Here is a 64,985-nt window from a genome sequence, read left to right on the forward strand (position 1 = left end):
GGCCCTTGAAAAGGACAGTTCAGAGAAGGAAACTGTGGGCCGAGTGGGGTCCCCCACGTATGTCCGTGTTCCAATCCTAGTGTCCAGAACCTGTGAGTGTGACCTTATTTGGAAAAAGGGTCTTTGTGGCTGTGATTACAGTAAGAATCTTGAAATGAGATCATCCAGGATTGTCCAGTGGGCTCTAAATGCAATGAGGGGCGCCTGGGTGGCTCAGTCGGTTGAGCGTCCGACTTCAGCTTGGGTCATGATCTCACAGTCTGTGAGTTTGAGCCCCACGTCGGGCTCTGTGCTGACAGCTCAGAGCCCGGAGCCTGTTTCAGATTCTGTGTCTCCCTCTCTTTCTGACCCTCCCCCATTCACGCTCTGTCTCTCTCTGTCTCAAAAATAAATAAACGTTTAAAAAAATTTAAAAAAAAGAAGTCACAGCTACTGTTAAAAAAAAAAAGAAAAAAAAAGTTCAATGACAAATGACCTTATCAGAGACAGAAGAAGAGAGACACAGACACAGAGGAGAAGCCCTGTGAATATGGAGGCACGGGGTGCCTGGGGGGCTCAGTTGGGTGTCTGACTCATGATTTTGGCTTCGGTCATGATCCCAGGGTCGTGAGATCAAACCTTGTGTCAGGCTCTGCATAGACAGCTCGAAGCCTGCTTGGGATTTTCTCTCCTTCTCTCTCTGTCCCTCCCCTGCTCTCTCTCTCTGTCTCTGTCAAAATAAATAAATAAATAAACATTAAAACAATTTTTTAATGTTTATTTATTTTTGAGAGAGACAGAATGCGAGTGGGTTAGGGGCAGAGAGAGAGAGGGAGGCATGGAATCTGAAGCAGGCTCCAGGCTCCGAGCTGTCAGCACAGAGCCCGACGTGGGGCTCAAACCCACAAACCGTGAGATCATGATCTGAGCCAAAGTTGGATGCTCAACCGACTGAGCCACCACCCAGGTGCCCCTTAAATTTTTTTTATTAAAAAAAATTTTTTTTAACATTTATTTATTGTTGAGAGATAGAGACAGAGTATGAGCAGGGAAGGGGCAGAGAGAGGGGGAGACATAGCATCCGAAGCAAGTTCCAGGCTCTGGGACGTCAGCACAGAGCCTGATGTGGGGCTCAAACTCACAAACTGTGAGATCATAACCTGAGCTGAAGTCAGACGCTCAACCGACTGAGCCACCCAGGTGCCCCATATGTATTTTTTTAATGTTTATTTGTTTTTGAGAGAGAGAGACAAAGCGTGAACAGGGAGGGGCAGAGAGAGGGGGAGACACAGAATCCAGAGCAGGCTCCAGGCTCCGAGCTGTCAGCGCAGAGCCCGACGCGGGGCTCGAACTCACGAACCGCGAGATCATGACCTGAGCAAAGTCAGATGGTCAACCGCCTGAGCCACCCGGGCGCCCCTCAAAATAAATAAATAAACTTTAAAAAAATGAACATGGAGACAGAGGTCTGAGGGACGCCTGGAGCCCCAGAGGCTGGAAGAGGCAGGAAGGACCCCCCCGATGGAGCCTCCGCAGGAGCGTGGCCCTGCCTGGCCTGGACCTCGGACCTCTGGCCTCCACGCTGGGAAGAATGAGTTCCGTGGCTCTACGCCCCCAGTCCGTGGTCACCGGCTAGGGCGGCCTCGGGACACTGACACAGGGTGGGCTCCTCCCCAGAAGGCTCCCCGCCACTTGGCGGGGAAACCCCGCAGACAGGGTGAGGGGTGGGTTTGGGGAAGCGGGCCCCCTCCTGCCCCCGGCCTCCTCCACGGCGCCCAGTGCTGCCTCAGCCCCCACTCCTGCCCTGAGGCCAAGCTCACGCACCGTCAGGCCTGGGTGGGCATCTCTACCTCCTGTATTTGAAACAGGCATCTGGGGAGACAGAGCCGGGGGCGGGGGGGGTCTCAGACGGAGCCTCTCTGGGGCCTCCACCCCCAGCCCTGAGGCCCCGGGACTCTCCGGAACACTCCTGGCCCAGGGCTGCTGGCGCAGGAGGCGGGAGGCTCGCCTTGGTTGCCGAGGCTGATGATGTTCTGCGGACCCAGCCCGTACTTTCTGCAGACTTTTTCAAATCTGTCCAGGAAGCTGGGACCCAGGTCTGGCACCCGTCCTGAGGACGCAGCAGCAGGGGCCGGGGTCCCTCACTGCTCCCCTGGGACGGTGTGTGGAGAAGGTCTCGGGAGGGGGGGAGGGGGACTCGGGCAGTGCTGAGGCCGAAGGGGGGGGTGCCCTGAGCAGACGGGCGGTGCAAGGTGGGGGCCCAGACGCGGCTCGGAAGCCTGGACCTGGGAGCCCCAACCCCACCCTATGATGTGATTGACTGTGGGTGCTCTGGCAGGTGGGGACCTCGGGACGTGGCCAGACCGCCACCGGCCTAGGGCCTGTCTTCAGAGGAGGGGGACCCCGAGGCCCGACGGGAGGGGTCAGGAGGCGGTACCATAGAGCGCCAGCACGGTGGTCTGTGTCCCGTTCCTGACGTTCCGGAGGTGGAAGGTGATGTACTGTCTGTAGTCGGTCTCCAAGAGCAGCACCGTATTGTCCCCCTCATCTGTGTGGACACTCGGCTCAGAGCGGCCCCTGCCCGCCGCCGGCACCCGGCACCCACGGCTCGTGGGCCGGGCGTGCTGAGAGGCCGTGGGTGCGGACGGTGGGCCGGTGGGCTTCGGCGGGGGGAGCGGTGTCACTCCGGGCGGGGGTCCCTGGGCAGCGTGGGTGGCAGCGGCGTGCGCCCCCTCCCCCAGCCCCGGGCTGGCGCACCTGCCCCCCTAGGGCCCCGGGCGGGGGCCGGGGGCCCGAGGAGACGCGGCGCTTTGCCACCAGACAGACGGGGCAGCGCCCGCCTCCGCTTACGGCTGACGCTGTACTCCCCGTCCCTCTCCGCCTTCTCGCAGACCATGGCCACGTGCTCGCACTCCCCGTGCACCCTGCGAACCAGCGGGGCGTGAGCTGGGCGGCCTCCCTCAGCCCCCACCCGGCCCCGGGCGCGGCCTTCCCTCCCGCGATATGGGTGCAGCCGGTTCGGTCAGCACGCACATGGTGCGGAAATGGAATCTCAGACGCCCGTCCTCCAAGCTCTCGATGTTCTGGATGAAGACCCTCGGGTCCCCGTTTTCCTCGATCCGCTTTATGTCGTCGGAGGCCATGGACACCGGATACCAGATCCCTGAAACCTGCAGGCGAGGCCCCGCAGACACACGAGGAGCCCGTGCGGTATGGCCCCGGGGGGGCTTCTTGGGAACTCCTTCCTGCAGGCCCTGGGTGTGTGGCCCCCTACCAGGGTCCCCCTCTGCCCTCCCAGAGACCCCCCCATCCTCTCAGGGACTCCCTCTGCCCTCTCAGGGACGCCCTTGTCCTCCCAGGAACGCCCCCATCCTCCCAAGGACCCCTCTGCCCTCCTGGGCACCCCCTGCCCTCCCAGGGATACCCCCATCCTCCCAAAGGTCACTCTTCCCTCCTGGGGACAGCCCCTGTCCTCCGAGGTCCCCCTCTGCCTTTCCAGGGACACGTCCGTCCTCCCAGAGACCCGCCCCTCTCCTCCCAGAGACCTCCCCGTCCTCCCAGAGACCCACCCCTGCCGTCTCAGCTGGGGGAGGAGAAGCAGGCCCCCAGGAGCAGCGGCCTGGTCACAGGTCAAAGACCCTGGATGGAGGGAGGACAGATGCCCCGTAGCCCAGCCCTCGGGGGAGGCCCAGACTCGGACCGCAGACCCACCTTGGCCATGTTATAGTTCTTCTGCACAATGGCCTGGGGGTTGAGCTCCTGGGCAGAGACCAGGCTCAGCCCCAGGGTCAGCGGGAAGAGAGCCATGGCCTCTGGTGGGGGCCTCACCTGCGGCCCACTGCCTTTATACCCCTTTCTGCTCCACGGTTGCCACCCCTCTGTGCCCAGCACAGCCTGTCCTCCCCACCCTTCCTCCGAGGGCCGGGAACACAGCCAAAGGCCGCCACCGCTGCCACCCACCCCCGCCCCTCATGGATGTCCTTGAGCCTATGATGGGACCGCCCTGGAGTCCACCTGGACGGAGTGTCCAGCCAGGTCAGAGGCCGCAAAGGGAGGTCGGGTCGGGCAGGCTGGGCGATAGGCACCCTGGGCCGGAGCCCCCGCGGGCTGCAGAGGCCCCGATGATGCTGGGGCCTCGCTGGCCTCTCTGCGCCCCGGGGGGCTGGGCAGCAGACGGCCCTGCAGTTCCCATCCCCGCCTGGCCTACGTGTCTGGGCCTGAGAGCACCGTCGTGCCCACGCAGCTAAGCACGCAGGACACTGTGCGGCCGTCCTGGCCGTGACAATGCGACCGTGGACTCGGAGTGAAGGTCCACGGAGCCCAGGAAGTGCCGAATCCCAGGAGAGGGGCCGGAACGAGACAGAGGTTTTGAGGTTTGGGGTCTGGAGAACAGAGAGGGGGGTTCGGACAGATGTGGGCCTGACCCCTACCCTGCCCCCTCCTGGCCAGGGTCCAGAGCAGTGGCGGAAGGACCCCCGTCTCCCTGTGCTGCGTGCGGGCACAAGGCTGACTGGTGGCCGGGGGCCGGAACTGAGCAGGACGTGGGACCCCCAATCCTGTGTAAGACACCAGGTCTCAGCGCATGCACCGATGGAGTACTTTCTGTTTCACTGAGCACCTGCCGGGTCCCAGGGCTTCTCCTGGCAGAGGGGGAGGCAGACCAGGCAGGTGGTAGTGGTGGTGACCGGGGCCTGCCTGCCGCGCTCGCTGCCCTCCAGCCTGCTGGCCGGCCCTCGTGGGGAAGGGCCCCCTCCCTGGCCGTCCCCCGTTACGGCCGGTTCTGTCTCCACGCCTCTGTCCTGTTCGGGTGTGTGGCTTCTGGAACACGGCACCCGAAGTAACGGGTCCCTGCCCCGCCCCCCATTCCGCTTGGGCGTTCGTTATCGGGCTCCGGTTCCCAGGGGTCCCCTTCCCTGTCTGATTCACCCCCGAGCCAACGACTTCTCCCTCCGACCAAACCCGGCCTCCCCCGGTCCCTCGGCAGGTACAAAGTGATCTAAAGGATGTTAAGTCCGGCTGTCCTTGGAGGAGGGGCTTAGTCGGGGTTCCCTAAACCGGGTGAGTCCCGCAGCCACAGTCTCAGGGACTCCTCTGAGAAGGCGCTGCCCCCACGGCGTGGTCTCAGGTACGAGTCTTTCCATCACTGAGCAAAGGCCAGGCGGGGCCACGAGGCAGTGCGAGGGCGGGGCGGGTGCGTTCGGTTCATGCCGGCGACTCCCTCTGGCACTTGGCACAGGCACCTGTAGCCCCCTTGAAGATGGGGGGGGCGCTGGCTGGTGGAATGTGCTGGATTCCCCTCTATGAGAGAAGCCTCCCCTCACTCAGACCCGGCCCCCCGCGGCCTCAGCCTCTGCCCACTGCCCTCGTCCTCCCGGGCCGCCTCCGCCTCTGGACACGGCCGTCGACGTTCCGCTCCGTAGACACTGGACGGTCACAGGCACGGACGTGCTCACACCTGCTTCCCGCACTTCGGGCCCCCTCTGCTGTGCGGGCACACGACTCTGCGGTGACAAGTTGTTACGCAGCCCCGGGGGGTGGAGACGCCACACATACGTGTTACTTTCCCGGTAATAACAACGCCTTTATTTCCAAAGGGGAGGGTAAAGGAAGACGCGTGTGACGACCACGGATCAGGACGCAGGGGTCACGCGTGACTGTGATTTCGTTGTTCGCTAGTGGACCTGACAGGCCACACGGCACAGAAACGTGTCACCTCTGTGGTCGGAGAGGGGAGTCCTGCATAGGCTTGCCGGGGAGCATAAGGGACGTGCTCCTGGGCTGGGGTGGACGTCACCTGCAGGACAAAGAAAGAGAAGCGGGCGCGCTCTTTCTGCCGTGTGGGTGAGCACACGCACCATTCAAGACACCCCGCGGTGGGTAAGGGTCGGTCCCTAGAGAATGAGGAGGGAAAACGGAGGAAGCGAAAGGCAAAGGAGCGCTTAGAAATACCCTCTGCCTTTCGGATGGGACAAGGTCCCGTCGTCTGGCAACCGTGAGAAGCCCCCGCTGGCAGGTGCATCATTATGACTGTGACTTCCTGACGTCCGCATCATCAAAGGGTCTGCCGACGTCACCATCCACGTCAGGCTCACCATCCCCGAGAGCAGGGCACAGGGTCCGGCCTGTGATTTCACAAAGACCCGGAGACAGAATGCTTGGGAAACACCCACCTGGGCTCTTTCATCCCCCTGGCCGAGGTACAGGGACCCTTTTGGGGGGGGGGTGTGGAAAAATTCGAGGGGTTGTGGTAACAGTGGCACCTGCTTGGAGCGGTGTCACCGGGGCACATGCTAGAGAGACCCCTCCGTCCCCCTCTACCTGGCATCTCTGACGCCCTTGAATTTGAGCGGTGGTCCGTTGCCCGTCACGGGCGTGAAAGCCGTGTCCAGGGCGGTGCTGTCCAAGCGGACCGTCTGGCGGAAGAACGGCATTTGCAGCGTCCGCTTTTCTAGTGGCCACGTTGTAAAAGCTAAAAGGAACGCGTGGATTAATTTTCACAGCATATCGGCACTTAGTTCGGTAGATCCGGCCTATTATAATCTCAAGATCTTACCAATGTGACATTATTAAGGAGATCCCTTACTTCTTTCCGTTCCCCCTGCGTCTGCCTTCAGTGTGTCTTGTGCACTCGGGGGACAGCTGAGGTCAGAGCAGCCGCACGTGGCTGGTGGCGACTGAGCTGCTCAGCGCGGATCGAAAGCCTCTTGCCCGTTAACTGAGTGCTCAGAAGTGAGGCATCAGAGGCCTCCGCTCTGCTTCGGCCACGTAACCCTCCAGACATGTGAACAGAAACCCCGCGTAAACCTTCCCGTGTGAGCTCGGGGGGCTGGCTGGAGCCGAGCTCCACGTTTCAATGTAGGGCCTACGCTTTGGGCTTTAATCCCTGTCCAGAAGCACCGACCTTCGCGGGAGCGCGTAGTTTTTGTTTAAACCCCCATTTAGTCTTGGGACAAATGAGCCATCCTACTATCTGTGCGAGAGAAAAGAACAAGAGATCTACTCCGGGGACACACCACGCCTCCTAGTTCAGGAAGACTTCCTCTCGTGACCTCGCTTTACTTTCCCAGCCGTGCGGGGGGGGAGATTTCGTGCGTCTCTTTTCTGCCACGCGGGTGGCATTCGCTGAGCAATCGAGGAGGACCACGGCCGCTGCACTCGGTCCCGGGGGGGCACCCGGCGCCCCGAGGAGCTGCGGGAGGACAGAGCTCCCCACCCCCACCCCGGCCGGCCTGGTGCTGCTGGCCGAGCGTTCTGGAAGCAGGGGCTGTGGTTGGTGTCCCCATGTCTGCAGATTAGACGTTGTGAACCATGGTTGCAAGTGGCAAAGGCACGTGAATGTTGACTATCTGACATCTTCTCTTCTCCTTTTTCGTCCAGGAGACAATGAATTTGAAGAGAAAGACTCTGGTGCTGGTTTCATGTGTGTTTTCCTTCCTGCTGCTGGAGCATCGTCTCAGGTAAATAGATGCCAGGGAATCACAACCCGTAGTGACTGGCACAGATGGGGTGGGGTGCTGGGTTTTGGCCAGACGTTGACAACACTCTGGAAAGTTCCCTTCCCTCCGTGGGACGAAGCACCGTGCGATGGCTAAGGGTTGTTTCTGAGGGAGCAGCGCTGACCCCAAGCACCTGCTCCCGGGAGCTTTTCCATTCTTGACGGAGGGGAGGCAGACGGTCCAGAGGCTTGAGGGAGACGCCCATCGGGAGTTTGCACAATAAGAGTCGTGACGGAAAAGGGAAGCAAGGCCGGCGATAGCAGGGGGCTGCTCTTCGAGACAAACAGCCCCAGCCTGTGTCCACGATGACCGGCGTCCGGGCCACAGCGGCAGGCGTGGCCCAGGGGGCGCCTCTCTCCCGATCCTCGACTCCTCCCCACTCCTCACGACGGCCTCAGGAGCAGGGCTCTCTCCCCACGAGCTATTGGAAAGGCATCATATTGTGAGAAAGAACACGTTTAAACATGAAGCCCTCGCAAAACGCACATCTGCTAAAAGGCTTGTGTCCAAAATATGCAAAGAACTCGTACAGCTCAACAACAAGGAAACAACTAATTAAAACGGCAAATCCGAAAGGACAGCTCATCCAAGAAGCTACGCAGGGAGCAGACGGGCACATCGTGTGTCACGACACAATTGCAGATCAAACAAGGAGCCCCCGCCACACGCCCGTGAGGACGACCCGAATCCCAAACCCGACAGCACACGCACCGGCGAGGACGCGGGGCAGCGGGATTCTCGTTCGCGGCAGGGGCCATGCAACACGGGGCAGCCACGCTGAGGACCGTCTGGCGGCTTCTTCCAGACCTAAACACAGTCTCTCCAATTACCTAGCAATCATGCTCCTGAGAATTTATCCAAGTGGTCTCAAAACTGTGTCCACAAACAACCGACAGCTTTATTCGCAGTTACTGAGAATTAAAGCGACCGAGATGCCCTGCAGGGGTGAGCAGATAAAGTGCGGTGCGTCCAGACCAGGCGATGTTATGCGGCACTAAAAAGAGATGAGCCACGGAGCCACGGAGCCACGAACACACGGGTGAGCCTTAAATGCGGGTCACAAAGAACAGGAAGCCCATCTGAAAAGGCCACGCAGTGTATATTAAACTCACATGGCGGGGGCAGGGGGGTCCTGTATCTTGTCTGGAAAACCTCCCTCCAGAAGGAGCATCTCGTGGCCAGAAGCTTTGTTGTATAAAGACCCACAGGCGCCTGGGGGCTCAGTCGGTGAAGCGTCCGACTCTTGATTTAGGCTCAGGTCATGATCTCATGGTTCGTGGGTTCGAGCCCTACGTTGGGCTCTGCGCTGACCGTGTGGATCCTGCTTGGGATTCTGTCTCGCTCGCTCGCTCTCTGCCCCTCCCCCGCGCACACTCACTCTCTCTCACCAAAAAAAGAAAAAAAGACCCTGCAGATTGATAACAAAGCCAGCAGGAGCCAGGCGGTTCCAGTGGTGATCAAGCCAGAAGGGATGGAAAACCAGAGACAGAAGGTCCCAGAGGCATCCAGAAAGTCAGCTTTCTTGCCTACCAGCTCGGGAACATTCTGCACACGGTGCATCTCCGTTAGGCAAGTGTGTGTGTGTGCGTGTGTGTGCGCGTGTGGTGGGGGCAGGTCCAAGGAGAGGGGTGTTCAGGGAGCAGGACAGAGATGACAGTCCCGCATCGCAAGCTTTGTTGTCCCTGGAGCCCGCGGGGAAGCCAGGAGGACCACACGTCCGTGTGACGGTTTGCTGCTCGGTGATTAGAAGACCACAAACCAGTGCAGGTTTGTGGGCTCCGTGAAGTCGGCCGCATTGCAAGCAGCTGGGTGTGTGGGCACACAGCGTGGGTGGTCGGGCCGGACCGGGCGGGGACGGGGGGCGGCAGGGAGCCAGGCGCCCTTCCCTGCGTCCCGTGGGCTCAGCCCCTCCCCCGCCCGCCCGGGACGAGGCCGGCTCCGCCGTGCGTTGGGCCCCTCTCTCCGGGGTGGTGGTGTCTTTAGGTCAGGACCCCCTCCTCAACCAACCGCGTCTTCCACTCCTCCAACGCTCGGTACAACCCCAGGAGCCCGTGACACCGACATTCTAAAAGAAAGGCCACTTTGTGGTGAGTTGGCCGTTTGTCACTTCGTGGTTTCAGTGCAGCTCGGCGCTGGCTGGATTTTGACAGTCTGATCCTGGAGGGTCCGATGATGAAATTGGGGTGCCCTCTCGAGCTTCTTCCCTTACGGACAGCACGTCCCAGCACTACGGGAGCAAGCCACCTAATGCGCTCGTTAAAGCACCACAGAACTCGAGGTGCATCACGTACTTAGATGAAAACCAAAGACGACGACTGACTCCTTCTCCAGCCCGTTCACACTAACACGGCACAGCCACTCGGCGGGGGACGAGGGCGCTGAATCCGCACAAGTCAGGAACATGCGGACAAGCCCTTTCTTGCCTTCCCACTGTGGCCATCGCCTCCTCGCCCTGCCCCTCTTCCTGACCACGTGTCCCCTCCCAGACGCGCGGAGATAACTCCTCTCCGCGTGGCACGGCTGACCCCCAAATCGGGTCGGATGGACCACTTACATACCCAGAGCCTGTCCCCAACGGCAGCCCCTAAGCCTGGGGGCCACTGGTCGCCTCCTCAGCTCCCCCAGGGCAGTGTGAAGGCTGTAGGGCCACAGCCGTGGAACCAGTGCCTGACGGCACCCGCCACGCCGCGGGAGCTCCGTAAGTATTTGCTGAACACATGGGTGACTTATAATAACTCGGTTTTCCCTTCGCTCGCAGGCCTCCCGCAGAAGAACTCAGGCTCTCAGACTGGTTTCATCCTGGGTAAGAATAAACACGCCCACCCCGCGAGAGGATAATAGTGCCCAGTTTGGAGCCATAGGCCTCTCCCGGTCACCCAATCATAGCTGCCCCGGGAGGCTTCCTGCGGCCGGAGTTGCAATTTTTAAGGCCGTCGATGTGGGCACGCGGTACTTGGTTTAACCATCTTGGCGTAGTGAGTGACAGACTGTCTTTGGGGGTGGCTTGAAGATGCCGTGATGGCCCCTCTATATTTTGGCACCCGCGCTGGGGGGCCCCGTCCCCGTCTGTAACGGCCGAGGAGTACTGGACTTCAGGGCCATGCACCGTCAGGCACTCACCCTACTCCCTATTGGTTTTAGATTGTCTACGGTTTGGGGCTTTTGCAATGATGTTTCAGCGACACACGTTGGACGTCGATCTTTTCGACTGTCGCGCGAGTTGATCTGTGGGACAGATCCCCAAGACAGAGCCATTAGGTCAAAGAAGACAGGCGTAGGGGCGTCTGGGGGGCTCAATTGGCTAAGCGTCCAACTCAAATTAAAAAAAAAAAAAAAAGAGGAGACACTCAGTAAGAAAAGTAAGCGTTCCGGCATTATAACTCGCCCTGGACTGGGTGCTCTCTCTGGCTCTGCAACAGTCTTGAGCCAGACCTCCCTCCCCCTACCCTGGGTATGTTTCCTGTTTCTCGTTATGTCGTTACGGTCCTTTGTTTAATGACTTTTATAAAGTCTGTATTTTTTTTTTTTTTTTATTTTAGGGAGAGAGAGAGCACAAGTGGGGGAGAGGGGCAGAGGGAGACAGAAAGAGAGAATCTTAAGCAGTCTCCGTGCTCAGCGTGGAGCCCGACTCGGGGCTCAGTCTCACGACCCCAGGATCATGACCTGAGCCGAAATCAAGAGTCGGACGCTTAACGCGCTGAGCCACCCGGGAGCCCCCTAAAGTCTGTTTTCTTTGTTATTTATGGTCTCGCTGAAATCCCTGGTCAGTTAGAAAGAGTCAGGTTTCTAGACTGCCACATTCTTGAAATGATCCGTTTCTCAACCCGAAATTACCAGACCGGCAGAGAAAGAAGACGGTATGGCCTGTACACGGGGGACATTGCCCCCGGAGAAGACAATAAAAGTGCCCACCCCCCCACCCTCCGTGTGGCCCCATCCATCACCTTGCAGACTCAGTGCAGTGTCGTGGGCCGTGTTCCCTGTGCCGTACTTCTCGTCCCGTGACTTGCTTTTCCTATTACCGGAGGTCCGTACCTCACTCCCCGTCCCCTGTTTTGTCAACACCCCCCCCCCACGGGCAACCACGGGTTTGTTCTCTGCATTTAAGGAGTCTGTTTTTTTGTTTCTTTGTTCATTTGTTTTGTCAGATTCCACGTATAAGAGAAATCACATGGTGCTTGTCTGTCTCTGACTGACTTGTTCCGCTTAGCACAATACCTTCTAGCTCCTTCCGTGCCGTCACGAATGGCGAGATCTCATTCTTTTCTGTGGCTGATCAGTACCCCGTTGTGTGAACACACCACGTCTTATCTGTTCATCTACTGACGGACGCCCGGGCTGCTTCCATACCCTGGCTGTCGTAAACAATGCTGCTATAAATATGACGGACCATGTAGCTTTTGGAATTAGTGTTTTCATTGCCTTCGGGTAAATACCCAGAAGGGGAATTACTTCTGTTTTGAAATTTCTGTCTTAGACTTTTTTGAGGAACCTCCGTACTGTTTTCCACAGCGGCTGCACCAACTCACGTCCCCACCAACAGGGCCCGAGGGTCCCTTGGGTCCACATCCTCGCCAACACGTGTCGTTTCTTGTCTTTTCGCTACTGGCCACTTGACAGGCGTGAGGTGATGCCCCGTTTTGGTTTTGATTTGCATTTCGCTGGTGATGAGTGATGCCGAGCATCTTTTCACGTGTCCGTTGGCCGTCTGGATGTCTTCTTTGGAGAAATGTCTGTTCAGGTCATCTGTCCATTTTTAATTTTTTTAAATTATGTTATTATTATTATTTTTAACGATTTTATTGTTAAGTAGCCTCCACGCCCAACTCCAGCTCACAACCCCGGGATCGAGAGTCACATGCTGTACTGATGAAACCAGCCAGGTGCCCCCATCTGTCCATTTTTTTTTTTTTTTTTTTTGGCAGATAGAGTGTGTGCGCAAGTGAGGCAGAGGGGCAGAGGGAGAGGCAGAGGGAATCATAAGCAGGCGCCGTGCCCAGCACAGAACCTGATCCCACGACCCTGGGATCATGATCTGAACCAAAATCGAGTTGGACGCTTAACGAACTGAACCACCCAGGCACCCCTCTAGTTTTCTTGCTGGATTGTTTTTTGGTGTTGAGTTGTATGGGTTTTTAAAACTATTTTGGATATTAATCCTTTATCGGGCATGTCATTTGCAAATATCTTCTCCCATTCAGTAGGTCGCATTTTCATTCTGTGGATGGTTTCCTTTTTTGTGCCAAAGCTTTTTAGTTTGATGTCGTCCCAGCTGTTTGCTTTTGCTTTTGTTGCCCCAAGACTTAATTCAGCTGTTTCGACTATATGGCTAACAAGCCCACAAAAAGATCCTCGACATCATTAGTTATCTGGGAAATGCAGATCCAGATCACGGTGACATACCGCTTCACACTCTACGATGTGTAAAGACTGCACGATGACTAGATTCCGAAAGTTAGACCACAGGAGATGTTGGTGAGAAAGCAGCGAGTTTGGAACTCTTGCGAACTACTTGTGGGAACGTAAAACGATGCAGCTGCTTGGAAACGTTTGGCAGTTCTTTAAAAAGTTAGCCGTGAAATTACAATATGACCCAGAAATTTCCCCTCTAGGTACACACCCAAGAGAATTAAAAAAAAATGTATGTTTACAGAAAGTCTTGCATAGAAACGTTCGTAGCGGTACCATTGATAGTCGCCGAAAAATGCAAACCACTAAAACGTCCATCGACTGACAAGTGAATAAACAAAATCCATGCCACAGAATATTATTTAGCCACAAAAGAAAGGAACTACTGATCCATGCTACGATTCAGAACCTCCCCACGAGCAGGCTAAGCGAAAGAAGCCAGGCACCAAAGACCACGTGCGGCATGATTCTATTTGTATGAAATTCCCAGTATAAGCAAATCTACACAGACCGACGGTGGATTAGTTGTTGCCGTGGGTTACAGGAAGTGGGGGGGAATGGGCAGGGACTTCTGGTGGGTACAGTGGTGTATCGAAATACTTCATTTTTTTTTTTGGAGGCAACTGCAAATAGCATTGTGTTTTTAATTTTAGTTCCTGCGTGTTCCTTGTTAGTATATGGAAATGGATTCATTCTGTGTGTGTGCTGATCTTGTGTCCCGTAACCTTGCTGACTTCACTTGTTAGTTCTAGGAGATTTGGGTAGATTTTGTAGGATTTTATATGTAAACAAATCATCTGCATATAGGGATGTTATTATCTTCTCCTTTCTAGTCTGGTGCTTTTATTTCCTTTTCCTACCTTATTGCAATGGCTAGAATTCACATAACTTTGCTGACTATGAGCTGGTGAGAGTGAACATCCCTGCCTCATTCCCAGGTTTAGTGAGAAAGCATTCAGTCTTGCACCGTCGAGTATGATGTTAGCCACAGGATTTTTGTAGATGCTCTTGATCAAGTTAATTCCCCTCTATTTCTATTTTTTCTGGGAGTTTTTCATTTCTTTCTTTTCTTTCTTTTTTTTTTCATCATGAATGGGTGTTGGACTTTGTATAATGTTTTTTTCTGTGTCAACTGCTATGGGCATCCGACTGTTCTTTAATTTCCTGCTATGGCAGGTGCATCAAACGATTTTCACATGTTGAACCAGCTTTGCGTGCTTTAAGTGCTGTTATTGAAAGCATATCTAACGTCTCTCTCCTTTTTAGACTTTTTATTTCTGCCAGATTGCACTAATGGACCTAATGCAAGAGGGGGAAGTTTAGAGAAAGCACCTTCTGGATCTTCTAGGGAAAGGGGAGGGAGAGAAAAAGAGGAGGAAGGGAAGATAAAGCATAGGGATGCAGAGGTAGTGTGCGTGCAGCCCTGGCTTCAGGCAATACCAGAGGGCGTTCTGACTCTGAGCTGCCTCAGTTCAGCTGAGCCGGAGCTCAGAGGAGGTCGTCCCTGGGCCCAGAGGCAGGTGGCGTGGTGACAAAAGCAGCAGGTGCTGGGTCTCGCGTGCTGACCCACATGTGTCAGCTCTGCGGTATTAGGCAGCTCGCTCAACCGATCTGTGCCTCTGTTTCTGCACACCAAGAACAAGGACCATAATTGTGCTTCCCGCACAGACCGCTGCAAGGACCGAATGAACACCAACACAGTGCCCGGCACGTGGTAAGGGCTCCGTAGGCGTCAGCTGGTGTCGCTTGGACGGCCTCCGCTGGGGCACCGGCTTCACTGGCTTCTCGTCTGTTAACAGGAAACGCCCTGATGTTGTAACAATCACAGACTGGCTGGCCCCAGTCATATGGGAAGGCACCTTCAATAGACAGGTCCTGGGGAGATACTACAGGAGACAGAACCTCACCATAGGCTTGGCTGTCCTTGCTACTGGCAGGTAGGGGCCATCGGTTTGCCCCGTTTTATTCTGAAAAAAAAAAAAAAAAAAAGTACGAATGAGTGCCCGGGGACCTTCTACCTCCAAAAGGCTGCCCGTAGCTGCCCACAACCACCGTATGTGGCTGTCCTGAACAAAAACAAAGACTCCTTCCTTAGCTGGGTCGTTAAAGCCACTTGGCTGCCTTTTTACAGATACCATGGAGTTCACAGTTTCTTTCTTCCCAACAGTCGTTCCAAAACTTTAAAGGCTTTTTTCCCAGACCCTCCAGGTCAATATGTCCTTTCTCACTGACCAATGCAGTCAAAACTATAGACCGGGCCTGTCTCCCCTTTCCTGCTGGGGGTCCTGGAGCGTCGGTGACTCATAAGTCAGACGTTTGGGGACGTGCGTTCCTCTCTCGCGAGCGTTTGGGGAGCGGCTTCCTCCGTGCGTGTGTGTGTTTTGCAGGACTGCGGACCAGTACCTGGAGGTGTTCATGCGATCAGCGAATAAGCACTTCATGACCGGCTACAGAGTCGTCTTTTACATCATGGTGGACGCCTTGTCCAGGCTGCCGGACCTGGAGCCAGATCCTCTCCGAACTTTCAAGGTCCTCCCCATCAAAGGAGACCGGTGGGGTGACTTTCACCTCACACGCATGAGTTCCCTGGCTGAACACATACTAGGGCACATTGAGGACGAAGTCGACTTTCTGTTCAGCATGACCGTCAACAGGGTATTCCAGAACGACTTTGGGGTGGAGACCCTGGGCACGTCCGTGGCTCAGCTCCATGCCTGGTGGTACTTTAAAAACAAGGACATCCCTTACGAGAGGAGGCCCAAATCGGCAGCGTGCATCCCGTTTGGGCAGGGGGACTTCTACTATGACGGCTCCGTCATCGGTGGCCGGCCCCTGGAGGTTTTAGCCGTCATCGAAGGTTACCTGCAAGGGGTCACTCACGACCACAAGAATGGGCTGAACAGCACCTACGAAAGGCACCTGAACAAGTATTTTTTCACGCACAAGCCCACCAAGCTGCTGTCTCCCGAATACAGCTGGAACGCGGCGCTCCGGCCCCCCGCGCAGGTCTGGTCGGTCAAGGCCACGCGGCTCTCCCGCCGGTACTTCTGACCCGCCGGCTCCTGCAAATGCCCAGCGGCAGGTTCCCGGGGTCACGGGCGTCCTGACGCTTTCCTGGCTTCGGGGGCTGGCGCGTGCACACCACCCAAGGGAAATGTTTCTCCTTGCCGTTTGGAACTGTCCAGTCCCAATCATTAAAAATGATTATTTAATGTCTACTCACAGTGACATTGGGACCCATGTACTGTAGAGAGCCGGGACGTCATTTCTGAGGCGTACAATGATTTATTTTTTTAAGTGTATTCATTTTGAGAGAGAGAGAGAGAGACAAGTCAGGGGAGGGGCAGAGAGCGAAGGAGAGACAGAATCCCAAGCAGGGTCCTCAGTGTCAGCACAGAGCCTGATGTGGGGCTCAAACTGACAGAGTGCAAGTTCATGACCTGAAGCGAATCAAGAGTCGGGTGCTTAGCCGACTGAGCCACCCAGGCGCCCCAAAATGATTTTTTAAATGGAGAAAGATTATAGCCCAGAAAAAGACATACACACCCAAAAGGGCAAAGGGTTAAAATACAGAGGAGACGTTCATCAGCTCACAGAATACGCATGTGCCTCAGTAGCCAGGGGTGCTGAAAGCGAGGAGGGGGACGTGGGCGGCTGCATGCCATCGTGGAAGAGACCACTGTATGTTTAGGGCAGGGAGGGCTTAGAGAGTCCCTGCGAGGGCTGGAGGGCCCGAAGCTTTTCTTTATGGGACAACAAAGAGGGTTAGATAGCGTCCGGCCTGAATTGTGTCCCCCAGTTCGCACGTGGAGGCCCTGACCCCAGCACCCCAGCACATGACTACCTGGAGACGAGGTCTTCACAGAGGTGATGAAGTTACGGTGAAGTCACGAGGCGGGCCCCGACCTTTTGAGACAGGGGATCGGGACGCACACACACGGAGGGGCGACCGTGTGAGGACACAGGAGAAGACGGCCGTCTGCACGCCAGGAGGGACGCCTCGGGAGGTAGCAGCCCTGCCCCGCCTGGATCTCGGACGCCAGCCTCCAGGACGCGCGGGATACGCGTCTGAGGTTTGAGGCGCCGGAATGTGGGTCCCTGTGACGGCCGGTGAGCCATACAGTGAGCGTCCCCCAACGGCAAATAAAACACTGAAATCCTGAGGATCGGTCCCCGGAGTAGAAGCGGGGGGCCGGGGAGGCAGGCACGAGGCTGCCGGCTCGTCCCCGAGTCCACCTGGGGCCAAGCCCCGCGCCCCTTCGACCGCATCCTGCCACCCCCGCTATTTGGATGCCATGTGACACGAAGGTTTCCTTAAAGGACGTATTTGTCCAGGGTTAGCCGATTCCACTTTTTCTGGCAGCTGGCTTCTTTGACAAAAGAATGATGCCATGTCATGTTCGGGGACGCCTACTCCTGGGTTTCGCCGAGTGGCTCTCACACGGAACTCTGTGAATGTCTCCAAACGGAGAAAAGAGATGTTCTGTGAGCCACAAGCCCCGCATGTGCGACGCTTAGCGTTAGCCATCTCAGGTCAGGCCTGAGAGGGGGCCGTGCGGTTCAGTACCTGACTCGAGCAAACAGAAGCGTTTCCCCGACCGGTGGGCAAGGCCGGGGGTCTTACTGGAGGGGCTCTAACCTTCTACCTCTGATGAAATCACGGCATTGGAGACACCGTGAGTTCCCTGGCTTCTCTGGGACAAGGGCAGGTGAACGTGTTCATGCCTAAAAGTTTCAGGCCCAAGAGCAGGTCTGTCCACAGGACACAAAAGCCAGGGCCGTCTCTCCGAGCAAGCGCGAGCACCCCCACACAGTGGGCGCTGACTCAGCCGTGGAAAAAAATGGAATCTTGCCGATTTGGTAAGTAAAAATAGCGTATCTTTCTCTGGGATCCTTATGATGTCAAAGCTCCTTTTACGCCGTAGGGCCGGGCTGTCTGTGTGTGTGTGCATCTGTGTGTGTGTGCCACTTTTCTCACGTAGGGGCCCCGGTCATAGGCTTGGATACATATCTTCACAGATGTGACGTGAACCCTTTATCGAGCTCGTCGACGACATTGAGTTCAGGTTTATACGTAATTTTGGCGAGGATGGTTTTGATGCGCCGAAAACATAATCACCATCTTTTCCCTTACTATGTGTGGGGTAGGATCTCATCCCATCCCATCTGTAGGGTAGGATCCATGGGGTGGGATTCCATCCCATTCTTCTACACAGTGTAGAACTCTCAAGGTTTCTTGCTTATTTGGAATCAGTCAGGAATTATTTTGAGATAATGCAAAGAGTTAGATATCAAAACTTATTTTTTTCTCTAAATATCTTGGCCATTTCCCCCAGCAGTGTTTATTGAATAAATAATGCCCCTTAAGACAGGCCCTTTGTACACCACATTGAGTTATTATACTTGTTAGGGTTCGTTTCTTGATCTTTCTTTCTGTCCCTGAGCTAACTCCCCATGATTGTAATCGCTGTACGTTCATATTTTGTTAGAATAACACAGTATTTGCATGACTTCTCTGACAAACATTTCAAAACTTTTGTTCCTTTTAGATTCTGGTTTGCAGTTTGGGGTAAGGATCCCACTGGAACGTTGACTGGATTGCTCGGATAGCTAGGTTAATTTGAAGATTATTAAATATTTGTGATGTTGAAGGACTCTGCAGGAATATCCCATATCCATTTACTCAAGTCGTTTTTCAGCGTCCCAGAGTAAGGATTTAAAAAATTTTTTCTCCCCGTACGTTCTGCAGATTTCTTGACGAATGAGCAGGAAAGCATCGTGTTTGAGTACCTGTTCGTCTCCAGGGGCTGAGGGAGCCACAGCCAGACATCCGCACCGGCGGCCAGCTCGCCGTCGTGCCGGCCTCACGTGGCCGTGGATGTTGCCTTGCTGAGAGGCGTGGGTCTGGGAGGCCCTGTCTTTGCCCAGGGCGTATCTGGGGCGGGATCCGGTCATACCTGTCTCTGGCATTTCCAGACGGTAAGTATGGAGGCCCCTGACCCAGTTTCCTGAGAGCCCGCCCTGCAGCGGGTGGTCCCCGGCTCACCTGGGCAGAGGGGGACGCCTTCCGTCCCGGCACTGCCCTCGTAGTGGCCTTGACTTCCAGGGCACGGCGCTGGCATGTCTCATCTGTGGTGCAGGTGCACGGGCCTGTGTTGACCTGGCTCCTCTGGGGAGCACGGGCTGGTGCTGTGCTTACTCGGCGCCCTCTGACCTGGGCGGGGACTCGTTGCATCGGCTCACGGGGCCCAGGGCACCTCTCTGGAGTCATCCTAGCAGGACCCAGGTGGTGGGAGCAGGTCAGAGGGTACAGTCCAGCCCCTCGCAGGTCGTGTCCCTGAAGGGACTCCACGGGTGGCCCCATCCGCCAGACTTCAGTGCTGTGTTTGCTGTGGCCCAGACTTCTGGGGGCCACCTGTCCCCTCCTAGAGCGTTCTCACGCCCCTGGGCCCGGCCGGGAGAGGCTGGGAGGCGGACAAGGTGGGGGCCAGGCCCAGGCTGGAGGGGCTGCCTCAGGGGGTTTGGGAGGCACCGGGGCAAGCAAGGTGGGGGAAGCGGGGAGAGGCGAGGGCAGGGGGCAGGAGGGCCGGGCAGGAAGCCTCGGGCGGCCCTGACCTAGGCTTCAGCTGGGGGACACCGGGCTGTGGAGGGAAGAGAACAGGATGGGGATATGCCGAGGCTTTGTCCGTCCACTTAGAAATCACGCAAACGCAGCTCGCAGCCCGTCCCTCTCTGGGATCACCTTGCCTTCTGCCATCCAGCACCCAAGGCAGCCACGTCCTGCCATGGTCCCGGGGCCCTCACTTTGACCCCCAGACTCCACGACCCCACCTGCCCCTCAGCTAGCCCCCTCGTGGGTCACCCACAGCACGGCCGTGCTCCCTTGCTCTGGGCTCTCTTTTCCCAGGAGATCAGTGAACTGCCCTGTCCCCGCTGCCCTGTCCCCACTGCCCTGTCCCTGTGAAACCGCACAAGGGCTGGACAACGTGTCTGTCTCATTCCATCTACATGCGTCGCCCCCCAAACAGCCTGGCCTGTGTTTGTTGATGGACTGGATGACGCACAGGGAAGGGAGGGTGAGGGGCCCTGCTGTGTGGCCTTGGCCTTATTTCTAAGCCTCTCTGAGCCTCAGTGTCTGAACCCACGGAATGGAGACGGATATTGTGCCCGGGTCACCACGTTACAGGGCGCCCAGCGCAGGCCCGCCCACATGGGCCCCGGAGAGGCTGGCCGTGGTTTTCTGTGGCCCGGTCTTATGCTCCCAGCGCGGCCTGGCGTCGGGGATGCGTCCACGCACTCACCATCGAGATTGAAGACCGGGGCTTTGTGCAGCCGGAGCTCCCTAACGTACTCCAGGTACTTCCCCAGCCACGTGGGGTCCCCGGGCGTCGTTCTGGCTGGAATCACAGGGTCGGGTGGGGGGGACGCCGAGAGCCCACGGGCCCGACCTTCTCAGGGCCCCTCCTCCTACCGTGTGGCTGGTTGCCGCGGCCTAGCCTTGGGCCGCCTCCCCCCTCGGAAAGCAGGTCCACCCTGGGCAGCCCAGGTGCAGCCCTCGCCCCTCGGGGGAGGGTCCCCGGGGGTCCTCGCTTCGCCCCGCAGCCTGCTGCCTGCAGGACCCGGCCGCCCCCTCCCCGCTGCCCACCCCCTGGGCTCTGGCTCTGGTGGGGCCCCTCCCCGGGACGGCCCCTCGCCTCCGTCTGGTCTGGAGGACAAGGTGCGCCCCCCTCCCCACGAAGCCCACCCTCCACACCCTCCCCCGTGACCCCCGCTCTCCTGCACGTGGCACTTGCACTTTCTGGAGCCTGATGTGACTCAGCGGCTGTTAGGCTCATAGGCTATCTCCCCGGCGAAGACAGGCGCAGCGTCCCCGCTCCCAGGACACAGGCGAAGCAGGCGGGAGATGGGCTGGATGAATTCCTGAGGGATGGAGCGGTGCGGGCAGGGATGCCCACAGGGGTGCAGCTCTGAGCGGCCCGGGAGCCGCTGGCAGTAAGCACAGGGCTCGGCAGACGCCCCGGGGTCGGGGAGAGCCACCACCTACCCAGCAGCGCCCACAGGCTGGTGACCTCGCCGGCGTCCTCGAGGCGGACGTCAAGAACGAGGTTGCGGTAGTCCGTGCCGACGAAGCAGACGTGCATGCTATTGCCTCCCTCCCCTGTGGGAGACCCCGGGCGGTGACAGGTGAGCCCTCTCTCCTCCGCCCCCAGGCCCACCCCCGGGGCAGCGCTGGGCACCGGGAGGGCGTCTCCCTCCGGCACGGCGCTTCCCCCGTGACCCTGGTGCAGGGCATCGGGCGTCCCCTGCCCTCCCCTCGCCCAGCACGGCACCCGGGCCGGGGGCCTGGGCCACTCACAGGAGCCTTGGAACTGGCCTTGGAGCCCAGTCGGGTGGACGGTGACGTTGACTCCTTGGCACACGCCCTCTCCTCTGGGGAAAGAGGAGGGAGCGTTCCGGGGTCACGGCCTCTCCCTGTCTACTGGCACCGGACGGTGCCGGCTTGGGCTCTGCCCCAGGGGGCATCGGAGGCGCCCTGGCTGAGGTCCCAGGTGTCCACCTGAATCCCTCGGCTACCTGGGTTCCCGAGGGTCACCCAGCAGGGACGAAGAGGGTGGGCCCCTGAGGTGCCTGGACGGGGCTAGAGGGTAGGAGTAAGGAACCAGGGGCTTCCTGGTTTCTGGAACGGAACCAAAGCCCCCGGGACGACTTGCACCTGTCTGTCCTTGGCTCGGAGCCTCCGGTCTCTGGGTGGGTGGCCTGGTCCTGGCCATCCCCGGTCACCTGGGCTCCACACGAAGACCAAGCCTTTTTGGCCCCCTGCCCCACGGTCTTCCTTTCTCACCTGGGGTGGGCTGGGTACCAGCAGACCCTGTGGCTGCACAGGCCAGCGCCGTGGTGTCTGTGGCCCAGCGCAGGCAAGGACGTGGCTCTCACTGTCCTCGAGGCCACCGGTGCAGAGTGTTGTAAGTGTCTCTGGGTTCAACACGGCTCGTCACCGCCATAGATGTTCCTGACCAACTGACCGCGGTGCTGCCCCAGCCCCTCCAGCTCACAAGGCAGGAAGGGACGCCGGCGGCCGAGGACCGGGCCCCGTGTGTCTCCCCACGGCCCCTGTCGTAAAGCTTTGGGGGCTTCTGAAATGAAACCTCCTACCTCTCAGGACGGTCTCGAGCCTGCAGCTCGGTGCCCCGGGTCCCTCCGGGTCTAACCCCTGGTCCTTGTCCCCTGGGAGGCCCCTGGGAAGACCACCCCGTGAGGAGCTGCAGGGGCCACGCTTACGTCCAGAACAAGACGAACGTCACATCCTCGTCCCGGGTCCAGATGGAATGGAGGCCGAGCCTCAGGGGGTCGGCTGGGGAGACCAGGTGTGCACGGCTAGAGGCCAACTGGATGGTCAGCCAGCGCCCCTCCACCTGCGGGTGTGCGGGGGCGAGGGTCAGGGTGGGGGACAAGTGGCCTGTCCCTGTTGCAAATGCCCTTCCCTGTCAGGCCGCCCTCTGGGTCCCCTGGGCCCCTTCCTGCTGCCTCTCCCTTCCCTGCCCCCTTCAGCTCCTCCCGTGTCTGGTCCAGGCTCTGTCCTCTGTTGGCCTGGACCTGGGGAAGAGGGGACTGTCCTGGGGCCACCACCGAGGCCCGGGGTTGCTCCTGCCAGCCAGCACCAGCCACGACCCCTGCGGTGGTGGGCAATGGGCAGGTCCCTTCCCGTCCCAAGGGTGACAGTGCTCAGCTGGGTGCCTGGTGGCCTGGGCAGATGCGGGCCTGGGCTGGGGACGCCCCTGCCCCTCACGTGGTCTCTCTCCTCGGCTCCTGCTGGCAGAGTGCCACCACGAGACACGAGGACCCTCATCCCTGTCCCAGGGCCGAGCTGGGACCCGACCCGGCTCGGTTACCTTCTGGGCATTAAAGCCTGGCTGTACGGGCACCTCTTCTAGCGTCTGCTGGGCACAAGCCAGGCCCAAGCTGAGGGCCAGCAGCAGGAGTGGCCCTCTCTGGGGGACCATGACCGCGGGGCCCAGAGTGGGGAGAGGCCGGGCAGCTCCCATCCCTTCCTTGTATGTGTCCTCCAGAGGCCGCTCGCCTGGACAGCTGCCCTGGCCAGTGCTGCCGTCTGGCCCGGGCCCCTGAGCACCCAGAATGCCTCCCACAGGAGGAAGTGGCCTCCCGACACCCACCTGTGTCTGAAGGGTGTGAAGGGTGTCATCTGACCTGGGGGGCGGGTGCTGTCGGAGCAGTTTACCTACATTGCTGGCTTCCTGGAGGCGTCGGCTCACCCTGGGGCTCGGCTCCCTCCTCCCGGCCTGTGCTCCCCTGGGGGCTCCCACCTCCCATTCCTCCCTCCTCCCGGCCTGTGCTCCCCTGGGGGCTCCCACCTCCCATTCCTCCCTCCTCCCGGCCTGTGCTCCCCCTGGGGCTCCCACCCCCCAGTCCTCCCTCCTCCCGGCCTGTGCTTCCCCTGGGGGCCCCCACCCCCCAGTCCTCCCTCCTCCCGGCCTGTGCTCCCCCTGGGGCTCCCACCCCCCAGTCCTCCCCCCTCCCGGCCTGTGCTCCCCCTGGGGCTCCCACCCCCCAGTCCTCCCCCCTCCCGGCCTGTGCTTCCCCTGGGGGCCCCCACCCCCCAGTCCTCCCTCCTCCCGGTCTGTGCTCCCCCTGGGGCTCCCACCCCCCAGTCCTCCCTCCTCCCGGCCTGTGCTCCCCTGGGGGCTCCCACCTCCCATTCCTCCCTCCTCCCGGCCTGTGCTCCCCCTGGGGCTCCCACCCCCCAGTCCTCCCCCCTCCCGGCCTGTGCTCCCCCTGGGGGCCCCCACCCCTCAGTCCTCCCTCCTCCCGGTCTGTGCTCCCCGTGGGGGCCCCCACCCCCCAGTCCTCCCTTCTCCCGGCCTGTGCTCCCCCTGGGGGCCCCCACCCCCCAGTCCTCCCTCCTCCCGGTCTGTGCTCCCCCTGGGGGCCCCCACCCCCCAGTCCTCCCCCCTCCCGGCCTGTGCTCCCCCTGGGGGCCCCCACCCCCCAGTCCTCCCTCCTCACCTCCCACTGTCCCAGGGGGTGTGGTGGGGAGTGACAGCTGGAGGGCACATAATCCCCGAGGACAGCGCTCAGCACGCCTGCCAGAAACCAGTTCCGGGCGACGTTTGTTCCTACTCAAGACGAGCATGTCTCGTACCCAGCACCCCGTCTCCAACCCCATGGCCACTCGGACCAGGCCGCCCACCCCCCTCTCCCGGGACCCTCTGAGCTGCACGACCCAGCTGGCTGGACGCTGTCCGACGGCCGCCCCCCTCGGTCTAGTCCACAATGTGGGGTCCTGTCATGCCCTCCCTGCTTTTTCTAAGAAGAAGGCAGCCTTTCAGGGAGCTGTGCCTGCTGGAGTCAGGCCCTACGTGGGTCACGGCCGGCGCGAGAACCGGTCGGCCTGGGTTTCCCAGGTGGGGCTGCGGGATCTCCTTCCACCCGCCCTCTGGGAGCAGAGGCCACGCAGACGGGCACCCCCATCCCAGGGCTGTGAGGGGACGCCCCAGGAGCGGCAGGAAAGCCGGGGGACCCGTCAACCCTGGGCTTTCTGGGGACACGGCCGGGCTGAGCCAGGTGGCTGGTGGGGCAGGGGAGGTGATGTTTCGGCTGTAGTTTTCCAGGGGTTTGATGTCAGATAACAGCACGTGGGTGGGAACTCCTTCCGTAACTTGGGGTCCCATCCTTGGATCCGGTCCTGGTCTCCACCCCCAGGTGGCATTGAGTTGTTTCGGGGGTTAGGACGTCCCAGTCACACGGGAGGGCCTGAGTCCCGCTCCCAGAAATCGTCCTGGAATGCGCCCCCCCCCCCCGAAGCGGGCGCAGGGTTCCGGGGGAGAGCCGTGGTCCGGGCGGCCGGGGGGCAGGTGTGAGGCCTGCGGGGGGCACGTCCCAGGGTGAGCTGGACCCCAGGGCCCGGAGCCCGGAGCCAGGCTGACAGAAGCAGCCTCGGAGCGTCTGACCTCGTGACAGAGCCAAAGACGGACTTTACCGCTGAGCCCCAGACCCCAAAGGCGGGGAAGCTTCTGGAGCCGGACGAGGGCCTGAAGGACAGCGATTGTGTCCATCGGAAGGAGAAACAGGAGAACGGCCCAGAAACCCTGAGCATGAAGGGCCTGGCGCAGCTGCGGGCCACAGCCTGTCACCGAGCGGGCCTCCGGCACATTCCAGGCAGCCGCGGGCACAGGGAGATGGAGACTGTGAGGTCGACAGACTTGTGGAACTTAGTTCCCGTCTGGGGGCTCCACACAGAGCCACACAAGTGACAGTCACGTGCTGCCCGTCTGTCGGGAAGGGTTGGCCGCCAAGCTGTGCGCTGGGGGTGGGGCTGGGTGGAGGGAGGAGGGAACAGTTTCCGGTGGGTGGAACAGCATGTGTGAGACCCCTGAGGCAGGCAGGGGACGGCCGACTGAGTGAGGAGAGGTCCGAGCAGCGTGGGAACGCGGACGTTTGCTGAAGGTGCGGAGGCTCCGTGAGGTCACCGAGGCCAGGTCACAGGAGCCCCTGGACCACGTGCATCATGTGGATTTTGTCTGCGTGGTGGCGGCTGGTGGAGGGACACAAGCGGGGTGACATTCTGGCGATGTTCCTGGGCTGTGAGGCTGTGGGGGTCGCCCCCTCTCCCCAAGGCCAGGCTGGCGGGGAGGCGGAGGTGAGCCCACGCGGGAGGCCAGCCTCCGAGAAGCGGGGCAGCCAGCCGGCCTGGAGGGCCGAGGTCAGAGAGCCGGGAACGGCGGTGTCCAGATGCGTGGTCGTGGAAGCTGCTCGCAGGGGGTGTCGCGGACTTTCCCGGAACGGGCTCTGTCCTGTCCTTTCCAAAAAAGCGAAAAAACTTACGCGAGCTGGAAACGAAAAGACCTTTCCTCTGGGACAGTGAGGACAGCGCACAGAGGCCCGGGGGGCGCCGGGGCGTGTGTTTGGGGGGCTAGACCAGACCTTTCCGTCCCTCTCTCCCTCCATCCCCCCCCATCATAAAGCCGTTGACATCAGAGGTCAAGGCCAGAGTGTCCGCCGAGCTCCGGGCCTGCTCGGACTCCGCCCCGAGGCTGCCCTTTCCTGTGGCCACCTCCTCTCTTGCCCTGGGAGCCGCAGGACTGTCAGCCCCCTGCCCCGTGGACAGTCCTGCTGGTCTTACCATCATGATGCCCACCTGTGTCTGACGGGGGAGGTGCTGCCCGGCCCTGCCTTTCTGGGGCCCGCCATCACCCACAGACACAGCGAGACCACCAGCCCCCGGCCACAGAGCGGTCACTCGTGCCTTCACCAAAGGAGTGTCCCCGCGGGCACCCCCGGGTGGGCCCTGGGATCTCAGGTGACAGCCCACAGCTCCTCTGGGCCTTCCTCTGCCCTGGGAGGGGTCTAGGGTGTGCATCCTGGGGTGGGTCTTGGGGACAGGACGGCCGTGCTGGACAGGACGGCCGGCACCTGGGCGGGTGATTCTGTGCTCACACACGATGGTCACTGTGCACGCCTGGCCTTGGTGGCCCCGGGACCGTCACGGCCATGTCGGAGGCTAACCCAGAAAGCCCTGGTTGGCTTAAACGCGTGGCTGACGCATCCTGGCAGACTGGAGATCAAGCCCGCGCTGTGGGAGCCACCGAAGGACTCTAATGAGAGTGATAGTCCAAAGTGGCTGCTTAGGGGAGGGTTCGAGGGTGGCCTAGAGTTTCCCGAGTTAAGGTGCCGCAGGACGTTTGAGCCACTCGGGTAGAGTGTCCCGCCAGTCTCCGTACAGCTCGGCCCAGGGTGTGTTTACGCACTAAGAGGGCTCGGGTGCCACCAAGTGGCCATCCTGGGGACATCAACGCCCGTCACCATGGAGCCACCAGTATCTTTTCCTTCTGTGGGAGCAAATCTCTGCATTTGAGTTCAATCTTTGCGATTTCAAAGTGAGGAAACCCACGAGATGTCTTGCTTAGCAGTGAGCTGACACTTTCCCCTTGGGTTTGAAACTACTCATTCTGTGCACGCGTCAGCTCCAGTCCTGCCGATGCTTCCGGTAAGTCACTGATTTCCTTCTTGCATTAGGGTAACAGAGAGGGTGAGGCATCCCTGTGCAGCGACACCAGATCGTGAAACCCTGGAGGCCGATCCGTCATCAGTGTGACTGGTGACTCCACCCGTGAGGTCCCGGAGCCACATGCCCCCTGAGGCCCGGAAGACACAGCCCTGAGCTGCTCCCGAGCCTGGCGCTTAAGGCGGGAAACAGACTTCAATTTTTTAAAAGATAGGGACGGGCCACGGAAAGGACCACAACAGGGCTGTCTATGGGAGTGTGGGTCGTGGGGACTGGTGTTCTGTGATGTGGAAAACCTTAAATTTCCTCACTGCGTCCAGCCCCTGGACAAGTCCCTGGGACAGGCAGAGTCACCGCCCTCTGGGAGCCCAGCTGCCTCGATGATGACACTTCGCTAAGGGCAAAAGGCGATCTTAGCTTAACCTCATCCCGACCTCCGGGATCCTGTGAGTGTCCTTTATCGTGTAAAGGACAGGAAGGAAACTTCCTTCACCTCTACCCCCCAAGATACAAGGTAGCAAATCAGACTCCAAGCCTAAAGTCCCCTGATACGCATCTGAAAGGTCTCATGACTGAGGGTTTGCTAAACGGTAATACATGACCTTTTCCCAACAATAGTGAGCCCTCTTGGGGCCCTGGAAACCTTGCTCCCAAATCCCTTGGAGGCCTGTGCTGTCCCCAGCCCCCTCCCGACTTGGCGGTGGGTAAGCAGTGGCTTCTCCCAGCTCTTCCTGCCCACGGACCTGCCCCCGTGCTTTAATAAAGCACCAAAGATGTCTCAAGAATTCTTTCATGAGACTTTTTGTCGCACAGGGTTTCGCGACTGTTTGCTCTGAACCCCAATATCTCCACATCCATCTGGAGTGGAACAGGTGTCCGTTGTCACAGCTCCCCACCCAAGCCCCGACCAGGCAGCTCAGCTGAAGGGTTTCTAAGGGAGCAGCTGACAATTAGGCGGAAAGTGGGCAGTAGCAGAATCTCCAAGGTGCCCCCCTGGCTAGTCGAGCAGAGCCGGGCTGTGATTTGGAGGGGAAAAAAGGCTCCTTCCTAGGAGGAACCCGTGGAGAATGAGACAAGCAGAGGCCACTGTGTGCTGGGAGCCTTGCCTGGGCTTGTACGCAAATTAGGAAGGGTTTAGCATGGTTTTAGGGATGCCCCACTCCGGATTTTAAAAACTGGAGTTTTAAAAAATCTCCAGACAGCAAGGTCCGTTGGGTGTATTTGTGCGAATCTATTTCTGGGTCCTTTGCTCTGTTCTACTGATCTGTGTGTCTGTGCCTCTGCAAATACCACAGTCTTGATTGAGTTGTATCATAACATTTAAAATTTGACAGACTGTTTCCATTTTATTATTTTTTCTAAGTTATTTTAGATACTCTAGTACTTTGCCTTCCCATATGTATCTTAGAATAATCTTAACTATGTCTACAAAACACCCTCCTAGGATTTTGATAGGAATGGTACTAAAAAACGTATATCAACTTGAGGAGAATTGACGTCTCTGCTATGTTGAGCCTTTCAACTCATAAACACAGTAAGTCTGCTTATTTGGATCTTCCTTGGTTTCTTTTAGCTAGATTGCATAGTCTCCAACATACAGATTCTGTATATGTCTCATTAGATTTACACTGAAGTGTTCCACTTCTTTGGGAGTGATTATAAATGGTGTGCTATATATATATATATATATATATATATATATATATATATATATAATTTTTTTGAGAGAGACAGACAGACAGACCATGAGCAGGGTAGAAGGGCAGAGGTGGGGAGAGAGAGAGAATCTTAAGCTCTTAAGCAAGCTCCATGCTTAGCGTGCAGCCCGACTCAGGACTCCATCTCATGACCCTGGGATCATGACCTGAGGCGAAATCAAGAGTCAGATGCTCAACCAACTGAGCCACCCAGGCGCCTATAAATGGTGCTGGTTTTTTATTTCCGTGTCCACATGTGCATTGCTAGTATGTAGAAATGTAATTGATTTTTGTATGTTTATCTTGTATCCTGCCACGTTGGTGATCTCATTAATTCTAGGAGATTTTGTTTTTGTTTTCGTTGATTCCTTAAGATTTTCTACATAAATAATTGTGTCATCTGCAAATAGAGATACTTTCGTTTCTTCCTTTAAGATCTGTATGTCTTTTATTACCTTTTCTTGACTTCTTGCCCTGGCTAGAGCTTCCTGCGCTCTGATGAGTAAGAGAGTTGGGAGCAGGTGTCCTTGCCACGTTCCTGAGTATTCACCATCCATTCATCACTGATGAGAGTCTTCATCATAGCCCGGTAAGTACCACGTTTCTAAGTTTTATGTAGATGCCTTGATCAAGTTGAAGAAGCTCCCTCTATTCCTACATTTCTGAGTTTTTAAAAAAAATCGTGAAGGAATGCCGAATTTTGTCAGATGCTTTTTCTACGTTGATTGATGTGATCATATAATTTTTCCTTGTTAGCCTACTAATACAGAGGGTTACACTGATTGGTTTTCAAGTGCTGAAGGAGCCCTGCATCCCTGGCATAAATCCCACTTTGTTATGGTGTATAATTCTTTTTTTTTTCGTTGCTGAATTCCATTTGTTAATATTTTGTTAAGAATTGCATCTATATAGATAAGAAACATTGGGCTGTAGTTTTCCTTTTTTTTTTTTTTTTTTTTTTTTTTTTTTTTTTAAATTTTTTTTTTCAACGTTTTTTATTTATTTTTGGCACAGAGAGAGACAGAGCATGAACGGGGGAGGGGCAGAGAGAGAGGGAGACACAGAATCGGAAACAGGCTCCAGGCTCTGAGCCATCAGCCCAGAGCCTGACGCGGGGCTCGAACTCACAGACCGCGAGATCGTGACCTGGCTGAAGTCGGACGCTTAGCCGACTGCGCCACCCAGGCGCCCCTGTAGTTTTCCTTTTTTAAAAAAAATCTTTGTGGGCTTTTGGTATCAGAGTAATATCAGCTTCATAAAATGAACTGGAAAATGTTCTTTCCTCTTTTATTTTCTGCAAGAGGTTTTGTAGCATTCACACTAATTCTTTACAAATTTAGTGTCATTCTCCTGTGAAATCACCTGGACCTGGAAATGTCTCTTTGTGGAATTTTAAAATTAGGAATTCAATTTTCTCAATAGGTGTAGGGCTATTCAAATTATCTAGTTCATATTGGATGAGTTGTGGTAGTTTGTATTTTTCTTTTTTTTTTTTTAATTTTATTTTTTATTTTTTAAAATTTACATCCAAATTAGTTAGCATATAGTGCAACACTGATTTCAGGAGTAGATTCCTTAGTGCCCCTGACCCATTTAGCCCATCCCCCTCCCACAACCCCTCCCGTAACCCTCAGTTTGTTCTGCATATTTGTGAGTCTCTTGTTTTGTCCCCCTCCCTGTTTTTATATGATTTTTGCTTCCCTTCCCTTATATTCATCTGTTTTGTCTCTTAAAGTCCTCATATGAGAGAAGTCATATGATTTTTGTCTTTCTCTAATTTCGCTTAGCACATACCCTCTAGTTCCTCCCATGTAGTTGCAAATGACAAGATTTCATTCTTTTTGATTGCCAAGTGATGCTCCATTGTATCTATATACCACATCTTCTTTATCCATTCATCCATCGATGGACATGTGGGCTCTTTCCAGACTTTGGCCGTTGTCGATAGCGCTGCTATAAACATGGGGGTGCATGTGCCCCTTCGAAACAGCACACCTGTATCCCTTGGATAAATACCTAGTAGGGCAATTGCTGGGTCGTAGGGTAGTTCTATTTTTAGTTTTTTGAGGAACCTCCAGACTGTTTTCCAGAGCGGCCGCCCCAGCTTGCATTCCCAGGTAGTTTGTATTTTTCAAGGAACTGGTCCATTTCATCTAAGTTGTCAAATCTATGTATACAGAAGCATTCATAGTATTGCCTTATTATCCTTTGATTCCTGCAGTGGCTGTGATGATATCCCTTCTTTCATTCCTGAGTTAAAATTTGTATCTTCTCTCCTTTGCGCTTTGTCAGTCATGCTAGATGTTTCCTTGCCAGTGTTTATGCTTTTCCTTTCTTATGATTGTCTTACTGCGCTAAGACATTCAGCATGATGCTGAAGAGGAAAACTGGCAGAGGCCGACCTTACTTTGCTGTCAATCTTAGGGGGAAGCAGTTAGTCTCTTACCATTAAGAATGATGTCAGCTGCTTACTTTTTTTTGTTTTGTCTGTTTTGTTTCATTTTGTTTTGCTAATGATCAGTTTAGGGATGTTAAGGGTTGCATTTTTGGCTTCCTAGTTGAGTGACTTCTGGCCAATGGGTGGGGGAGGGGGGGAGGGGGTGCCGGGTGGGATGTGTGTGCCTTTCAGGGTGGAGCATTGAACAACGGTTTGAGGCCCTGTGGGTGTCTGTGTTTTCCCTGTAGCGTGGTGACCAGCAACCTCCTGGGGGTGGCTGTTTGATCACCTGGATCCTTGAGTGGCCCTGAGGTGCAATATCCCTGCTAACCTGTGACGGGAAATGCACGTAAACAATCAATATATCTGATGTTTTCAGCCACTGAGATTTTAAGTTCATTTGTTAATGCAGCATAAACCAGCTTCTGTTGAATGACTCTCTTGATATGTGAGAACTTTGCCTCACGAGAGGGTATGATATTTTTGAAATATGTATATATATTTTTTAATGTTTATTTATTTTGGGGACAAAGAGAGGAAGCACGAGCAGGTGAGGGGCAGAGAGAGAGGGAGACCCAGAATCGGAAGCAGCTCCAGGCTCCGAGCTGTCAGCACAGAACCCGACGCGGGGCTCGAACTCACGAACCGAGAGATCATGACCTAAGCTGAAGTCGGACGCTCAACCGACTGAGCCCCCCAGGCGTCCCGAAATATATTTAAAAAAATCAATTAAAAGTGCTTATATGCACATGTCACCCTTAATCTCTTAGCCAGTGAGTTTTTGATATTTCCTAACATGGAAATGTCCTTCACTGTCTGGGTTAAATCACGATGTATTGAATTCATTGTTGGATTCAGCCTGCTAATAAATTATTCAGACATTTGTCTTTGTTGCAAAAGGGATGGTTGTCCTCTCCTTTCTTCTCTTGTGCCCTCGTCCCCCAGCTCTGTTATAGGAGAATCCAGCAATTTCCCACCCATCTATGTCTACACCCTGGAACGACTGCATGATCCGGGAACCATCTGATGGCAGTGTGCTGGTTCAGAAGATCTGGAACTGTTTCTTATTTTCTATGGTTATTGTTCTTTTAAAGCTTTCTTGGTAAAAATTAAACATAGAGATGTCACGCAACCCAGAAATTCCACTTGTGGGTACTCACCTGAAGAAAATGAAAACACTGATTCCAAAAGATACACGTACCCCACGATCACGGCAGCACCATTTACGATGGCCAAGATACGGCAGCCGCCCAAATGTCCTCCATAGACGAACGGATAAAGAAGATGGGTGTGTATGCAACGGAATTATTCCCTGGCCACAAAAAGAGTGAAATCTTGCCACTCGTGACAACGTGGATGGACCTAGAGTGTACTATGATAACTGAAAGACAGAGAAAGACAAGCACCATCTGATTTCACTCATATGTGGAATCTAAAAAACAAAACAAATGAAGAAACAAACCGCGAAGCAAAACATGAAGTCATAAATACAGAGAACAAACTGGTGGGCCCCAGAGAGGGGGAGGCGGGAGGGAGTTGGGCAGAAGAGGGGAAGGGGGTTGAGCTGTGCCAACTTCCGGTTATAAAATAAATAAGTCACGGGCTGGGAAGTACGGGTAATACAGCCCATAATCCTGTAATAACCCCGTGCCGTGACAGGTGGTGGTGAGCATTCTGTAGGGTACAGCTGCTGGATCACGACAGTGTACCCCTGAACCTAATAGCATTATGTCAACTGTTCCTCAACTAAACATTTTTTACAAATTTTGTTCCAGTTTTCCTTTTAGCCAATATTGGTAATCGATCTTTTTCTAGAAATGTTCCGTTTCATCTATATTTCAAAAACTTAAGGGGCACCTGGGTGGCTCAGTCGGTTAAGCGTCCCGACTTCGGCTCAGTTCGTGATCTCGCGGTCCGTGGGTTCGAGCCCCGCGTCGGGCTCTGTGCTGACAGCTCGGAGCCTGGAGCCTGCTTCGGATTCTGTGTCGCCCTCTCTCTGACCCTCCCCTGTTCACACTGTGTCTCTCTCTGTCTCAAAAATAAATAAACATTAAAAAATAATAGTAATAAATAAATAAATGAAAACTTAATATCATACATAAATTGTCATGTATATATAACATTTATATATAACTGGGCATATATATAAACATGTGTATATATTGTTATATGTAAACTTTGTTATTTGAAAATCCCTGTTTCTGTGGCTCTGTACGTTAAAGTCAGTGGAAAACAAGTTTCTTTCCACCTCTGCTGCCTTCGCCCAGACCACGACCCCGGGGGAAATCTCTGTCGTATCATCCAGGGCAGAGCCACGCACTCACAGGCACGTGACGCTTGAAGCCCCAGGACTTCCCGGTGGTAGCGATCGTCCTCAAGTTCCTGAAAGACGACCTGGAGGGTCACGGGCCGCACTTTTCAAAGAGAACGCAATTGGATCGGAAAGTAACTTACTGATGGTTTTCTGTCAATATTGACTAGGTGACGTGACCAGCGAGTTTTCATTTCTCGTCGTTTGTGGACTTTGGGTGCTGCCCCGCAGTGTGAACTGGCAGGCTGCCCCTGTGCCCTCTTATCTCCTTCCTCAGGTTGAAAAGAGCCCCCCATCATGTGTGCTGGTCCCCAGATGTGATGGGCTGTTCAGGTGCAGAAGCCCGAACCCCGCCCCAGCCTGCGCCTCACCCCCCCCCCCCCCGCCATCCCCACTCATCCCCAGACACGCAAGGCCAGGAAAGACCCAGGCAGACTGCTCCCTGCTTTATTTCTTTATTGCTGGAGGGGGAGGGGCTCAGAGCAGGAGACCCCAGGCTGGGCCCCCCCCCCCCCAGGAGCCTGGGGGCTGGACGAACAGGTCCGACAGGTCCGGTCCCTCCTGAGTCCCCGACGGGGCTGGAAGGGGTGTCATCCTCTCTGGGCCCTGAAACGGACCAGGGCTCCCCTGTGATTCCTGGGGAGCCTGTCGGACCCTCGCCGGCCCCTCCCAGCCTGGGGGTGAGGGACGGCCTCTCCACCTCAGGCTGAGTGCTGGTCACCCCACGCCCTTGCCCAGAAGAGCCCATGGGGACGTCTGCATGGGGGCTCGACCGGGATACAGGAACGACATCCCACAAAGGCCATTCGAGAGAGTGGACACACAGCCAGCCCGGCCCCTGCGGTCAGCAGGAGAGACTCTGGGTTCCAGCCATTCCCGCAGAGGGGCCAGGGCCCGACGGAGGGGAGCTGGGGGTCCCCCGGGACACCCCCCACCCGTGCACGTGCCCAGGACGTGGGGGCAGGGCTGCTACGTTACCCCAGGAGGCGGGTCGGGCAGGAACTCACCTACCTAGATGCGGCACTGCTCTGCGGGAGGAGAGAGAGCCGGGGGGAGAGGTCACAGGTCGCTGAGGCAGCCCTGGGCCCAGAGGGGTGGGAGGGGGACCCCGCCCCAGGGGCTCTGCACCCTCTCCCCCGGGGGCCCGGGGAATGGGGGCCACCGTGGGAGACGGACGCGCCCCGGGCTCATGGCTGTCCGACGGGTGAGCCGCACGCAGGGTGAGAGCAGGGACGCGGGGTGTGGAGGCGGTCACCTGCCACCCGGGTCGGGTCAAAGAAGAGGCGGACGTGCACGGGCAGAGTCTGGAGGGCTCTGTCGAACTTCTCCATGACCTCGTCGTCGGCCTTCAGGGTCCTGGCTGTGGGGGGCGGTGGGTCAGTCCCTGGGCCGCGGGGCTTTGACGGCCTCGGGGAGCCCCGTCCAGGGAGCCAGAGCAGAAAGCACACACTGGCTTCCTGAGGTCAGCCCCCGGGGTGGCCTCCGGGGGCTCAGCCCCCCTGCCCTCCGGGGTCCCCGCCCCGCCCTCCCAGGACGGCGCGGGGGCCCTGCAGGGACACGAGGCCAGGGTCCCCGTCCCCGGGCGGCTGGGGCTCGCCCGCAGGGCTGACGTGCTGGCCGAGAACGCGTCTCTAACCGCGCACAAAGTGCTTCATTCAGGCAAAGCGGCCACGTCTCAGCCTCCTGCTACCGGATCTTACCGGCTTGCGTTCCGCTCAGAACTTGACAGGTTTAATGGTGCTTTTGTGGAACATCACCCCCAACCAAAGCTTCTACTCAGCAGTCATCCTCTGGCCGAGGCAGGAACACTAAGCCCAGCCCCTCGGCCTGGATCCTGGATCCCCGATTCCCGAGGCAATGTCAGGGGACTTGGTCCCCACCGGGGGTCCTCAGCCCCCGCCCCCACACGCAGGGGGACCCGGGCCTGCTCAGTGACGTACTCAGGCACTGGCACACGAGGTTCTGCCCGGGGGCGTCGGTGTTCTCCAGGCAGAGGAACAGGTAGTTCTCGTAGTCGGTGTCCAGCACGATGACCTCGTTCTCATCCAGATCTGGGGAGAGGAGAAGAGCCAAAGGGGAGACGAAGTCCTGTCCAGCGGGAGCCCCCTACGGGTGTGGTTCCTTGTCCTGCAGCCCCCAGGGTGCTGCCCACGTGGAAGCGTGGCCATCGGCAGCAGGAAGTGGAAAGTGGGGAGCACAGGGCCGGGTGTGTCCCCTAGGCCAGGCGTGTCACGGGTCAGGTGGCGGGGACAGAACAGTCAGACGCGCACACAGCGGTCGGAGCTGTGCCCGGGGCTGTGAGCAGGAGAGCTCCCGACCAAGCACTCAGGCTTGGCAGGGAGGGGCCGGAGGTAGGGGTGAGGTGGGGGTGAGGCATGAAGGAAGGAGAGAGAGGAGGAGGGTCAGGGTGGCCCAGAGCAAATCTTCAGCGTGAGAGAAAAATCGAATTTGCCGACCGAAAACCCACAAGAAGTTTCTGTGCCTCCTTTGTTTAAATTTTAGCACGTAGCTCTCCATTTGTGGTTTTTTATAGTTCACAAAAGCCCCTAAATGTTGCAGTTAGTGATAGAGAATTCGGTAGAAGATCCTTAAACCCCCCCCCCGCCCCCACTCCAGCAGGGTCCAGGAGCTCAGCTGTGCACTGACCGCAGTCGTGGGGCCGGAAACTCTCCCTGCCCCGGTTCTGTGGTCGGGCTGGGTAACCGGGCCTGAAAGGCTCATGGCTCCGGGCGCGGACAGGCCCACGGGTCAGCACCCCACCGGCCACTCCAGGCAGCCCCGAGAGTGGGACCGGACCGGCACTCTCCCACCTCGTCCCCGCCTGCAAGGACAGCCACCACCCAAGGACAGTTGTGACCAGCCTTGCAACTCGCACCCGGCCCTCGGGGACACTTACAGTTGATGTTGAACTTGGCCGCACACTCCGTTTTCTCTGCTAAGACCTTCTTCTCAACACACCTGTTGTCCTCCCTAAAAGGTGGTAACACTGAACTTGAGTTGTCCTCTCTGATCCCTCATGGCAGGAACCGCCCAGGCCCCCAGGGCCCCAACCCCCCAGCTGACCGGCCGGCCTCTACGCGCACTGCCCTGCGGCCGCCCTGTGTGGTCGGCCCGTCGGCCCGGAGCCCTGGGCGGGGGCTCCGAGGCCACCGGGGACCACCCACACGGAGCCAGCTCTTGTCAGGACCCTGCCCGCCCGCCTGCCCTGGGCCCAGGCCCTCGCCGGCCCCCAGCCCGGGGGCCTCGGTCACCCACCATTTGCGCAGAATGATCTCCAGGTTGTCCCCGGGCGTGGGTCTCAGCTCCTGGACGTACACTCTCAGAGGGGCGGTCTCCGAGTCCAGGAGGGAGATGTCGCTGGCCGCCATGGCCACGGAGTGCCACGACCCAGCCACCTGGGGAGGGGGCCTGAGCTGCCATCAGGGGCGGGGAGGTGTCCCCGGCCCCACAACGGGCTCTCCCTCCCGCCCCGGCCGGGGGCCCGGTCTAAGTGGGGTGGCAGCCAGTGAGCTCTGGGCGACCCCCCCGCCACCGACCAGACGCCCCTCTGGGAGCCCCCACACTTGAAATAACATCTTGGGTTCCCAGGCGGCTTTGAAGGACAGGTCGTACGAGTTCAGTGGAACCATCTGGACCTTGGGCAAGCGAGGGAAAGCCGCCCTGAGGACGGGGAGCAGGTTGGGGGGGTGTCCCAGCGTCCTGGCTTCCACCCACGCTCTTCAGGCGGCCGAGGCCCCGCCCCCCGCCCACCCTGCAGCTCACCGCCCCACCCCCCCAGCCGTCCTCAGACCTTCTGCAGGTCTAGGCCGTCCATGGTCAGGGGGACGGTGGCGGCCTGGATGCCACACACGAGGGCCAGGCCCAGGACGAGCGGGAGGCACTTCATGGCTGCGGCTGTGGTGGCGCTGAGCTCCCGGGACTGAGGAAGGCCAGGCCGCGGGCTCGGGCCCTTATACGGGGGCCGGGGGCCTGCGAGCCATGTGGTTCCCCGAATCCCCCGTGGCTCATCCCCAGGCCCTCAGGGGGCTTCCTCCACCCGCACAATGGGAGGCCTTCTTCCTGCGGAGCGAGCGGGAACGGGACGGTCCCTGTGTCCCTGGACGGTTCCTGGTAGGCCCCCGAGGGGGCAGGGTCCGGGGTGTGGGTCCAGGCTGGTCGCCAGTATCGGGAACACTTCCTGGGTCACGATCTTTGACAACAACAGGTCAGAGTCAGCACTGGGGACAGCTGTGTCCTGGAGGGTGTGCCCCGGAGCCCAGCCAATGGCCGGAGGGCCCCACGCCAGCCCCAGGGTCCAGGACATCGTGCCTGCGGGTGGCAGTCTGTCCTACACGAGGACCAGACATCACCCCTTCACCCCCTCTCCTCCTGCAGGCGCCCACCACCTCCTGGTGCCCCCACGTGCCCGGCTGGTCAAGGCCTCCCAGGTCTTTCTCCTTCGGTTTCATTCTCTCTCCTGGGGCATCAGCGACTCCACGACCCACGGCCACGGCCTTGGGAGGATGGGTTCTCCTCCCGGTCACCCCACCGCCTGCAGGAAGGGGAAGGTGCCGCGGGTTCAGGCGGGGTCTGAGGACGGGCCTGGCCGGCAGTGGGCGGTCTGCCGAGTCACAGGAGTGGTCGGGGACCGCGATGATCGGCAGGGTCACCCAGCCCACGGGCTAGGTCCCTCTCAGGGTGGGGCGCGCGTGGGGGCAGCACGAGGGGTGTCCATGGGTACGTGCCGTCAGGAAGCCCACGGGTCTGCCAGGCCGCACCTCTGAAATCGCCCGAAGCACTTCCTGTGGCCCCTCGTGCCCGGGAGCTCCAGGTGTGTGGGCGCGGAGGGGAGTCGAGCGGTTACAGAAGAACGTGTCCCGCCGATCAGGTTGCAAACCAGCACCCACAGGGGGACGCGCGAGCCCCGTGCGCTGAGCCAAGGGGGTGAAAGGCCACCACCTGACGTTCAGACGGTCAACCTGCCCGTCCCCGGGAGGCGGGCATGGGATGGAGGAGGAGTGCGGAGGGGGACAGCCACCTGCCCTGTGCCCTCTCCCGGTGGGGCGTCTGGAGAGCACCTCCCCCACAGGTGGGGGCCATCCGGGTGACCCACAGGCAGCAGCAGCAGCTCGGGTGGAGGCCCAGGGCTCTGCTCTCTTTCCTGGAAAGGCCACATGTCACTGCATGTCACTGTGCCAGGAAAGAGCCCACCCTGCAGAGAGATGGCAGGTTCCGGGCCACGGGGCTCTGGTTCTAAGGGCGGGAGAGGCGGTGGCTCAGGCCATCAGGCCGGTGTGGCCCTCTTGTGGCAGCTGGTGCGGACCTGCCTCTCGGTGTCCACGATCCTCCCTGGCAGGTGGCCGGCTTCAGTGTGGCTGCCGCTCCCGGGGGAGGCTCTGACCCCGGACGTGGGGGTGTCTGTTGAAACTCTGAGGAGTGGCCTTGAAGCCAGGCGGGGTGGGGTGGACATTCTTGCTGCCTGTCGGTGGAGGATCTGGAATGGTCCGGATGAGGTGGGCGTCCAGCAGCACCTCTGTGGGGCGTGCGCCAGGCACCGTGACCCTTCCGGGCCCTCCCCACGCCCTCCCCGCAGTCCCCGTGACAGCCTCCGGGGTTCAGCGTTTTCCTCTTTTCCGGGGAGCAGCAGGGAATGCACTGGGTTGGATGGTGTCCCCCAAAACGCACGTCCAAATGTGACTTTATTTGGAAACAGGGACTCTACAGATGTGATTTCTATGGATGAGGCACACGTGGGAGTAGGGGCTACTGTCTCCTGTCCTTTTAAGAGAAAACAGGGGCAGAGAGGGGACCCAGGGAGAAGGCCTGTGGCCACGAAGCCAGAACTTGGGAGGGATGTGTCTACAAGACAAGGGATGCTGGGACACCCAGCAGCTCCAGAAGCTGGAAGAGGCCAGGAGCCTCCCCTGCAGCCTTCGGAGGGAGCACAGCCCTGCCCACCCCTTGACTGGACTTCGGGCCTGGGAGCTGGGAGAGTGGTCCTCTGTGGTTAGCGGTCCCCACCAGCGGGGGGTTCCTTTGCGACGGTGGCCCCGGCTACTAGCTCCAGCAGCTTCGACCGGTGTCCACGGTGACCCAGCTGCGAGATGCGAGGCCGTACTTGGCTTCCAGAACAGGGTCGTGGGGGTGTCAGCCTGCAGAAAGCAGATGTCCCGTTTTCTGGTGAGTTTGGGAAGCGCTGGCCCCGCCCTCCGCGGGTGACATCCCTCTCGCGTTCTCAGAGATTCTGCCGCGTCCCTGCCAATATGGTGCTGCAAAGCGTGCTGTTCAGGACGCACCTGGTCATAATTTCCAGAATACTCCTCAGAACGCTATTTAAAAAAACACAAAGAGGGGCGCCTGGGTGGCTCAGTCGGTTGAGCGTCCGACTTCGGCTCGGGTCACGATCTCGCGGTCCGTGGGTTCGAGCCCCACATCAGGCTCTGTGCTGACCGCTTGCTCAGAGCCTGGAGCCCGCTTCGGATTCTGTGTCTCCCTCTCTCTCTGCCCCTCCCCCGCTCATGCTCTGTCTGTCTCTCAAAAATAAACCTAAAACACACACACACACACACACACAAAAGGAAAAAAAAGTGATCGCTGGCCTCAGGCGGTTGGCGTTGTCCAGTCTGAGGGGAGACCCAGGCCCCGGCATCCAACTTTCCCAGATCGCTGCCCCAGTGAGTGGGACGTGGGAGGGGACTGGCCCCAGGCCCTTGCCCTCCTGTCGGGACCCTGAGGTCTTTAGAAGTGGCCGGAGGGCAGGCCTGTGACGGCAGAAGCAGGACATTACTTTTCTTAGGATGAACTCTTGGGGCCAGGGAGGGGCAGTGGGCTTTCATGCAGCCGAGGACGCGCGTTGATGCCCCGCCCTGTTTCCCCAGGACCTGTCCCTCCAGCTGGGCGTCAGTGGGACCAGCGGGCAGCGTGGCACCACGAGGGTGAGTCTGAGTTTTGCCGGGCATGGTCTTAGGGCAGAGAGCAGAGCGCCAGACCTGCTTTGGGCGGGGGGAAGGTGGCTGCCGCCTGGGAGCAGGTGCCGGCACAGGCACGCCCAGGACCCACAGCACAGACAGAGCCACTGGTGGACGAGTGATCAAATGCCTCTGAGGCCCCGGCATGGGGACAGGACAGCACAGCGGACCCCCCGGGAGAAGAAATGGGTGAAGGTGTTCTGAGTGCCCTGCTCAGAGGCCGGGGGTCAGGCCCCTCCCAGACTCAACAACGTGGAGCCCCAAGGTCCTTGCTGAGCTCAGTCAAGGACGAGGAGAGACACTGCACAAAACAGCCGGGTGAAAGGGCCACAGGTATGGAGGAGGCAGAGACCGAGGCCGGGAGGCTGGGAGGCCGGGGAGCGCCCACCAGGAAACGCGCCCGAAGAGAGTGGGGACCCTCCACAGTTATCAAGCCCATCGTAGCAGTGATCTAAGTGTTTGCCGCGACATCACCAGCTCCGACCGCCTCACCGCCCTGCTCTCCTCTGACGTGTTCGAGTACAGGGTCCAAACCCAGAACGGGAGGCAGGGTACTCCCAGCCCGTCCCACGGACCCGTTCAACCTCTGTGTCACAGCAAGACAGGGAGCGGCAGCCTCCCCCGGAAGTAAGTGCAAAACGCCCTCGGCTAAAGGGCAGAATGTCGCACCCAGCAGCGGACAGAGCATCGGAACGAAATCGGTTTTTACCTCCGGCAACCGTGAGGACCTTCTGACACTGCAAACTGCACACCGGTGCCATTTGTAACCTCAACAGGCTAAAGAAGAAAGACGATTTGGTCAGCTTAGCTTATGCAGAAATCACACTGCTTACAGTTTACCGGCAACTCTGGCTCAAAAACACAGCCCGGCACAGGCCGAAACAGGGCAGGGCAGGACAGCACAGGACAGGACAGGACAGCCCAGGACAATGAAGTAAAACCTTTCAGCAAAACAGGAATGGAAGGGACATCCCTTGACCTAATAACGCACACGAACGCCCAGTCCCCAGCACGAATCTCTCCCTCCTACAAATGCTGCCGTCGTTCTCTTTGTGCTTCTTTACATGTAATTTGTCTGTTTGTCTCCATCACAGATTTTATTTATTTATTTATTATTTATGAGACAGAGACAGCGCGTGCATGCACACGCAAGCAGGGGAGGGGCGGGGGGGATGGGGACGGAGAACCCCAAGAAGGCTCCGCACCGTGCAGCTCTTGAGCCATGAGATCACGACCTGAGCAGAAACCAAGAGTGGGACGCTGAACCGACCGAGCCCCCCAGGCGCCCCTGGTCCCAGGGTCAGGCCACGTGAGTGCGCTCTGTCCTGGTGGCCCTTTCTTAGTGTTTCTCTGAGTTCTGTGAGCTGCTCTGGAGACTTCCTGCCCCCCCCCCCGCAACCCGCGTTCGGTAGCCGGGCCTTCAGAGCCCGCGGGGCCCACGGGGAGTTCGCCTGGCGTCTGCAGGGGGGGCGTCCCGGGGTCTGGACGTCGGGGGTGAGAGCCGTCCGGCTCTGTGGCCGTTGGGGCCGCGCTCTGTGTAAGCGGGTTTGTACCCACCCGTGGCTGACCGCGTGGCTCCAATTCCCGCACTTACCGCCCCCGGCCTCCCGCATCCCTCAGCCACTCGGGGCAGGTGCAAGCCCCCGGCTCGGAGCTTGGGGTGTCTGTCTGTCCGTCCCCCTTTCAGGCCTGTCAGCCTTCGCTGGGGGCGTTTTGCAGCCGCGCTGTGTGGCACGTCTGTCGGGACTGCCGTGTGTCCGGTGAGCAGGTGGCCTTGTGCTCAGGGACCTGTCATCAGAGCAGTTTCCTCTGCCCGAGGAGGTGTGGTTGGTGCTGCGGTAGCGGGAATGTCCGCCGTCCCGCGAATGTCCGTGGGGCGCCCTCTCGTCGTCTTCTCCCTCAGGCTGTGATGCTCCTGGTGTCCCCTGTGCCGGGTGACCTCCGGCCGCTCCCCGGTCACTCTGCCTCTTCTGTCGGAGACTCCGGGTCCTGTTGAAAGTGTCCCAGCAGCAGCAGCAGCGGCAGCTTCCGGTTTGGGGGCAGCTCGCAGTCCCGCCGGTCTGACGTTCACAGCGTGCCTTTGCCGGCGTGGCTGGCGTGGGGCTCCCGTGGCCCTGCCGGCGCTGCCTGAGGGGCAGGAGCGATTCTCCAGCTCAAGGCCACGGCCCGGCTCCCCAGGGGAGGGTCATCTCAGGCCCAGTGTCCCGAGGAAGGGGAGTCCGTCCCGGCGGCTCGCGGTTGGAGGGCCCCCCGTTGGTCCTTCTGGCCACAGGCACTGGGCTAGCCTGGTGTCGTGGGGGGACCCCGGTTTGATCCAGGTGGGCAGTGGACCACCCTGGGCTGCCTTCTGTCCTGGGGGGGACCCAGAACTAGCTGCCACTGCGCTGTCCTCGGATCCCCGGGTCCCAGACCAGACCGCCCTGCTCGCCCGCCTTCCAGGGCTCTCTTTTTGGAGTTTATGTTATTTTCAGGGCTCGTGATCATGGTGCTTACTTTGCTGGCTTCCAGGTAACGATGGCGGTGGCCGGAGGGGGCCGGCGGGAGGGGCAGCCGGCCCTGAGGTTGGGACCTGAGGCCCAAGGGGTGTCAGAGTTGTGGTCACGGCAGCGGGGCCACACCACCTCGTGGGGTGTGCAGCCGAGCTCAGGGTGCAGGAGCTGTCCTCCCCCGTGTCCTACCTCCCACTCCCTGCATTTGTTCCTTGAGCCGTCTCCACTTACGGACGAGACCAGACTCGGAATGGACGGCAGGGGCCGGGCGGGCTGGCCTGCGCTGCCCTCTTGACTCCAGCACCCACGCCTCGCCAGCACGTGGCCCTGGTGACCGCGGACGCGTGTGGCACACGGGTTCCGTGCCCGGCGCCCCCAGAAGCGAGCTCACTTCCTTTCCACCCGCCCCGGGTGGGCCGGATCCCATCAGTGGTGTCTCCGGGCCCGAACCCGGTGTTGCCCTCAGATGGGGCTTTGTGTCGAGTTCGGGGCTGGGCTGGAGCCACACGGCCTGGGTCAACGTCCAGGTCCCCCTCTGACCGGGCTGTGTGGACCTGGAGGCTAGTTGCTGCTGGGACACCCTCCCTCGGTGTGGACGGGAGTGGCTGCCTTCCAGGGCCTTGGTGACGGTGGAAGGAAGGCCTACATTCAGCCCCCAGGCAGGGGCTCAGGGTGACCACAGGCCGGCCCATTTCCTGTTCCCGTTTCTGTCCGGGGCGGGGGAGGGGGGACGGGTCCCCTCTGCAGTGGCTCCCTGGGGGACCCCAGAGCCCTAACAGGGGGGCGGGGGGGCTCTGTTCTTTGATGCTGGTGTCTGTGGGCCTGTCGTCCACACCGCAGGCTGCGTGCCCTCTCGGCCCTGGAGCTCCCACCGCCCCCCATCCCCGACCTTCAGGCTGGCGGGAGGGCAAGAGGCCCCAAGGAGACCCCTGAGACGTTTCTGTGTCAGGAAAGTAACGGAGCAGTTAGAACCCCAGCTGCACTGCCCCCTCAGCTTCCACGGTCGTGTGACCAGAGACGCCACACGTGGCAACGGGACATCGCGTCTAACACCCCGCGGGGACCTCCCCCCATCTCCACACGCACAAGGCCAGGAAAGACCCAGGCAGACTGTTCCCTGCTTTATTTCTTTATTGCTAGAGGGGGAGGGGCTCAGAGCAGGAGTCCCCAGGCTGGGCCCCCCCCCCCCCGGAGCCTGGGGGCTGGACGAACAGGTCTGGCAGGTCCGGTCCCTCCTGAGTCCCCCCAACGGGGCTGGAAGGGGTGTCATCCTCTCTGGGCCCTGAAACGGACCAGGGCTCCCCTGTGATTCCTGGGGAGCCTGTCGGACCCTCGCCGGCCCCTCCCAGCCTGGGGGTGAGGGACGGCCTCTCCACCTCAGGCTGAGTGCTGGTCACCCCACGCCCTTGCCCAGAAGAGCCCATGGGGACGTCCGCGTGGGGGCTCGACCGGGACACAGGAACGACATCCCACAAAGGCCATTCGAGAGAGTGGACGCACAGCCAGCCCGGCCCTCGCGGTCAGCAGGAGAGACGCCGGGTTCCAGCCATTCCCGCAGAGGGGCCGGGGCCCGACGGAGGGGAGCTGGGGGTCCCCCGGGACGCCCCCCACCCGTGCACGTGCCCAGGACGTGGGGGCAGGGCTGCTACGTTACCCCAGGAGGCGGGTCGGGCAGGAGCTCACCTACCTAGACGCGGCACTGCTCTGCGGGAGGAGAGAGAGTCGGGGAGAGAGGTCACAGGTCGCCGGGGCAGCCCTGGGCCCAGAGGGGTGGGAGGGGGACCCCGCCTCAGGGGCTCTGCACCCCCTCCCCAACCAGGGAATGGGGACCAATGATGAAGGATGACGCTGTCCTGATTTCTACAGAACCACCGATGGGTCCCAGAGCTGGGACAGCAAGCCCAGGAGGGGGCGACCGAGGGCAGAGCTAACCCTTCCCCTGGGTCAGGTCCAGGATGATCCGGATGTGCACGGGCAGAGTCTGGAGGGCTCTGTCGAATTTCTCCATGACCTCGTTGTCGGCCTTCAGGGTCCTGGCTGGGGGGGCGTGGGGGGGGGGGCAGTGGGTCAGTCCCTGGGCCGCGGGGCTTGATGACACTGGGGAGCCCGAGGTCCCCCCCCCCCCCCCGTCCAGAGAGCAAGTGCAGGAAGGACACACTGGCATCCTGAGGTCAGCTCCCGGGGTGGCCTCTGGGGCTCAGACCCCTGCCCTCCAGCGTCCCTGCCCCTCCCCCGGCCCAGTCCCAGGACAGCACCGGGGGGTCTGCATGGACACAGGACAAGAGGGCCCACAGCCCCCGGGCCGTCAGCTGTCCTGCCGCATCAGGACACCGTGAGTCAACTGGCCAGGGAGCGTTCTGCTGGCCCAGCGCCCACGGTCCCCTCAGGAGCCCTGGGAGAGAGCACCTGAGAACAATGGTAAGGTTCCCCGTGTGGACGACTCCACATCGGATCACACCCCAGGACCTTTGCTAACGTGAGCCATGGAGGCCAGGAGGCAGCCCTGCTCCCTTCCTCCCACCGGGGCCCCCGGGGTGCTCACGAGCCACGCCTTGGAGGGTGGCCCCGGGGCGGCTACGCACCCAGGTACTGGCACATCATGCCGTTCTCTGTGCCGGGCGCTGGGACCTCCATGCAGAAAAACATGTAGTGGGTGTAGTCAGTGTCCAGCACGGAGATCTTTCTTTCCCCCTGGTCTGGAGAAGAGGCCAGAACAGAGACCTGAGATCCGGCCCACGACCCCCCTCGCCACCTCGGGCCTCCCCTTCACCTGCCGTGCATTTCCACGGCCCACCCCTGGCAGGGACCCCGCGGGGGGCCCTCCGAGCGGCCCTGGCTGTGCCGGACCGGCACCCCCTGCACTTGGGCCGAGACCGTGGGCAGGTCTTTCAAAATCCGCATGGCAGCAAAGCCCTTCTGGGATTTTCTGCCCTGCTTGGCCCAAGGCTCGTCCCCACTTCTGGCTGTGCCCTTCATCCTTTCGGATATTCGTGCACACGCTCAGGCGCTAAGACCCAGGTGACCCCCCCCCCCCAATTCCTGTGACAGGTGCCCAGGTCCTGTGAGCGATGACAAAATAATCCAGAACCGGAGCCCCACTGGAGTCGCGGCTCTACGTGGACATCAATGGGCAGAAGGAAATGGAGAAATATCGCGGTGGGTAGGGCCGTGATGTCTGTTTTTCAAAGGTGGGGAGCCAACGGGAGCGTGCGGGGACCCCAAGTCTGTGGGGCCGTGGGCCTGGCAGGGCTCGGAGCAGGACAGCAGTGTCCCTGCCGGGCATTGCCCAGCTCTTCGGAGGCTCCCGCCACCTTCCCAGGATGACCCGAGGTCCTGCTGGAAAGCCTGCTCATAGCTTAAGAACGGGAGGTGCTGGGGTGGGTGCCCGGTGGCCGTCCTTGGTGGCAGAGGAGGGCTGGAAGCTAGGGGGTGGGCCCGGGTCCCGCCCCGGATGAGGCCGCTAGGCCCAGGAGACAGGGCCTGGGCAGAAAGGCTGGAGTTAGGCCCAGAAGGTTCCAGAAGCAGGTTCCAGGATTGACCGGCAAATCCACAGGGTGTTTGCCCACCGGTCTGCTTTATTTGGGTATTTTTAAGGAGCCACAGGCCACTGGTCCCTGAGCAGGGGAGTTGCCGCAGGCCTGCCCTCAGGCGTTCCCTGCAAGGACCGAACCTGCCCGGGTTTGCAGGGAACCAGATGCCTCTCCGCCGTCTTCCTACCTGAGCAGGGAGCCAAGGGGCCTGGAGGAGACTGAGCCCCAGAGGCGGGGGGCTGGTCCCCAGGCCTCATCCACTCCCCCCCCTCCCTGGGAGTGCCCTTTGCGATGTAGGGTAAGAGAAGCCGGGCCTGGCGTTCAGGGCAGACCACACACCCGTCTGACTCTTCCCTGCCGTCAGGACGTGGCGGGGGTCGGGGGTGGGGGGCTCAGAGCGGGAGGGAGCACTCTGTCCACGGGCACCTAAGGGGGGCTGACCAGGGGGTGGCCCCACGGGCACGGGGTGGGGGCACTTACAGTCGACCGTGAACACGGCTGGGTCCTCGGTCTTCTGGGCCATGATGTTCTCCTCGATGCATGCGTGGTTTTCCCTGAAAAGCCAGAGCGGTGGGGGTCACCCCCGAACCCCAGTGGAGGGACAGGAGCTGGGCTCCAGGAAGCATCCACAGACCCTGAGGACACCCAGCCCTGGGCCGGCTGTGAGCAAGGCCATGAGGTGTTGGCCCAAATGTGAGTGGCCCTGTGGCCTTGAGCAGGTGACTCGGACAAGGTGACAATGGGGTAGATGTAGCCAGCCCAGAAAGCTGCTGGGGGTGGGGGGCGGGGCTAGCTCAGAACTGACCCCGTTCGCGGGGGGATTGGTCACAGCACCTCTAAGGATCTCATCACGGATCACAGTGAGAATTCCTTGGGTCCCCGGCCCTCTCTCCAGGGCAGACAGGGCTCGTGGCAGGAACCGCCCAGGCCCCCAGGGCCCCAGCCCCAGCTGACCGGCGGCCTCCACACGGGCCTCTCTGCTCACTGACCTGTGGCCGCCCTGTGTGATAGGCCCAGAGCCATAGGCTGGGCCTCTGAGGCCACCGGGAACCCCCCACACGGAGCCAGCTCCCGTCAGGACCCTGCCCGCCCGCCTGCCCTGGGCCCAGGCCCTCGCCGGCCCCCAGCCCGGGGGCCTCGGTCACCCACCATTTACGCAGAATGATCTCCAGGTTGTCCCCGGGCGTGGGTCTCAGCTCCTGGACGTACACTTTCAGAGGGGCCGTCTCTGAGTCCAGGAGGGAGATGTCGCTGGCCGCCATGGCCACGGAGTGCCACATCCCAGCCACCTGGGGAGGGGGCCTGAGCTGCCATGGGGGGCGGGGAGGCGGCCCCGGCCCCACAGCGGGCTCTCCTTCTGACCCCCCTGCTGGTTTGTCCCCTACACTCCGGGGTGTCTCGAGTGGGATCGCGATTGTGGTGCGTCAGGACTCAGGGCACATCTGAGGCCCTCCTACCGTGTGCCAGCACCCCAAGGGGTTCTTGCATATTTGCAATAGCTGCCCTCTCCCCCCAGCACTGTCCTGGGTGAGCTCCTTTTCGGAGTGTGGCAGAGTCATGGGTGACTCTGCCCGGGAGTGAGAGGGAAACAGGCAGGTGGTCAGAGCCAGCATTTGGGGGGACAAAGGCCTGGCCTAGCTCTATGCCTCGTCTGGTCTTCCCTTAGATTTCTGCAGTCAGGCCTTCCTGCCCTCTGTAGGCCCCCCAGCACCCACCCCACACGCCCACACCTGTCTTATATCCAGGTCCTCCATGGCGGGGGGGACGGTAGCGGCCTGGAGGCCACACACGAGGGCCAGGCCCAGGGCGAGCAGGAGACACTTCATGGCTGCGGCTCAGGTGGCGCTGAGCTCCCGGGACTGAGGAAGGCCAGGCCGCGGGCTCGGGCCCTTATACGGGGGCCGGGGGCCTGCAAGTCAGGACCTCTGGGACCCCGGCCATGCGGTTCCCCGAATGCCCCGTGGCTTATCCTCAAGGTCTCCAGGACATCATCTTCCAGGACAGCCTGAGGCCCTCTTCCAGTGCCACTGACTCCCCCACTCCAGTCCAAACAGGAAGGTCCCTGTGTCCCTGAGGCCTGGACGGTTCCTGGTAGGCCCCAGAGGGGTAGGTCTGGGGCGTGGGTCCAGGCTGGTCGCCAGCATCAGGAACACTTCCCAGGTCGCAATCTTGGGCAACAACAGGTCAGAGTCGGCACTGAGGACAGCTGTGTCCTGGAAGGTGGGCCCCGGGGCTCCACCAATGGCCAGAGATCCCTATGCCGGCCCCTGGGTCTGTAGACATCATGCCCGTGGGTGGCTGACTGTCGAGCACAAGGGGCCCACCTTGTCACATTCCTGGTCCCCTCCCTGTGTGATGCCCAGTTCACACCGTTGTTCTGAGCTTGCGTGCCCTTGGGCCGGACATGGCCGTGTGCTCTGTTGTGCTCCATGAGGACCCCACAGCCACCTCGCTCCTGCGTGGCCACCTGGGCTCACAGGTCATCATTCTGGGGGCAAAGGCTGCAGTCCCAGATGTTTGGGCAGGCTAGTGGCATACAGAGTGCACAGAGGACCCTGCCCCCTCCCAAAGCCACCCCTCAGGCAGGTTCTAGGTGCCCCTGAAGCACGGGCAGTCAGCTCACCTTCGCTCCCTCTGCGGGTCTGGGGGTGGGGTGGAGGCTGTCATGGGAATGGGAATTCAGGTAGGCAGAGAGGGGGGGCTCGGGTCCCTGGGCCCAGGTGGACAAGTGCATGGCCGGCAAGTTGACCAACTCCAGAGAGGAAGGTGGACATGGGGACGCGGTGGGCAGGGAGGGTCAGGGACCTGGGACCCGGCACCCTTTCTGATCTTGCTTTTGCTGTCTGTGTAAGTAATACAATTTCTGAATCTAAAAAGGGCTCATTGTTTCTTTACCAGCTGAATCTGTCAGCCTTGCTTGATATGTGTATCTGTTACGTCACCAATAACACTAATTAATCCATATTTGTGTAGCAGAAACAATTGTTTCTGCATTTTGAAAGTTACCTGTACTCTACACAGGAAACCTCCGCAGTATTTATCCCAGGGTTGACTGTTTAAGGGGCTCTACTGAGGTAGTGTTGAGATAGCAAAGATTCCAAAAACAGGTCACACAGCACTGTAAATGGTGTTTGAGAAAAGGAGTGATGGATGTTAAACAGATGGATGGATGGTGGATGGATAAATGGTGGATGGATGGATGGATGGATGGATTGATGGTTAGTGGATGGATGGTAAATAAATGGATGGATGGATGGATGGTGGATGGGTGGTGGATAGACGGGTGGTGGATGGATGGATGATGGTGGATGGATAGATTGATGGTGGATAGATGGTTGGATGGTAAGCGGATAGATGGGTGGTGGATGGATGGATGATGGTGGATGGATAGATTGATGGTGGATAGATGGTTGGATGGTAAGCGGATAGATGGATGGTAGAAAAATGGACGAATGGCTTCCTTAACTCCTATTGGACAGGACATTGAGCTTCTCATTCTCACAATTCCTCCAACTTCCCAAGGTGCTTTCGTGTCCTTTGTCACTTTTGACACCTCCAAGCCAGCTTCCTCTGCAGATGTCAAGAACGAGATCTAATGTGCCAAGTGCCTGACCTATATTTACCCACAGTAAGTGGCCAAGGCTGGCCTAGAGTCCAGGGCTGTTGAGGTCAGCCAGAAGCAGGTTCTGGAACAAACATCACTTCCAGCTCGCAGGGCCCTCCTAGACCCGGTGTGGGGCCATCCGCCTGAACCCAGAGTGAGCCCAACACCTGCCAGATTCTGCAGAGTCCTCAGGCACTTCCTCATAATGGGTCTTTGTGTCTTGCTGGCTCCATTTTTGGCCCCTTCTGAGACTTCCCAGTAACCCTGAGTGACAGCTGGATCCGATCATTAACTGAGTAGGGCAGGAGGGAGGTGAACACCAATTCAGTCTCAGGGCTGCAAGTGGTAATTAGGGCTTTCAGGTGGTGCTGATAAACATTTACAAGGAGAGAGTCAAAGTAGGACTCAGAGTCCTAAACTGGTCCCTGTTATTCCCAGGCTTTCTCCACTTACCCAGATACGCTTGGTACCCAGAGGACAAACCAGGGGACCCTTCATGTTTTAGGATGATCAAAATGCGATTTTCCCCTCCAAAATTGGATTATGAGCTAGACTAGTCAATGGTTCTTTTTACAGCAAGAACATAGAGATTGGAGGGCAACTCTTGAGTGAGAGAGAAAATTGCAGAGTATTTAGAAAATAAAAATAAACACGTAGCACGTCAGATTCTGAGGGATCTGGGAAAATCTATTGTCCTAAAGATGATGTCAATAAATGAAAAGAACGAAAAGGAATTGGTTAGCTATACCACTCAAAAATTAGGGGTGAAAACAACGTAACCATAATGAAGGATAAAGAAGATAACATTTACATTTCTGCAAACATAAAAGCAGAAATTACTGAATTAGCAAATAGGAAAATGGGAGGGGAGTTGTCTGTGTTGATAGCACAGAGCCTGCTTGGGATTCTCTCTCTCCCTCTCTCTGCCCCTCCCCCACTTGCGCTCTCTTCCTCTCTCTCTTTCTCTCAAAATAATAAATAAATAATAAAGAAACTTAAAGAAAATAGAAAAACCATTACTTGGTCAAGTGGTGGTTCTTGAAAAATATCGATAAAATGGGGAAGCCATTAGGTGCCTTAGTCAAGATAAAAAGGAAAAAGAAAAAAAATACATCAAATATGGGAAACAACCACAAAAGGAGAAAAAAGTAAAGAACCGTTAGAAGGGAAATTTTTATTTAACTTCACGGAATAAATGAAAAGTTGGATGAAACAGACAATTTTCTAGAAAAGTGTTTTCTGCCAGAGGAGAGGGAGCCGTGCCCAAAATGCGTGAAGGGGGGTGGGAGGCACAGGCTCCCAGTTACGGAATGAATAAGTCACGGGGATGATAGGTGAAGCATGGGGGACGCATGGGGGACATAGTGATGTTGCAATAGTGTGTATGGTGATAGATGGTGGCCACGCTTGTGGTGAGCACAGGACAACGTGCAGAGATGCTGAATCACGATGTTGTGCACCTGACCTGAACCTAACGTCATGTGGTGGGTCAGGTGTGCTTCCAAAAGGAAGCAAACAGAACAAAACCACTGGGGTTCTGGCACGTGGACAACCCGGGAGAATGGATGAGAAGCCTCTGAACAGACCAAAATACACATGAGAATCACGAATGTGGGAGAACTCAGTAGTTATAGACGGTTTCGGGAGAACAGGGTGGATGGTTGGAAAATACTGTTTGGGTGCTCACTCATGAATTAAAGCAAATGAATTCTTGATGGAGAAAAGATGAAACATTTTTTAATATGAAATTTATTGTCAAATTGGTTTCCATACAACACCCAGTGCTCATCCCAACAGGTGCCCTCCTCAATGCCCATAACCCACTTTCCCCTCCCCCCCCACCCCCCAGCAACCCTCAGTTTATTCTCAGTTTTTAAGAGTCTCTTATGGTTGGGCTCTCTCCCTCTCTGTAACTTTTTTCCCCCTTCCCCTCCCCCATGGTCTTCTGTTAAGTTTCTCAGGATCCACATAAGGGTGAAAACACATGGTGTCTGTCTTTCTCTGCCTGACTTATCTCACTTAGCATAATACCTTCCAGTTCCATCCACGTTGCTACAAAAGGCCAGATTTCATTCTTTCTCATTGCCACGTAGTATTCCATTGTGTATATAAACCATAATTTCTTTATCCATTCATCAGCTGATGGACACTTAGGCTCTTCCCATAATTTGGCTATTGTTGAGAGTGCTGCTATAAACATTGGGGTACAAGTGCCCCTTTGCATCAGTACTCCTGTATCCCTTGGGTAAATTCCTAGCAGTGCTATTGCTGGGTCATAGGGTAGATCTATTTTTAATTTTTTGAGGAACCTCCACACTGTTTTCCAGAGCGGCTGCACCAGTTTGCATTCCCACCAACAGTGCAAGAGGGTCCCCGTTTCTCCACATCTTCTCCAGCATCTATAGTCTTCTGATTTGTTCATTTTAGCCACTCTGTGTGAGGTGATATCTCAGTGTGGTTTTGATTTGTATTTCCCTGATGAGGAGTGATGTTGAGCACAAAAGATGAAATATTGAACATTCAGGAATTCAACTTTAGAATATGAAAAGCCTCTCTAAAGATGATCGAAGCCCTGTGACGGTGATCGGAAGCCACAAAAGGAAACGCCGGTGAGTTTAGCCACATAGAGGAAACACATTAAAATGACACCACTAGCCAAGCAAGAAAAGCAAGGATAAACTGAGGAAAATTATGTTTAACTCTTTTAACTGATAGCACAAGTAAAATCTAATTTCCTTAATACGTGAAGAGCTCCTACGAATCAATAGAGAAATACCAAGAACTCAATAGACAAAAGATATGATTTGCTCCTTCACAGAAAAGTATTTTGAATTAAGTAAAAACGAGAACGAAATCTATTAGAATATGTGGACACAGCTCAAGCAGCACTTTGAAGGGAATTTGTGGCATTGATGCTTATTATTAGACTGCCGGAGACCAGCTCCAGCAACCAGGGGTTCCCGAAGGAAGAACGGTGTCGGTGAAAATAAAACTAAAATAAAAAACTGGAAAATAAAAAACTAAAATAAAAACGGACACAGTCAACAGCAGTGTGTTGAACTGGCCAATTTACTGCAGTAAACGTGGCATTATATTTGCTAGTGATTTCCTTGTAACGTACGTCATCTATGTTTTTCTAACATTACCCAATTCTAAAATTGTTCCATTGTATAATCACCCAATAAGGAATAACATGATTGTTTTGTCATAACATTCCCTCCTGCCCTTTGCTTGTTGATTAATTTCTTTTATTGTTTTTATTATGTATCTATGTTTATCTATAATTTATAAAGTATTTGCTTTGCTGTTTTCACGAAAGGTCATTTATCTCTCAACACCTCAAGTGGAACAGTTACAGGGACACAACCTCTTAGTTGTTTCCCTGGACCATTCGTGGTTTGGAAGAACAAAAGCATTCGCCTGGGTCCGAGGTGCCAGGAAGGGGGCCAAGAGGGCCTTAGAAACCCACGCCTTATACATTCTCAGAGAGACAATGCACCTAGGAACCAATGAACCATTCTGTACTTTAACCGACGAGGTTCAATCATCATCTGGAATGCCTCCTGGGGGCCAAGCGGGCCTAGGGGTCAGAGTGACCTGTGTCCGTAGATAACACTCCTTAGTTACGGGAGTGGGGCTTTCGGATCCATATGTCTCTGCTTCGTTGGCCGCCTTTGCTGGCAAATGTATGAGTCTATCCTTGCTATAAGTAGAGGAGTCTCCATGGGGAATGGCAAGGGCTAAACGTAAGGCCGCACAATTTCTTGCGGAACTTTATTTTCTTTCCTAATGGTTCTTTTCCCAGAGGGCCTGTCGAGGGCGATCCCCCAACAGACAATACCCCAGGTACTTTTAAGGCCAAATTACCTAAAAGCGGGAGTACAAGAAGCGTCACTGTCGGCGGGCCGCCCTGCAGTCACCAATCCGTCCACAGCCCGGGCCCTGCCACTCAGGCTGGGACAGCTCGGCTTCCAGCATTAGACCACACAACATGCTCAATTTAAAAATCTAAGTCTGTAGCTTAAGTAACTAGGAGAACAAGTCAAAACCAGTGTAAGCAAGAGGAAAGAAATGATAGTAATAGCAAAAATCGATGACATGGAAAACAGAAAACCAATATAGAAAATTAACCCAAATCAGGTTTGATCTTTGAAAAGATGAGGAAAATGGATAAACCTCCAGCCAGACTAATCAGGAAAACCCAGATAGCTGGCGTATATCACTATTGGGGATGAAGAATGTGACACCAGCACAGATCCTATGGACTCTAGAAGAATATCAAGGGAGCGTTTTGAGTAACTTTATGGAAATAATTTTGATAACTTGGACAATTGCATAAATTCCTGGAAAGATGCAAAGTATCCAAGCTTATTAGAGAAGCAATGCTTAGCCAGAATTGACGTAGATCTATTGCAGAAATTGAATTTATAGATAAAAATCTCTCCCACCATCAAAATCTCAAACCACAGTTGGCTTCACTGTTAAATTCTGCTAAACATTTAAGAAAGCAGTAACATGAACCTTGCAAAAACTCTTCCAGAAACCACAAGCCGAGGAGTGACTCCCCAACTCACGTTATAAGGCTCGCACCACACAGATTCCAGCTGGCTGTGTGCCATTCACTAAAGAAGACTTAAGTCTCCTTCGAGCTGAAATGCCACTCTTAGCTTCCATTAAATTTCTTCACAAATTTCCCGCCAGTCTACTTTGCTCCACTGACCTTTTCATTTATTCCAATGCCTTCCCTGTCCCTTGTCCTCGTGACTGTGCGTGGCAAGAGGTTGGCTCCGCTGTCCCCAGCCCCCTCCTTCCTTCCCTGGTACCAGATCGCTCTAAATGAGTCCTCGATCAAAGCCACGCCTAAAGTTCCATCTGTTTCAAATTGGATTCCAGCTGATAAGAACACCCATATTGTCACCAACACAAATGTTACTACTAGGTTGATGTTAAGATTTCTTTTTCCCTAGAATATAGTCCACACAAGATTGAGTACGAGTAAGTGGGGCACTGTCGCAGGGGCGAGACCCCCGGGTGGGCACACAGCACAGTGAACATGGGGTGACCAGAGAGTGTGGCATCCGGCCAAGATTTCTCGATGAGGCTACTCACTCCATCACTGTCCATGTTCCCTAATATTGGAACTGACCACGCCTCATGGCAGATCTATCTCTGTATGGCATTAAAACATGTCACTGGCGGGGCGCCTGGGTGGCTCAGTCGGTTAAGCGGCCGACTTGGGCTCAGGTCACGATCTCGAGGTCCGTGAGTTCGAGCCCCGCGTCGGGCTCTGTGCTGACAGCTCAGAGCCTGGAGCCTGTTTCAGATTCTGTGTCTCCCTCTCTCTCTGCCCCTCCCCTGTTCATGCTCTGTCTCTCTCTGTCTCAAAAATAAATAAACGTTAAAAAAAATCAAAAAAATAAAAAATAAAAAAAAACATGTCACTGGCAAAAAAAAAAAAAGTTGGGAATTTTTCTCTGAAATGGTCAATTTATAGAAGTTAGATTCATTTGTTTCTGCTTGTTTATCATTTTATGGCTTGCTGCCTTTCAGTTTTTATTTTTCTCTTACATTTAAAATATTTAAGATATGAACTGGTTCGAAACTTAAAATTGCATGAAAACCTGCGCCCACCAATTTGTTGCCTGCACACCTGCGTTCCTCGCGGTAGATCACTAACTCACTGATGTGTGCTCCTTCCTGAGTGTCTTCTCACGGGTTCCTGCGTACGTGCTCATGGCCGTCCTTTCCCACGCAGAAGTTAGCACGTCACGGCAGACGCTGGAAACCTCCCCGCGTCCATTTAGAGAATTTACAGGAAGGAGTTTTCACAGACTTCACCACCTACAGAGAAGCCATTCCCCTTCGCCTTCTGTTACCTGAACCTAGTTTGTTCAGAGATGTCTTCTGGGTGTGAAATTCACCCCGATGCCCCCCTGTTAGATCCCAGGGGCGACTATGCCATTCAGGGGCTTCGTGCTGATGCGTGGGGTGTCCTGGGTGGCTGTGTGCATTGACGCCGGGCCGGCTGACCCATCGGGCAGGTGGATCGGAGGCGTACCTGGTGCCTGCCCCCTGCGCGGTCGTAGGGGTGAACTGGCCATCTGTGAACGCAGGGCAGGGAGGAGCCCCTTGGTGCCGTGCAAGGGCACTATTCCTGGTAGGGCTTTCTGTCACTGTGCTGTCTCTGCCAGTCTCTGTCAGGTGTGACGTAATGGAGCTGCCCACTGCTGACCTTCCGTCCCTGAAGCACCTGTCTGTCCCCTCCTGATGCTGGTGGCCGGGCCGGGGAGCGGGCGGGGGCTCTGCACCTATCGGTCTGTCTGCCTGTCTGCCTGGCGGAGGGACCTGTCTACTTTTTCTCTGGTCTTCTTCGATTTATTTTGGATGCTTGCATTTGCTGTGGAAGTCATCCATTTGGGGTTTCAAGTATATGAGGCTAGAACCAAATAGCCAAGTCCCTTATGATTCTTTTAATAAAATTTCTCTTGATCTGTGGTCATTGATTGTTCTGGAGTTTGTGGCTTTTCCCAGCTATTTCTGACAGGTGAGCTAACTGAACGGGTGCAGCCTCACCCCGCCCTCACTGTGGGGCGCAGGCACCTTGATTTTCCTCACTTTAATGCTTTCTAACTTGAGTTGATTGTAGATTCATTTATTTTAGCTTCCTTTTTTTTCTTTTTTTTTTTAATTTTTTTTAACGTTTATTTATTTTTGAGACAGAGAGAGACAGAGCATGAATGGGGGAGGGGCAGAGAGAGGGAGACACAGCATCCGAAGCAGGCTCCAGGCTCTGAGCCATCAGCCCTGAGCCCGACGCGGGGCTCGAACTCACGGACCGCGAGATCGTGACCTGAGCTGAAGTCGGACGCTTCACCGACTGAGCCACCCAGGCGCCCCTTAGCTTCTTTTACCTAACTACCGTAAGGATTAAGGACTCCTCCTGGCCCATCGATTCTGATACTTCGCGCATATTTGACAAATTTTGCACAAGCATGTTCTCCTGTTTTGTTGATGAGAAACCTGCCCCCCCCCCCAGATGCTGCCCGGGTCCCACCCCCCAGAAGTGCCAGCAGAGCCCGTGTCCCCACACACTCCCAATGACACACTTCGAGGAGCAGAGGTCATGCGGCTTTATTTAGAATCCTCAGAGAGCAGGTACCAGGCCCCCAAGCACAGGGACCAGGAAGGAGGAAGGGGACGGGACCAGGTCTCTGGCTTCCTCTTTGAGAGGACAAGGAGACGTCTGCCTTCTGGAGGAGGGGACGGAAAGGTCTGCTTGCTCCTGTGTGGGAGGTGAGCAATGAGATCACGAACACAGACGAAGGCAGAGCAGCGTGCTGCTGGGGACAGGGGACCGGGGGGGGGCCAAGGACATCCCCCTTAGTAATGTGGCACCAGGCCTGCAACTTCTCAGTCTTCAATGCCACCCACCCACGACCCAACCCCCTCCCTGTCCAGTTCCCCCCCGACCTCCTTCAAACAACAACCTGACCCCCAAAGAAAGCACGAGGTCCCAGAGTGGGGCACATGCCTGGACCTAAGAGGCTCTAGGACAGAGCCGGGCACTTGTGCCAGCCCAGCCCCCGCGGTCAGCAGGAGAGACGCCGGGTTCCAGCCATTCCCGCAGAGGGGCCGGGGCCCGACGGAGGGGAGCTGGGGGTCCCCCGGGACGCCCCCCACCCATGCACGTGCCCAGGACGTGGGGGCAGGGCTGCTACGTTACCCCAGGAGGCGGGTCGGGCAGGAGCTCACCTACCTAGACGCGGCACTGCTCTGCGGGAGGAGAGAGAGCCGGGGGGAGAGGTCACAGGTCGCCGGGGCAGCCCTGGGCCCAGAGGGGTGGGAGGGGGACCCCGCCCCAGGGGCTCTGCACCCCCTCCCCCGGGGGCCCGGGGAATGGGGGCCACCGTGGGAGACGGACGCGCCCCGGGCTCATGGCTGCCCGACGGGTGAGCCGCACGCAGGGTGAGAGCAGGGACGCGGGGTGTGGAGGCGGTCACCTGCCACCCGGGTCGGGTCAAAGAAGAGGCGGACGTGCACGGGCAGAGTCTGGAGGGCTCTGTCGAACTTCTCCATGACCTCGTCGTCGGCCTTCAGGGTCCTGGCTGTGGGGGGCGGTGGGTCAGTCCCTGGGCCGCGGGGCTTTGACGGCCTCGGGGAGCCCCGTCCAGGGAGCCAGAGCAGAAAGCACACACTGGCGTCCTGAGGTCAGCCCCCGGGGTGGCCTCCGGGGCTCAGCCCCCCTGCCCTCCGGGGTCCCCGCCCCGCCCTCCCAGGACGGCGCCGGGGGCCCTGCAGGGACACGAGGCCAGGGTCCCCGTCCCCGGGCGGCTGGGGCTCGCCCGCAGGGCTGACGTGCTGGCCGAGATCGCGTCTCTAACCGCGCACAAAGTGCTTCATTCAGGCAAAGCGGCCACGTCTCAGCCTCCTGCTACCGGATCTTACCGGCTTGCGTTCCGCTCAGAACTTGACAGGTTTAATGGTGCTTTTGTGGAACATCACCCCCAACCAAAGCTTCTCAGCAGTCATCCTCTGGCCGAGGCAGGAACACTAAGCCCAGCCCCTCGGCCTGGATCCTGGATCCCCGATTCCCGAGGCAATGTCAGGGGACTTGGTCCCCACCGGGGGTCCTCAGCCCCCGCCCCCACACGCAGGGGGACCCGGGCCTGCTCAGTGACGTACTCAGGCACTGGCACACGAGGTTCTGCCCGGGGGCGTCGGTGTTCTCCAGGCAGAGGAACAGGTAGTTCTCGTAGTCGGTGTCCAGCACGATGACCTCGTTCTCATCCAGATCTGGGGAGAGGAGAAGAGCCAAAGGGGAGACGAAGTCCTGTCCAGCGGGAGCCCCCTACGGGTGTGGTTCCTTGTCCTGCAGCCCCCAGGGTGCTGCCCACGTGGAAGCGTGGCCATCGGCAGCAGGAAGTGGAAAGTGGGGAGCACAGGGCCGGGTGTGTCCCCTAGGCCAGGCGTGTCACGGGTCAGGTGGCGGGGACAGAACAGTCAGACGCGCACACAGCGGTCGGAGCTGTGCCCGGGGCTGTGAGCAGGAGAGCTCCCGACCAAGCACTCAGGCTTGGCAGGGAGGGGCCGGAGGTAGGAGTGAGGTGGGGGTGAGGCATGAAGGAAGGAGAGAGAGGAGGAGGGTCAGGGTGGCCCAGAGCAAATCTTCAGCGTGAGAGAAAAATCGAATTTGCCGACCGAAAACCCACAAGAAGTTTCTGTGCCTCCTTTGTTTAAATTTTAGCACTTAGCTCTCCATTTGTGGTTTTTTATAGTTCACAAAAGCCCCTAAATGTTGCAGTTAGTGATAGAGAATTCGGTAGAAGATCCTTAAACCCCCCCCCCCGCCCCCACTCCAGCAGGGTCCAGGAGCTCAGCTGTGCACTGACCGCAGTCGTGGGGCCGGAAACTCTCCCTGCCCCGGTTCTGTGGTCGGGCTGGGTAACCGGGCCTGAAAGGCTCATGGCTCCGGGCGCGGACAGGCCCACGGGTCAGCACCCCACCGGCCACTCCAGGCAGCCCCGAGAGTGGGACCGGACCGGCACTCTCCCACCTCGTCCCCGCCTGCAAGGACAGCCACCACCCAAGGACAGTTGTGACCAGCCTTGCAACTCGCACCCGGCCCTCGGGGACACTTACAGTTGATGTTGAACTTGGCCGCACACTCCGTTTTCTCTGCTAAGACCTTCTTCTCAACACACCTGTTGTCCTCCCTAAAAGGTGGTAACACTGAACTTGAGTTGTCCTCTCTGATCCCTCATGGCAGGAACCGCCCAGGCCCCCAGGGCCCCAACCCCCCAGCTGACCGGCCGGCCTCTCTGCGCACTGCCCTGCGGCCGCCCTGTGTGGTCGGCCCGTCGGCCCGGAGCCCTGGGCGGGGGCTCCGAGGCCACCGGGGACCACCCACACGGAGCCAGCTCTTGTCAGGACCCTGCCCGCCCGCCTGCCCTGGGCCCAGGCCCTCGCCGGCCCCCAGCCCGGGGGCCTCAGTCACCCACCATTTGCGCAGAATGATCTCCAGGTTGTCCCCGGGCGTGGGTCTCAGCTCCTGGACGTACACTCTCAGAGGGGCGGTCTCCGAGTCCAGGAGGGAGATGTCGCTGGCCGCCATGGCCACGGAGTGCCACATCCCAGCCACCTGGGGAGGGGGCCTGAGCTGCCATCGGGGGCGGGGAGGTGTCCCCGGCCCCACAACGGGCTCTCCCTCCCGCCCCGGCCGGGGGCCCGGTCTAAGTGGGGTGGCAGCCAGTGAGCTCTGGGCGACCCCCCCGCCACCGACCAGACGCCCCTCTGGGAGCCCCCACACTTGAAATAACATCTTGGGTTCCCAGGCGGCTTTAAAGGACAGGTCGTACGAGTTCAGTGGAACCATCTGGACCTTGGGCAAGCGAGGGAAAGCCACCCTGAGGATGGGGAGCAGGTTGGGGGGGTGTCCCAGCGTCCTGGCTTCCACCCACGCTCTTCAGGCGGCCGAGGCCCCGCCCCCCGCCCACCCTGCAGCTCACCGCCCCCCCCCCCCCAGCCGTCCTCAGACCTTCTGCAGGTCTAGGCCGTCCATGGTCAGGGGGACGGTGGCGGCCTGGATGCCACACACGAGGGCCAGGCCCAGGACGAGCGGGAGGCACTTCATGGCTGCGGCTGTGGTGGCGCTGAGCTCCCGGGACTGAGGAAGGCCAGGCCGCGGGCTCGGGCCCTTATACGGGGGCCGGGGGCCTGCGAGCCATGTGGTTCCCCGAATCCCCCGTGGCTCATCCGCAGGCCCTCAGGGGGCTTCCTCCACCCGCACAATGGGAGGCCTTCTTCCTGCGGAGCGAGCGGGAACGGGACGGTCCCTGTGTCCCTGGACGGTTCCTGGTAGGCCCCCGAGGAGGCAGGGCCCGGGGTGTGGGTCCAGGCTGGTCGCCAGTATCGGGAACACTTCCTGTGTCGTGCTCTCTGAGGACAGCTGAGCCTGCTGCCTCTGTGCTCCCCAGCTCTGTGCCATTTGGCAGCCGGGACCCAGGCAGCACCCCCATTGGGAACCCGGGGTCACCACGTTGTGTCCAAACGACCTTGACAACTTCACCCTGGAACGACCTCCCTTTTGTGTCCCCAGCAGCATCTGGGTGACTGCCGCCCACACAGAAGCTTGTCAGTGGGCACAACCACGGAGACGGGTCTCCCTGTCCCCGGTCACCCACTCAGCTACCAGGAAGGAGATTCTAATGCAGATACGACCCCAGTGTCTTCTCTGTAAGACAGAAGGGATGACCCTGGTGCTTGTGCATTTTGGGGGAAGCAGTTCTGGACCTAGAGGGCTCCCTGAAGTCTCCTGGAGAACTTTTCAAGACGGTGCTAGTCCTGGGCCCATCCAGACCCACTGAGGCAGGGACGGCCCCGCCTTGCCCGTGTGCGGGACGACCCCCAGATGTGGACACGGGTACGGGCGGCCACTGAGGCGTGCTCACGCGTGGTAACTGCCACGTGTGGTCACAGCACATTGCTTTGTTTAAAATACCACGCTAGCAGAGTGCAGTCTCTTCTCATTACAGAGGCCAGGGAGGCATGTCTGGGGTTGGCCCTGGAATGTTCCGCCAGAGACAGAAGGAAAGTGACAGGTCTGTCTGTGGAGCCCGGACAGCTGTGAAGCTGAGTGTAGGGTCCAGGGGGCTCACCCGCCACCCAGTCTTCTCCGCACACGTGAGTGTTTATAACATTTTAAATAAAAATGCAACCCACGATCACTCCTACGTGACCGGCTGGTGAGTATTCACTGAGAGGACAGAGTCCCCAGATCAAAATGGATTCCAGTCCCCAGGGTCCTGTCACTTCTCACTCTGGTCCCTGAGCTCTGGCAGCTCCAAACCCCTTCCCTGATCCCTGGTTCTGGCCAACCCCATCTCCGCACAGCCACCCAGTCCCCTGTGTCCCCACCCGGTGGCTCAGCTCATGCAGGAGGGTGCCCTCTGCACACCAGACAAGGCGGCTCAGGAGGCAACTCTGCGCAGGGACCTGGGCCAGCCCGGGGACCCGAGGCAGGGGCTGTTCTCAAGTCTAAAGGGGGGGCTTTGCCAAAGGAGACAATTCAGCCCGAGATGCAGCCCTGGGCCTCTGGGGGTGAGTGTGTCCGTGTGTGTGTGTGTGTGTGTGTGTGTGTCTGCCGGGAGCCAGAGCAGTGGGTAGCTCACCTCAGTGACCCCTGTGGCCACAGTCCAGCGTCCGGAGGCCCAGGGCAGCCTGCTGACCGGGCTCTTGCGAGGGTGGGGATGGGGGGCGTCCCCGCCTGCCCGCTGCCCCCGTTTCCGCACATTCTCAAGCCTGATTATCCGGATCCAGTGAATTCTGTGAGCTGCAGTCATCTGATTGAATTTGATTTCCGCCTCAGTTACCTGGCTTGTTCCTGGCATCTGTGCTCAATCACCCCGATCGGCCCAGATGCTCACAAGACGAACGTGGCCCCCACGGTGGCTGCACCCCACGGTCTGTACCAGAGCCGGCGTCCGGGGCCGGGGCTGTCAGGACACAGGGAAATAAAATGTGAAGGGCGACGGAAGGTGGGCAAACCTCACCTGACCCAGAACATCCGCCCACAGGGGCTCCCATGAGTCCACACGCGCGCGTGGTCACAGCAGCACCGGCCACACCCGCGGACACACGCCACGGCGGGGGGAGCCTCGGAAACGTCACGGTGCGCCACGTGCGAGAAGCCAGACACGAGAGGCCGCCCGCGGAATGATTCCTCGCCTACGAAGGTCGGGGACAGAGCGCAGATCCAGGGTGTCGGGGCTCGGGGAGGGGGGCTGGGGTCCCCTTTGGGGCGATGAACACATTCTGTGACCAGAGACAGGTGGTGGCTGCACAGCATCGTGAGTGTCCCAAATGCCACTGGATTGTTCATTTCCATGGCTCATTTTATGTTGTGTGACTGTCACCTCAATAAAAGACCAAGGACGAAATCCGTCTGTCTGGACTTGCGAGATGGAGTGGCAGGTGCACTGGGGCAGTGATGGAGAATTTTCCAGAATTCTCCAGAATTTTCCAGAACGGAGCGCAGACATCAGTGCTCAGGCCGGGCGTAAGAGGAGGACTCTGCCTCCGAGCAGCCGCTGCTGAGGACCAGCAGGAGGAGCCGTAGGTGCAGAGCATCTGCTGGGGGCTGGAGGGAGGGTGTGCGTCAGGGAGCAGGGGGGCCCCACGGGAAGTGCAGTTTACAGGACTCCGTGAAGATCTCGCTGTTCCGCCCCGTCTCACCGGTGACTGTCCTCCCTGGGACACTCCTGGGTCTGGGCCTCCCTGCAAACCACTGTCCAGCCTTCAGGCAAGGCTGGGGTCATGGGGGAGGGGACGGTGCTCGGGCAGGTGCTGGGCTTGGCTTTCCGGAAGGGAAAATACCTCCAGCGGGGTGTCTGCCACCTCCCCCACCAGGGACCCGGAGACCAGGCTACCGGGCTCCACCGGGGCCCCCCAGGAGCTGGGCACGGGCCCCCCCCTCCTTGTTCTCCAGCTGGAGGGAGGCCTCCTGGGACTGTCACCTGTCAGACCTTACACCCCCACCCTGAGTCTCAGCCCCAGACCATTACAGACACTGGGCCCCCGGCCCCGGCTCCCCGGAGCCCCTTCTCTGGGCCTTGGTGCAGCCACGGCAGAAAGACCAGCTGCTTAGGGACAGGTCAGCACCAGGTAGATAAATGGTGACAGGCCTGGAACCCCAGGACAGGAGCGTGTGGCTGGGGCGGCATCCAAGGGGTCTCCCTGCCAGGTACCCAGCTTGAGGGCCTCGTGTCTTTGCAGGGAAAGCAGGGTAAGGAGCATTGTCATTACAGAAAGCCAGACATGCAAGGCCAAGGCCAGTGAGGCCGGGCCCTCAGGCACTGCTTCTGGACGCAGCAGGGACCCCTGGCCCGTGTTTCCTGCCTGGGCCCCCGCAGTCTGCATTTGGGGCCGGCTGTGTCCCGGAGAGACCCAGGGATGCCCGCGACGTAGGAAGCTGCACTGACCCTGCGTGGACGGAGCTGCCCTCATCTCCCCGCCTCCAGGGGAGCCGGGCCGGCTTCACCCTCCCGCCAGGAGAAGGGAGACGCTGGTCCCCGCGGCTGTGTGTCAGGCCTCTGGATGCAAAGCTGCCCAGTGACTTTGGGAGCCCGCAGGGCTCCCTCCCGGCCAGCCGCGTCCAGCCAGGCCCGGAGGGAAGGGGCAGGAGCAGAGGGCGCCCCGGCTGGGCTCCCAGTGTCCGGCTGCCCCCATCTGTGGCCCGGGGCAAACCCCTGCCCGCCCTCACTCCTGCCCGGTCTCCAGCCAGCGGGGAGCTGGGGGGCCAGGAGATCCCCCCTGCGTGTGTCCCCACATCTGAAACCTGTCACCCTCACACCCCTGTCCCCCAACCTAAGGACCACCAAGGACCTGAGCTTTGTGGCGTCGGCCCCGCGGGAAGCCCCCACAAGACCCTTGGGCAGAGCCGCACCCCCACCCCTCCGCCCACACCCCCACGCCCCTTGGGCCGCCGCACCACCGCCGAGAACCAGGACGTCGGGTGCCCTCGCGTCCTCCCTGCCTGGCTTGGCCGCCCTCCCTGACCCCAGCCCACGCGAGGGACCCCACACACAGTCAGCAGTGATTGCAGAAGTTCTTTATGTGGGGACAGGAGAGGGGTGGGGCAGGGAGGCGGGGGAGGGGAGGGCGGCAGGAGGGGCGGGGCGAGCCCAGGCCAGGTGGGCAGGGGTTCCTTCCATGTCCTGCAGGACAGAGGGTCCTGGTGGTGCCGCCCCGGGGCTGCAGTGGATCCGTTCCTCATGCCTCCGGCTCTGGAAGGGGGGTGTCAGTGAGGCCGGGGGTGGGGAGAAGGCCTGGGGGGGCTCTGTGGGGTGCAGGTGTGGGTTCACAGGGGGGCCGCTGCAGAGCCAGTCTGAGCAGAGGGGGAGGGTCCTTCTGCCATCTGCCCCCAGCCAAAGCTCTGTGTGCACGAGGGGCTGGGCCACGGTGGGACCTCAAAAGTAGCCCCATTTCGTCCTCATCTGGCTGTGCTCCCAGCAGATCTGGGGGCCTCAGGCGGGTCACGGCACCTCTGGCTCCAGTATTAGTGAGCCGTGT

General features: G+C 58.4%; 6 protein-coding genes, 2 long non-coding RNA genes and 1 other non-coding gene across 23 annotated transcripts; 4 read left to right on the plus strand and 5 right to left on the minus strand.

Moving 5' to 3' along the window:
• Positions 1-1,319: 1,319 nt before the first annotated feature.
• On the minus strand, positions 1,320-3,871 carry LCN9 (lipocalin 9). Of its 2 annotated transcripts, XM_042964269.1 has the most exons (7): positions 3,691-3,870; positions 3,013-3,149; positions 2,830-2,903; positions 2,417-2,527; positions 1,988-2,089; positions 1,804-1,851; positions 1,320-1,353 (listed from the first exon to the last, which is right to left on the minus strand). In XM_042964269.1, exons 1-6 carry the CDS (start codon positions 3,784-3,786, stop codon positions 1,826-1,828), a joined length of 546 nt encoding a protein of 181 aa, XP_042820203.1. In that variant the 5' UTR covers positions 3,787-3,870; the 3' UTR covers positions 1,320-1,353; positions 1,804-1,825. The 2 variants fall into 2 exon arrangements, with proteins under 2 accessions (XP_042820203.1, XP_042820204.1); XM_042964270.1 differs by lacking the exon at positions 1,988-2,089 and having other exon boundaries at positions 1,325-1,353; positions 3,691-3,871.
• Positions 3,872-3,992: 121 nt separating this feature from the next.
• Positions 3,993-16,149, plus strand: GLT6D1 (glycosyltransferase 6 domain containing 1). Of its 8 annotated transcripts, none has more exons than XM_042964263.1 (6): positions 5,816-6,176; positions 7,357-7,436; positions 10,234-10,278; positions 14,522-14,598; positions 14,684-14,821; positions 15,272-16,149. In XM_042964263.1, the coding sequence occupies exons 1-6, from the start codon at positions 6,131-6,133 to the stop codon at positions 15,933-15,935; spliced, it is 1,050 nt and encodes a 349-aa protein (XP_042820197.1). In that variant the 5' UTR covers positions 5,816-6,130; the 3' UTR covers positions 15,936-16,149. The 8 variants fall into 8 exon arrangements, with proteins under 8 accessions (XP_042820202.1, XP_042820197.1, XP_007095959.1 ...); XM_042964265.1 differs by lacking the exon at positions 5,816-6,176 and adding an exon at positions 6,197-6,498; XM_042964264.1 differs by lacking the exon at positions 5,816-6,176 and adding an exon at positions 6,508-7,248.
• Positions 16,150-16,352: 203 nt separating this feature from the next.
• LOC122233067 lies at positions 16,353-18,738 on the plus strand. The gene is made up of 3 exons (XR_006210519.1): positions 16,353-17,744; positions 18,434-18,592; positions 18,689-18,738. It is a non-coding gene; the product is annotated as an uncharacterized LOC122233067 (long non-coding RNA).
• A 699-nt stretch (positions 18,739-19,437) lies between these two features.
• Positions 19,438-22,885, minus strand: LOC102963613 (beta-lactoglobulin). Its single transcript, XM_007095907.2, has 6 exons — positions 22,775-22,885; positions 22,164-22,297; positions 21,241-21,314; positions 20,929-21,042; positions 20,186-20,281; positions 19,438-19,525 (listed from the first exon to the last, which is right to left on the minus strand). The coding sequence occupies exons 1-6, from the start codon at positions 22,883-22,885 to the stop codon at positions 19,500-19,502; spliced, it is 555 nt and encodes a 184-aa protein (XP_007095969.2). The 3' UTR covers positions 19,438-19,499.
• LOC122233066 lies at positions 19,459-33,487 on the plus strand. 5 transcript variants are annotated; one of them, XR_006210516.1, is made up of 6 exons: positions 19,459-20,240; positions 20,740-21,068; positions 26,916-27,350; positions 28,349-28,438; positions 29,084-29,190; positions 31,572-31,610. It is a non-coding gene; the product is annotated as an uncharacterized LOC122233066 (long non-coding RNA). The 5 variants fall into 5 exon arrangements; XR_006210518.1 differs by lacking the exon at positions 31,572-31,610 and adding an exon at positions 33,261-33,487 and having other exon boundaries at positions 26,916-28,438; XR_006210517.1 differs by lacking the exon at positions 31,572-31,610 and adding an exon at positions 33,306-33,487 and having other exon boundaries at positions 26,916-28,438.
• A 379-nt stretch (positions 33,488-33,866) lies between these two features.
• Positions 33,867-37,235, minus strand: LOC122233027 (beta-lactoglobulin-1-like). 2 transcript variants are annotated; one of them, XM_042963996.1, is made up of 7 exons: positions 37,140-37,235; positions 36,605-36,744; positions 36,246-36,319; positions 35,290-35,400; positions 34,605-34,709; positions 34,361-34,377; positions 33,867-33,955 (listed from the first exon to the last, which is right to left on the minus strand). In XM_042963996.1, exons 1-6 carry the CDS (start codon positions 37,233-37,235, stop codon positions 34,361-34,363), a joined length of 543 nt encoding a protein of 180 aa, XP_042819930.1. In that variant the 3' UTR covers positions 33,867-33,955. The 2 variants fall into 2 exon arrangements, 1 of the variants encoding a protein (XP_042819930.1); XR_006210450.1 differs by lacking the exons at positions 33,867-33,955; positions 34,361-34,377; positions 35,290-35,400; ... (1 more) ...; positions 36,605-36,744; positions 37,140-37,235 and adding an exon at positions 34,986-35,056 and having other exon boundaries at positions 34,620-34,709.
• Positions 37,236-39,683: 2,448 nt separating this feature from the next.
• Positions 39,684-39,768, plus strand: TRNAR-UCG. The gene has a single exon. It is a non-coding gene; the product is annotated as a tRNA-Arg (tRNA).
• A 3,017-nt stretch (positions 39,769-42,785) lies between these two features.
• Positions 42,786-48,141, minus strand: LOC102963910 (beta-lactoglobulin-2). The gene is made up of 6 exons (XM_042963514.1): positions 48,046-48,141; positions 47,465-47,604; positions 46,796-46,869; positions 45,368-45,481; positions 44,718-44,822; positions 42,786-42,865 (listed from the first exon to the last, which is right to left on the minus strand). Exons 1-6 carry the CDS (start codon positions 48,139-48,141, stop codon positions 42,786-42,788), a joined length of 609 nt encoding a protein of 202 aa, XP_042819448.1.
• Positions 48,142-57,050: 8,909 nt separating this feature from the next.
• LOC122233028 (beta-lactoglobulin-1) lies at positions 57,051-60,549 on the minus strand. 2 transcript variants are annotated; one of them, XM_042963997.1, is made up of 7 exons: positions 60,454-60,549; positions 59,918-60,057; positions 59,559-59,632; positions 58,602-58,712; positions 57,920-58,024; positions 57,676-57,692; positions 57,051-57,259 (listed from the first exon to the last, which is right to left on the minus strand). In XM_042963997.1, the coding sequence occupies exons 1-6, from the start codon at positions 60,547-60,549 to the stop codon at positions 57,676-57,678; spliced, it is 543 nt and encodes a 180-aa protein (XP_042819931.1). In that variant the 3' UTR covers positions 57,051-57,259. The 2 variants fall into 2 exon arrangements, 1 of the variants encoding a protein (XP_042819931.1); XR_006210451.1 differs by lacking the exons at positions 57,051-57,259; positions 57,676-57,692; positions 58,602-58,712; ... (1 more) ...; positions 59,918-60,057; positions 60,454-60,549 and adding an exon at positions 58,301-58,371 and having other exon boundaries at positions 57,935-58,024.
• Positions 60,550-64,985: the final 4,436 nt, after the last annotated feature.

The sequence above is a fragment of the Panthera tigris genome, chromosome D4 (assembly GCF_018350195.1).
Source record: "Panthera tigris isolate Pti1 chromosome D4, P.tigris_Pti1_mat1.1, whole genome shotgun sequence".
Classification (NCBI taxonomy): domain Eukaryota; kingdom Metazoa; phylum Chordata; class Mammalia; order Carnivora; family Felidae; genus Panthera; species Panthera tigris.

What these genes read in the sequence shown, in the direction of transcription:
- LOC102963613 (XM_007095907.2), bottom strand. Translation starts at nt 22,885, where the DNA reads ATGGTCCCCCAGAGAGGGCCACTCCTGCTGCTGGCCCTCAGCTTGGGC. An exon ending in ACGTTCGTCTTGTTCTGGAC is followed by an intron (nt 21,315 to 22,163) that starts GTAAGCGTGGCC and finishes CTCTTTCCCCAG; the next exon opens with AGGAGAGGGCGTGTGCCAAG. An exon ending in CAGCCTGTGGGCGCTGCTGG is followed by an intron (nt 20,282 to 20,928) that starts GTAGGTGGTGGC and finishes CTGTGATTCCAG; the next exon opens with CCAGAACGACGCCCGGGGAC.
- LCN9 (XM_042964269.1), bottom strand. Translation starts at nt 3,786, where the DNA reads ATGGCTCTCTTCCCGCTGACCCTGGGGCTGAGCCTGGTCTCTGCCCAG. An exon ending in AGATTCCATTTCCGCACCAT is followed by an intron (nt 2,904 to 3,012) that starts GTGCGTGCTGAC and finishes GCTGGTTCGCAG; the next exon opens with GGTGCACGGGGAGTGCGAGC. An exon ending in CACCGTGCTGGCGCTCTATG is followed by an intron (nt 2,090 to 2,416) that starts GTACCGCCTCCT and finishes CTGCGTCCTCAG; the next exon opens with GACGGGTGCCAGACCTGGGT.
- LOC102963910 (XM_042963514.1), bottom strand. Translation starts at nt 48,141, where the DNA reads ATGAAGTGTCTCCTGCTCGCCCTGGGCCTGGCCCTCGTGTGTGGCCTC. An exon ending in AGGACCTGGATATAAGACAG is followed by an intron (nt 47,605 to 48,045) that starts GTGTGGGCGTGT and finishes CCCCCTCCCCAG; the next exon opens with GTGGCTGGGATGTGGCACTC. An exon ending in AGCCGTGTTCACGGTCGACT is followed by an intron (nt 45,482 to 46,795) that starts GTAAGTGCCCCC and finishes CCTCTTCTCCAG; the next exon opens with ACCAGGGGGAAAGAAAGATC.
- GLT6D1 (XM_042964263.1), top strand. Translation starts at nt 6,131, where the DNA reads ATGCTTGGGAAACACCCACCTGGGCTCTTTCATCCCCCTGGCCGAG. An exon ending in CTGCTGGAGCATCGTCTCAG is followed by an intron (nt 7,437 to 10,233) that starts GTAAATAGATGC and finishes CTTCGCTCGCAG; the next exon opens with GCCTCCCGCAGAAGAACTCA. An exon ending in GCTGTCCTTGCTACTGGCAG is followed by an intron (nt 14,822 to 15,271) that starts GTAGGGGCCATC and finishes TGTGTTTTGCAG; the next exon opens with GACTGCGGACCAGTACCTGG.
- LOC122233027 (XM_042963996.1), bottom strand. Translation starts at nt 37,235, where the DNA reads ATGAAGTGCCTCCCGCTCGTCCTGGGCCTGGCCCTCGTGTGTGGCATC. An exon ending in ACGGCCTAGACCTGCAGAAG is followed by an intron (nt 36,745 to 37,139) that starts GTCTGAGGACGG and finishes CCCCCTCCCCAG; the next exon opens with GTGGCTGGGTCGTGGCACTC. An exon ending in GAGATCATTCTGCGCAAATG is followed by an intron (nt 36,320 to 36,604) that starts GTGGGTGACCGA and finishes ACCACCTTTTAG; the next exon opens with GGAGGACAACAGGTGTGTTG.
- LOC122233028 (XM_042963997.1), bottom strand. Translation starts at nt 60,549, where the DNA reads ATGAAGTGCCTCCCGCTCGTCCTGGGCCTGGCCCTCGTGTGTGGCATC. An exon ending in ACGGCCTAGACCTGCAGAAG is followed by an intron (nt 60,058 to 60,453) that starts GTCTGAGGACGG and finishes CCCCCTCCCCAG; the next exon opens with GTGGCTGGGATGTGGCACTC. An exon ending in GAGATCATTCTGCGCAAATG is followed by an intron (nt 59,633 to 59,917) that starts GTGGGTGACTGA and finishes ACCACCTTTTAG; the next exon opens with GGAGGACAACAGGTGTGTTG.